The sequence below is a fragment of the Apium graveolens genome, chromosome 4 (genome assembly GCF_009905375.1).
Source record: "Apium graveolens cultivar Ventura chromosome 4, ASM990537v1, whole genome shotgun sequence".
Classification (NCBI taxonomy): Eukaryota; Viridiplantae; Streptophyta; class Magnoliopsida; order Apiales; family Apiaceae; genus Apium; species Apium graveolens.
Window position 1 is genome coordinate 187,700,621 of NC_133650.1, and position 72,089 is coordinate 187,772,709.

Below are 72,089 nucleotides of genomic sequence, written 5' to 3' on the forward strand. Positions count from 1 at the left end.
TTGTAGATCCTAAATTTCCCAATCATGTCTACAGGCTTGACAAAGCACTTTATGGCCTTAAGCAAGCTCCAAGAGCATGGTATGAGACTTTATCTCAATTCCTTCTGGAAAGTGGATTTCACAGAGGCACAATTGACAAGACTTTATTCTACCTCAACCATGGAAAGGACTTACTTTTGGTACAGATATATGTTGATGATATCATATTTGGTTCTACTAATTCCAAAATGTGTGAGAAGTTTGCAAGACTGATGCAATCAAGATATCAAATGAGTATGATGGGAGAACTCAGCTATTTTCTGGGCCTTCAAGTCAAGCAATCTGAAGAAAGCACTTTTATCTGTCAATCCAAGTACACCAGAAATCTACTGAAGAAATTTGGAATGCAAGATTGTTCAACTGCATCCACTCCCATGGCCACTTCAACCAAGTTAGATAAGGATACTGGTAAATCAGTAGATATTACTAACTACAGAGGTATGATTGGCTCTTTACTCTATCTAACTGCTAGTAGACCTGATATCATGTATGCTACCTGTCTTTCTGCAAGATTTTAGGCTGATCCAAGAGAACCTCACTTAATAGATGTGAAAAGAATTTTCAAGTACCTTAAGGGTACAACTGATCTAGGATTGTGGTATCCTAGGGAATCAGATTTTAAACTAATTGGTTACTCAGATGCAGATTTTGCAGGATGCAAAATTGACAGGAAAAGCACTAGTGGAAGCTTCCAATTTCTTGGAGGCAGATTGGTTTCTTGGTTTAGGAAGAAATAAAAGTCAATTTCCACTTCAACTGCAGAAGCAGAATATATTGCTGCAGGAAGCTGTTGTGCACAGATTCTTTGGATGAAGAATCAGTTACTGGATTATGGGTTAGAATTTTCTAATATCCCTATTTACTGTGATAATCAAAGTGTTATTGCTATGACAGGTAATCCAGTTCAACACTCAATGACAAAACACATCAGCATAAGGCACCATTTCATAAGGGAACATGTGGATGAAGGTACAGTGGAATTGCATTTTATTCCAACAGATCAACAACTAGCAGATATCTTCACAAAACCACTATGTGAAGCTACTTTTATAAGGTTGGTAAATGAACTTGGAATGGTTTCAGGTTCTTTCTCTAAATCTGCTTAGTTTTTGTTCTCATGCATCAGACTTTATGATTAGTATTTACAAATTGTATTATCTCTATGTAATCTGTGCTTAATTTAAATTTCATTAAATGCTGATTGTTATCTGATGTGGATTTATATACTCTGATAAGTGTTTTGAATGTTCTGTGACTATTCAATCCAATGAGGATAACTGTGCTAGATGCTGATATAGTAATCTTTAACATACTAGAAATCCCATGTTTGAATTAGTTGTTTATGTGGAAACTCATTAACACAAGCAGATTCTGATATTGAGCTTAGTCAAGTTTACTTTGTGTATCTTATTACTAAGTCACAAACTAGATTCTTGTTTCTTATTCATCAAATTCTGATGTTAGTAAATCTTAATAATGAACTAAGTGCTGATATGCCTCACTTATCAAAAGAAAAGAAAAGAAAAGAAAAGAATAAAAGTCAGGTACTCCTTTGAGATCTAGAGTAAAAATGTGGAAGGGAAGACCCAAGTGCATTGCTGGTATTAAATAATATGCATTAGAAAAGCAAAAATTTTCTTGGTGACTTTTCACACTCTATGATTACTGGAGAAATACTCTGATAACAACATAAATTCTGATAAGCAGTCGTGACTCACTTACACTGAGAAGTCACTGTAAAAAGGAATTTCAAAAGATGCATAAAATGAGCACAAACAGGTGAGGTGGACTCATGCATAAATTTGTTCTATAGTAGACATCATGATTGATGACAGATTTTAAGCTTTTTTCTGAGTTATGCCTTATTTCTAAGATATACTGAAGTTTATCAGACTTTAATCTTTATCTGATATCTTGCTGAATGCACACACTTTCACTCCATATGAATGATGAAAATTACTGTGGTGATTAAGTTGTTTTTAACAATAAGTTAAGTATCAGTTGCATAAATTCTGAGGACAAGTTCTGATGGAAGTTATGATGATTAAATTCTGAAGAAAACAAGTCAGTATTTGTATGACGAATCACAGAAAAAGATATTCACTTGTTGAGTATAGAAGCCATATTCTGATGACTGTTAAAATCTGGTATAAGTTAAGTTCTGATATTAAATCCTGATGGAATCTTTGATGCTTACCTGGCATTTTTCTTTACTTGACTTATTTGTGATAAAATCTGAAACAATCATATTTAAATCAGAATAATTTGGGTGAAATAAAACAGTCATAATCATTATGGGTTAGTGGTTAACGTGTATGTCTTGAAAACCTACATGTGCACAGTAATTGTTAATTATTTCCCGTGCCTATTAACTCTAGCTTTAGATCTTTTACTGATTGTTATTATTACACATTGGTCTAGGAAGATGAGGTATCATTATTTTTACTTGTAATTGTTAAATACTCCTCGTGTCCGTTGGTATTCTATTGGCTATTTAAACCAACTATTCATTCAGCCAAAACATCTTCCATTTTCTCACAAACTCACTTCTCACAAACTCACTCTTTTTACATACTCATCAAAAATATGGTTCGTTTCAACTTGCTCCTGAACTATGATACTTTCAATATCGAGTTGAGTTGTGATGATTAGCGACAGAAGTGGCATGTAACTGTCATTCCTGAAGAGATCTGGAACTCAGTTCCACAAGAGGTTCACACAGACCTCTTGTTCTTTTATATGGACTATCATCTCCATTGTGATCGTCTGGAAGAGGAAAAGAGAGAAGCTCTCCGTCAGCAAGAACGGATCATCCGTCTTGCAGTGCTCTTCGTCAGTAGCAGAAGGAGCTAGTCGTTAGGTCTTCTTAGACTAGGACTAAGGCTATTGATGTTAAGAATCTTAGAATAGGACTATCTTGTAATTTTTGCATATAATTGATAAATTTCATGAAATGTACTCATCTGATATATTAATGAAATTTCCTTTAAATTGCAAGATTTGTTCTTTGTTTCTCAAATTATGTGACTGTGCATGTTTTAATTACAATTTGTTAATCTTTACTTCATCGATTTTTAACTTTATTCTGTGATGAATGTTTTAATTTAATAATGGTCAAGAATAAATTTTGATTTGAGGAAACAATTGAAGCACGGGTTCATGCATATGAACCTGTGATAAATGAAACTGAGAATGTTACTTCTCAGAAAGAAAAAGCAGCTCAAAGTTCTGATACTTTGAAAAGGAAATCTGTACATTCTGATGCTGCTGCAACAACTCCTTCATTAGCAAGGAGATTGAAGAAAATGAAGGCAGGGAGGTATTTGGAAAAAGCTATCTGAGAAGATACTGAAGAAGCTGAGGAAGGGGATCATGAATCTCTGATCTCACTGGAACCGATTATCATTGAAGCCCTTCCAGCTAAGGCCAAAGAAACTGTTTCCAACACATTTGTTACTCCTCCTGTCTCTCCAATTAAAGCTACAGATGATGCTAAAGAACAGACTGATAATTCTGAAATAAATATTCATAATTTGAATATACCTGAAGTTCTTTATCTGGAAGCTCCATCTACATCAAAGACACCAGCTCTGGAGATAAATTCTGCTGATCAGAATTTAGATGATGTTATTCCTGAATCTTCAGTTGCTTCACACACTGTTGAGCTATCAGAACACAATGAGTCTTTCTCAAGTTCTGATGACAATGTTTCTGCTGAGACTCCAGTACCTATTTTGTGCAAGGAAGAATTGGTGAAGAAATTTGTTGAAAAGGAAGCACCTATTCCATGGGAGGATACTCACAGAGGTGTTGAGAGGACCAAGAAGTGGAATCAATTAGATTTTATTCCATGTTCTAAAATTCTGACAGAGCATATTACAAAAGCTGATGAGTTGCTTACAAATGCTGATTTCAAGACACAACTCAAGATCACAACTCTGTCTATAAAACATCTTCAAGGTCTATATACTGCTACTAATGAAAAGGTTGATACACTCAGAGTACAAGCTGATAAGCTAGATCAAGTGCTCAAGCTTGACAAGAACATGTATATCAGACCTATTTCTGAGAAAGTTGCAGCAATTGAGGAAACTCAAGAGAAGCAACAGGCCCAAATTGCTTAGGTTCTGGCTAATCAAGCTTCTCAGAAAGATCAATTGGATGAAATCCAATCTTCAGTTGAACTTCTTCTTTCTCTCTTACTTCCTGATGATGCCAAAAAGGGGGAGAAGGTAGTTAAGTCCAAATGCTCACCTACTCAAGAACTGAAGAAAAAGGATGATGAAAGTGATGACCAAGGAAACTTTGAAAAGAGCAGAGGACAAAGAAAAGTTCAAGGAAAATATTCTATTCAGAACAAGTCAAGTTCTGATGCTATGAATGCTCAAAGACTGAAGTCAAGTGGTGATAAGCAAAGTCTGATGTCAAGTTCTGATATTCTGATTCAGTCAGGATCTGACGACTCTCAGAGGTTTTTGCAAACTCTGAAGTTAAAGGGGAAACAGACTACTGTTTATTACAAAGATCTTAAAATCCAGACACTTGATGAGGAGATAGCAAGAAGATTATTTATGAAACACAATCCTGGAATGGATTTGGAAACTCTCAAGGAGGAAGAAGCTAGATTTGTTGCTGAGAAGACAAATCCTAAGTCTAAAGCTTCTGATGCAAAGAAACCTCCAAGGCCTAAAGAGAAAGGCATTATGATCAAGGAGAAATCAATCACTGAGGCATCTAAAGCCAAAACAAGATCACAAATTGAGATTGATTCTAAATAAAAAGGAAAAGAAAAGGTTGGTGAACCTTTAAAGAAAAAGAAAAATTCTTCCATTCCAGTCTATCAAACTACATTGCATGATGATGATTTGATAGAAGATGAAACTGTTCAAATTCTGAAAAGAAGAAATATAAGTGAAGATTCTAAAATAACCTCAGACACTGCTCAAGTTGTTGTTCAGAATAAAAGACAGCAAGCTACAAAATAAATAGCAAATTCTGATCAAGTTGATTTGGATAAATTGACAATTGCTGATACGAAGAAGCTGTTATGGAAGAAAGCTACTCCAGTTGAACCAAAATCCAATCTCATGATAAGTCAACTTACTACATTTGGGTTGAGATCCAAGCAACCTAGAGATACAACTGGATTAGGTTCTGACGAAGAGAAGATTCAAACAGGAGTAGAGGTTACTCTAAAAGATCCTTTCATATTGACAGACGAGCCATATGAACAAATCAAACAAAGACACCTTGACAAGGTGTTGTCTGCTCAAGTTGTGATAGATGCTCATGGTAAGGAGAATCTAAAAGAGAAATTGATCTTATTTCTCAATGATGGAAGGACTTATAGATTAGCTGATTCTGATGTATTAAAGAAGTCTATCAGAGAGCTTCAACATATTCATTATCTTCTGGAAGTAAAATCTGATGTTATAAGAAGATGGTCAGAATATATTTTGAAGGTTATAAGAGATCTATTCAGAATCTCTGGTACAAAGACTTCTCATTATAGTCCAATGATTACTGAAGGTGATGGAAGAGAAATTCCTATGCTGAAGAATTCTGCTAAGATGGAAGTAATTTTGAAAGGAAGATGCTTATGTTATAATGAAAACTCTTCACATCCTAAGGTTATCAGACTTGGTGATGAACTTGAAAGAACATCCATTAAAGCTCTCAGAACAGCCATTTACCAAATTGGTGACGGTAAAGAAGAAGAACTGATGCAGGTCAAATCACCAAAGTAATAATAAACTTAAATGTTTTTGACATCATCAAATCTATTAACTTGTACATTCTTGCATAATTTAAAAGTTGGGGGAGATTGTTGAATATATTTGAGATGTCATGTCTAATATGTTTCATGTTTAGTTTTCAGATCTTACTAAACAGGAAATATCTGTTCTTACTGGAATTAGGACTTACTGGAAAGCCAGAACTTAAGGAAATTAGAACTTAGATTATCAGAAGATAATATCGGAAGAAGGATATCAGAACTTAAGTACCGGAGGACTTACAGTTAAGGAAGGAAGCTGGTTTACAGGAAAGAAGATAGAGACTAATACAAGAAGAAGATATGCAAGGAAAGAGTTCGAGGACTAGAAGAATTATAAGATATCTAGTTGATATATTTTAGGAGACAGAATTATATTCCATATCAATTAGAAGTTATCTTGTACTTGTGTGTCTATATAAACACAGACATAGGTTTACTCTAAAAGAGTTACGATCATCGAGAAGATCATATAATTGTAACCTAGCAGCTCTCGTGATATTTGTTCATCACTGAGAGAGAACAGTTCCATTATAACAGAGTTTGTTATATCGAGTACATCTGTTTTCTGTTACTTGTGCTTTAAATCGATTTGATTGTATTCTACACTGTATTTAACCCCTTCTACAGTGTTGTGTGACCTAACATAATCAACAAACATCATAATCTTAATCAGTATTCCTACTCTCATCACTAACTTATATTTCTAATAAGTTCAAAACTTCATAATTTTCATTATTCGACCGACTCGAAATAAGTATCACTCCTTGGTCGAAACGGACGGTCAAAGTGGTCTTCTAGATTTGACTTTACCGAATATTACTATTACGCGACTCACACTCTATCATTTTTAATAATTCGTAAAATTAATATTTTAATACGAAACTACCTCGAGGAGCTTCTTGAGTGCTTGTAATATTTATCCTAAATGTTTCATTTTGATAAAATGAATTTAATTAGGTGAAAAGCATTTCAAAAGTTCGGTCAACTACGGAGTTTTACTATTCAAACCGCTTTCACTAAAAATTGATATCTCTCAAACCGTTAACTCAATTGACGCACCGTTTTCGCGTGCGCAATTTAGACAAAATTTAGAACACATCATTTGAAAATGGTTTTCTGGTAACAGGGATGAAAATCCCGAAGTGGCAGTTTTCTAACAGGGGGTTGTTTTTGACATTCGTACTCCGCGCGATCTCGGCTCCGACATTTTTATAAACTTGAAAAATCAACATTTTTACTTGAAATTTTTATGAAAGCTAATAAAATCCATTTCTTACTCTCTGTAAAAATTTCATGATTTTTAAATATTTTTAGGTCGATCATTTATATATACAAAATTCGTAATTTGTAGCAGTTTTGTTGCGTAAATCCCTTTTACTAAAACGGTCAAACTTTTTGATCCATAAATCAAAATCAAGCGATTCAAGCACCTAAAAGATCATTATAATATTGTCTATCATAATAAAGTGTTATATTTTAAAAAATTACAGTTTATACATTCGGGAACTTCTGCAGAAACTTAAGTTGAGTTTTGTTCATTTTAACGAGGTTACGATTACGTCTTAAATCATTATACCACCATCAACAATTATCAAATCATTATCTCAACACTAACTCCTCTTAAGAACATCATGTTATTGAGGCAGCAATCATCAACTTTAAACCTAATTAACTAAACATCAAGATAATATCAAATCAATCATCAAAACCATACTTATATCCAAGATCCTTACTTTTCTTGAAACTTAAAACTTAAACAAAGTTTGGATGAATGTTTATACCTTCCTTGAAGGTTGTTAATACTTAATAAAGTCCTAAGATCCTTCATGAAACCTTGTTCTAGCTTTAGGAGCCTTAAACTTTCATGAAAAATCAAGAAAATAAGTTAGTGATTTTCGGAGTTACTATTTACCCTCAACTTCAAACATTTTTATAAAATTGAGAACTTCATGGATGGGCATGAAATTGGTTCATAACTTACCCATAATATGAAAGAGGTTTGGTAAATATTTGGTGATATTTTAATGAGTAGATAATGAGATATGAATTTTTCTTTCCATGGTGTTCTTGAAAATCAGCATTGAGTTTTTGGAGAGAGAGAGAGATTTTGTGAGCTTCTTGCTTGCTTCTTGAATAAGAATTGTGTTATATGTTTGTATATCTTTTAGTATATAACCTAAGCTAGTATTATATTGGCATATCTAGGATAAATCTTACTAGCCTTTCTAGGTTACAAGCTAATCTAGTTGGTTTTAACCTTTAGCTTCACTATTCCTTAGCTTTTGGTGATCATGCCTATATAGCTTAGCTTACTATTTGATAAAGTAACCATGGTTACTTTTCTACCATGGTTGGTTAGCGTGATACATTTATTTATTCGTTTACGCGTTTGTTCGGTCGCTTAATCATTTTCGTAATGATTTCTCGTAAACGGTTCGCGGCGTAAATCCTTTCGTATTTATTCTTCATGTTTTGAAGTATCGTTCTTGGATATAAATCCGTAGGGTTTTAAATTCATAATTATATTGTGATTCCCGTAATCCTCGAAGGTTCGTAAATACGGTCATTTTTCAAAGTTCTTTTTATTCGAAAACTAATAGCGTTTACATACGCTCATTTGGTACGTATAATCATGTTATCAACTTCGAAACTCAATTTCTCATACACAAAATAGTGTGGGCTAAAAAAATTTCCTCGTCTGCCAGGGTTACTATTCATTAAACGTTTTTACAAAGTCTCAAAAATTCGAGTGTTTACAGTCTTCCCCTCTAACAAGGATTCCATCCCGGAATCAATTAGAAAATAGGTGGGGATATCTATTCCTCATTGCTTCTTCTAGTTCCCAAGTTGACTCTTCAACACTTTGAATTTTTGTTTCAACAAGATTCTAACCCGCTTCACAGTGTTGTTCCTCAGCACTTGTTCTTTTTGGTCCATTACTCCTATCGGTTGCTCAACGTAGGTCAGGTCTGGTTATAAATCTGCCTGCTCGTACTCTATCACATGGCGCACATTGGCATGGTATTTCCTTAGCATTGACACTTGGAACACATTGTGCACTTGTTGCAGATTAGGAGGCAAGGTGAGCTCGTAAGCTAGAGGTTCTATTCTCCTCAAAATTTTAAAGGGTCCTATGAATTTGGGACTCAGCTTCCCTTTCTTTCCAAACCTCATTACTCCCTTCTATGGAGATACCTTCAACAACACTGAATCCCCTATTTCGTATTCTCTATCCTTTCGAATCTCATCACTCCCTCCCCGGGAAGCACTTTCAACAATACTTGGTCTGTTACTACGTACTTCCTGTATTTATAGTTTTGGTCCGCATATCTCTATTGTCTATCCTGGGCTGCCACTAGCCGGGTTCTGATAAGTTCTAGGAATTTCTTTGGTCTATTGACTCAACGATGGTCCAAGTATCCTCCGCTTACCAACTCCTTTCCAACCTAAGGGAGAATGATTCTTTCTTACGTACAAGCTTTGTAGCCGTTCCAATGCCCGGACGATAACTCGTTATTGTCGGTAATTCGATTAACGTCAATTGGTCACTTCATTTTCCTTAAAAATCTATAATATGGACTATTAGCGCATCTTCTAGTGTTTGGAATGCTCCTTCAACTTATTCGTTTCCCCCTCTATCACTCTTACTACTGCTAGAGTTTCGTTCCTTAACGTTTGCTCATTTCGGCGCATCATCTATGTCGATTATTTTAGGTAAGAAGTTCTCATTGCATTTCTACACGCTCGTCTCCTATTATACATTTAGCGCCAGATTTAACATTTCTTCCCTTAGTAACGTAAAGCACGTCGGGTCCTGTTACCATCTTGAAGGAAGCACCATTTCATATGCAATTGATTGACACGTTTAAACTCGTGGAACGCTCAGCTTCCGTTATCAGTCGGACTTCTTTAATCATTCCCTGTATAATATCTATAGTACTTACGATACCTTCTGGGTCATACTTGTTATTGTCGCTAGCGCCTTAGACGTATTCGCGTTTATTGGTACCTGCTACCAGTGGCCTTTATAGGGCGTGTACAATCTTCTTTGCCTTATATTAGCTCTGACATAGACATCCTTCATTCTTTCACGTTGTCCTTCATAAAGGATATCGGCGACTATTTTTCGTATGCTAGCGTGGTAAGTACATCTACACGAATTATCTGTGAACAATAGGGGATTCCCCAAACTGTTCCAAATAAAAGGTAAGCCGCTAGACGTATCTTCAGTGGTCAGGACAGTCCTCTCATTCTACTTGTGATTAGAGAACTCTAAGTCGTGCCTCTGTCCATCCTTTTTCACAAAATATCTTGGGAAATAGTCCCATTGTGAAATTAAATCTTGGGTCCTTGCGCGGCGCAGTCGTCACGGGGTCTCTCTGTCCCAATTATCTCTTCTGCGTTTATAACAATTTTAAAGAGCGGAGATCTATCCTTTGCATAATAAAATAAGCAGTCTTATTTAACCAATTACTCAAAATCCTAAAATAGCAAGACGGCTTACTTGGTTCCTGATAATCCTCCTCCAGAATTTATTATAATAACTCTTACTCCCATTCGGGTCATTTACAGACCGCAATCGCCAAAATTTTAAACCTCGCCTTTCTGTTTTCACTTTCAACCATGTCGAGTACTTACTTTTCTAATTAATGACATTCCTTTCATATTCGGTCATGACTAATATCGTTTTAAGTTTCTATGCATCATCAAGTCTTTCGGTTACCTAATAAAGGGTTCTATTCACCTTGTCTCAACTTCAAAATTCATTTATGCGATCCTTTTCATCAGTTGTCCTGAAATTTATTAATCTCAATCTGTCTTTTAATACTTAAAGTGTCGGCCACCATATTGGCCTTTCCTTGATGATAATAGATTTCTCAATCACAACTTTTGATCAATTTGACTATAGCCCTTACCTCGTGTTCAATGTAAGAAAAAAAATTCGAATTTTTCTCATAAGTTAAACTCTTTGTCCTTACCAGTGCGAACCTTATCGCAATTATTCTAGATTATTATTAGAACACCATATCTGTCAACCCATGTGCTTCTGTCAACTTATGAATTGTCACTATCAACTTCTATTGAACTAGGCATCCGTTGAAGCTTTCATCCGTTGATGCCTTATCCGTTGAGGCTTTATCTGTTGAAGCTTTATCTGTTGATGCATTAGCAGTTGAAGTCTTATCCATTGAAGCACTTATCCGTTGATGGATATTATCCGTTGAAGCTTTAGAGACATCGGTTGAAGCTTTGTTTCTTATCCGTTGAAGGTCTTCAATATCAGTTGATACTTCTGCACTTATACAAAATTACAAGGCATGAAATATTTACAATTAGCCCTCCTATTTGCATATCCACTAGTAGTCAACATGACTGATAATTTCCTACAACATCTAAGAATTACAACTTGAATCCAGAGAATGAAATGTGCTACAATACTAAACTTATTTCTAAGTAAAGCTACTCCTTCAACGGATAGCCAAGATGGTCTTATCCGTTGAGGCTACAAACACTAGATTTCTACTTAAGTGTTTTGTTTAACTTATCATCAAACTAATACACATATTCCTAACATTAACACATGTGTAACCTGTATTGATTCAATAATCCAACAGAACCCAATCTCACGCACACATACAGACAAGTTATAGCCTTAGAAATGATGTACAAAATGTAATCTTCTTTTATTACACTCAAATGTACTTTACAGGATCTTAACCAATTATTCGTAACCTCTACATGAAGTTATAATAATTACTACTAACATCTTATACCTATCTGGATACTCTGTTCCACATGAGACAAAGCTGTAAGGGATTCTCCCCACGATTTCATGTGACTAAGTCCTATGTCGTCATACTGGTAATCTGTTGTGTTGTGACATTTAAAAGAAAGCAAGAGTGAGCAATAATGCTCAGCCATAATAATCAACAGTATGAAAAGACTGTTAAAGGAAATTAAATTACTCCGTACAAGGATACGTATTTATTCAAAGTAGTTTTCTTGGTGATACACACCTCTTTTCAAAATAATTCTTTAATTTACTTATTAGTCTGCAAATACCTTAATGGTAAACCCAGCACCTTGGCTTGGGTTACGGTATTGCATCTCAATTCTAATTGGAAGAATATAGGACATTCATTGGAGCCGCCGCATATGATGATCAGTCGTAATATGAGAAATAGTAACCTTTTCTACTAGTAGAAGGACGACAGCTTCGTATCCCGGTTATCACCCTTGCCGCATTCGGGCTACGTGTCCCATTTTGGGTATACACATATTTCACAATTCCTGAGTACACACAGTACCTTCGCCTGCGGTACCTTTGGTAGTCTCCCTAGTACACATAGTACTAGAGTCTACCCCTCCCTTGTCATTTAAAAGAATTCTATTGTATCTCAAGAACTCGAACCATATCGAAGTTCCCCCAAGCGTTTTGCTTGTTGATAGAAACAACTTATCTTATTAAGGTATATATATATGTATACGTACTTCCGAAATATTTGGAGGAAGTACTAAGATAATGTGAGTTGACCGTTGTCAATGGATAGATAAATGAGGGGGAGTTTCTTTTGGAACTATATTCAAAATATTTAAAATATGTCGAGATAATATTCTTCGACGATCTGGAATTATTCGAATGATTTTCTGAAATTTAGAAAGTATTTTAAATCAGGTTTGATTTTTAAATCATACTAAATCATTTAATAAATAATTAATAATTAAATAATAATCATTAAATAATTAAACCTTGAATAATTATACTTTAAAAGAATATTTGAAATAATATTTCTCAACTAATTTATATTTAAGAAATTTAGAGTGACCTCGAATAATTGGTCGAGTTTGAAATGAATAATCGTTGGATAATAATTCTCCTATATTAAATTAATAACCGAAATAATATTCGTTGTTCAAGTAAAATATAGTTGAGGGAATACGATCTTTGGACATCGTTTTAATAAAAGTTCAAGGTATTTAATGTTTCGCAAGTGGACATCGAGTCCCTTGGAACAAAATAAGCACGGACTTTTAATGGTCCGAAACATCTCCAGGATGATTTCCGAGTTTATACTTTATAAAAAATGGCCGACTCTCGGTCTTATAACCTATATATCACGCTCTACCATAACATTTGTATTCTTAAATAAAACACCTCCAGAATACTTCCGGGTTTTCATAAAATTATACTGACCGATCCTCGGTCTAAAATATACTCTTCATATATACAACGCTACTCTCTAGCGTTACCGATTAAAATTCGGTAATATTCATATACCAAAATCCTTATCATATCGTATGATATTTTATAACATAATTCGTAAAACATCGTAAATATAGCATCATGTATATATATTGACATTATTTGAAAACAAACACAATACAACAATTTCAAAAATGTAGGGTTTGGAAACTTGCATGGAGTCCAAGTTACGTTTCCCGACTTCCTCTCGTTCCGGGTTTTCTAATCAACAAACATCATAATCTTAATCAGTATTCCTACTCTCATCACCAACTTATATTTCTAATAAGTTCAATACTTCATAATTTTCATTATTCGACCAACTCGAAATAAGTATCACTCCTTGGTCGAAACGGACGGTCAAAGTGGTCTTCTAGATTTGACTTTACGGAATATTACTATTACGCGACTCACACTCTATCATTTTTAATAATTCGTAAAGTTAATATTTTAATACGAAACGACCTCGAGGAGCTTCTTGAGTGCTTGTAATATTTATCCTAAATGTTTCATTTTGATAAAATGAATTTAATTAGGTGAAAAGCATTTCAAAAGTTCGGTCAACTACGGAGTTTTACTATTCAAACCGCTTTCACTAAAAATTGATATCTCTCAAACCGTTAACTCAATTGACGCACCGTTTTCGCGTGCGCAATTTAGACAAAATTTAGAACACATCATTTGAAAATGGTTTTCTGGTAACAGGGATGAATCTCGAAGTGGCAGTTTCCTAACAGGGGGTTGCTTTTGACATTCGTATTCCGCGCGATCTCGGCTCCGACATTTTTATAAAATTAAAAAATCAACATTTTTACTTGAAATTTTTATGGCATCTAATAAACTATATTTTTTACTTTCTTTAAAAATTTCATGATTTTTAAATATTTTTAAGTCGATCATTTATATTTACAAAATTCGTAATTTGTAGCAGTTTTGTCGCGTAAATCCCTTTTACTAAAACGGTCATAACTTTTGATCCGTAAATCGGAATCAAGCGATTCATGCACCTAAACGATACTTATAACATTTTCTATCATAATCAAATGTTATGTTTTAAGAAACTATAGTTTATATATTCGGTATCGTCTGCAGAAATTTAAGTTGAGTTTTGTTCGATTTAACGAGGTTACGATTACGTCTTAAATCATTGTACCACCATCAACAATCATCAAATCATCATGTCAACACTAACTCCTCTCAAGAACATCATGTTCTTGAGGAAACAATCATCAACCTTAAAACTAATTAACTAAACATCAAGATAATATCAAATCAATCATCAAAACCATACTTATATCCAAGATCCTTACTTTTTCTTGAAACTTAAAACTTAAACAAAGTTTGGATGAATGTTTATGTTAGACATGAATACAACATAGAGGGGGGGGGGGGGGTGAATGTGTTTTAGCTTAAATGTTTAATTTTTGATCGACTTTGGGTTTAGAAGTTGGTTGTTATCAATTATTTTGTAGAATAGATGTTAAACATAAATAACAATGCAGATATGTAAAATAAAGATCTTCAAAACTCACTTAATTTTATATTAAAAATCAAGCAGTGTTTTGCTACAAAATCTCTAAGTTCTTGGTTTAGAACTTAGCTTCTTTCTTGAGAGAGAATACAATATCTAATCTGTTCAGTCCTATATTAAACAAAGGACCTCAGTTAACTTTATATGATAGTTAATTTTGGTTTACACAGTGAACAATAAGAAGTGCTAATCACTTTTTTAACCTGTCACTAGCATATCTTCATCAACTGTGTATTGGTTGATCCTCCTTTATCAGTTAATCTTCACCATTAATCTTGCACATCTTTCAATCTGCTTTTTGTAGACTTGTCAATCCAGCCGTGTGAATTATTTGTTGGTTTGCAACCTTGGATATTGAAATGTTCTACAATTCTGTACTTAGAGAAATTTCTTCACTTCGAGATCTCCAATTAAGCTGTAGAGAACTCGACATCTCGATAGGCATGTTGGCTTGTCGATATCTCTGAAACTTCATTGTTGACTTGACTTATCGACAACTCTGAGTTCTCTAGTGAATTTTGGTTTATCGATAACTCAGAGTTCTCTAATGGACTTTGGCTTATCGATAACTCAGAGTTCTCTAATGAATATATACTTGTCGATATCTCTGAGTTCTCGAATGGGTATCTGACTTATCGATATCTCCAATAGCATTTCCTGAGTTCTCGATAGACAATTCCTGAGTTCTCGATAGGTCTTTCTGAGTTCTCAAATGACTTCTCTATAACACTAATTCTGTGACTTGTAGAGATCTTGATTTAGAATGTTTTTCACCAAACAGAATTATTCAACTCCAAGCTTCTTAATAATTCTTCTGAGGCATGACCTTCTTGATCTTCTTCCAGATAGAATTCTTAGGCTTGACACTGTTTAGGGAAAAATGCTCCAGTCTGCTCCATTTACATTTTACAGACATTAAGTGTTATAAGTATAAATTACAGATTAAGGTTACAATACAACTAATCTTAGGGTTGTCAATATGACTTAGTCTTGTTATGATATAGGCATATCTTGCACAACAATCTCCCACAATTTGTGAGAAGATTGCTTATCACAAATTCATGCCTGTTAACAAGACTAACCCCAAGTTAAAGAATGAAAATAAAACAATACAAAAGCTGATACAACACTTGTACATTGAACATTTGACAGTTTACAATAATTAAGTAAAGACTGAGCTTTCTGATCCTTTCTCAATTATGTTCTTAATCTGTACAAGTATTTCTAATTCTTCTAGGATGGGGGTGTCAGTTAGAGCCTCCATTAGTTTCAGAAAATCTGGCTTAGGATAACTAGCTAACATCCCTATCCTGTATCTTGACAAAGAGCCAGCTTTTACATTCAGAAATCTTCCATCCTTTAATATTCTGCTCTTGCCTGCTGCCTTCAACTCTTCTGATCTTCTAATATACTCATCAATGTCATGCTCATACTTTCTCCTCTTTTCAGCTAGCAAAGCTCTATGCTCATCTCTCATTTCCTCTCTCTTAACCACAAACACTGCCAATACTGTTCTCCATGCCTTAGTGGCTGAATCTTTACCATTCATCAAGCTTATCACCCTTTTCAGTTCAACAATTGAGAGAGAATCCATTAGTCTATTTCCAAGCTGTTCAAAGGACCCATCACTGTAGTGGATTCTAACTTCTTTGATGTTAACAACCCAAACTCTGACCATTCTTTCAGCTAGCTGTTGAAAGTAGTCTTCATCTGAATCAACAATATTTAGAGGTTGGAAATTGTCTTGATCATATCTGTTCCAGATGGCCTTTTCACCAAATCCATGATCATTGAGAAATTCAGCTATCAGTTGTCTTCTTCTTTGTCTTCTTTGTCTTCTGAATATTCTCTTGACCTTGGCTTCTTTTGGACCTATTCTAACTGTTTTGAAGTGTATTTTATGGGGTGGCTTGAATGAAGGTACAGTTTTGAGTATTTTCAGAGAAGTATGGCTGTGAGTGATTTGAGTTCTGAGGAGAGAGTTTGTAGTGAGCTTGTAGAAATATTTAGACTTAGAGGTTTGAGGTTGAGCAGTTTTTGATGAGGTTGAATGTGAAGGTTTAGAAATTGGTATTTGGATATTTAGGGCTTGCAGGGGTTGTGAGGTATCATTCTTTTGTCTTTGTCTCCTTCCACCCTTCCTTTGAGTCTCAGATCCACTTTTCTTCTCCTTCTCTTTATCACTATCACTTTTTCCACCAACTGTCTTGCTAGATTGACTTGAGTTTGAGCTAGAAAGGTTTTGACCATCTTTCTTCTGCTCATCATCACCCAAGTCATCTTTGTTGATTTGAGTTTTAGGCAAAATTGGCTTCAGGGTTATCAATGTATCTCCTCAGAATCTTGATCATAGCTTCATCTTCACTAGTCTTCAATTTCTTACTTTTCAGCCCAGACTCAAGCACCATTATCAGTCTTCTGTTGGCCATGACACAGTTTTTAGGTACTTGGAAATGTTTCAGTTGCTTGGTTGTAGAGCAGATATAGTGCACCCTTTTTCTTGGATGTAGATAGGCTTCTGGGAATACAGCTTCTTGAGCCTTCTTCAACTCTGCTAGTAGCATTTTCTCTTCATTGGTGATTATCCTGACCTTGTTAATCAAAATATCCACCTCAGATGCTCTTCTAGAAATTAGATAATTGATATTGACTTGCATACATCTGTCTATACTAGAATCATTAAGATTGATCACTATCCTTTTCTCCAAAAACTGGTCCTTGACTGGGATCTGTAGCACCCTGATGTAATTGATAGTCTTTTCCAAGGTCTTTTTGTAAGTGAAGAAGTTATTGTTGAGAGAGTTCCTTAGTCCAATGAGCAAATTGTCAAACTCTTGTGTCATTCCTGGACCTTGGGCATCCATAAGGAGCCTCTCTTGTTCTAGACCTTGTACTTGACTTTTGAGTTTTGATTGTGCTAGCCTTGCATCTATCTCCCCCTTAGCCTTGGTGACAGACATGAGTAGGGGAGTAGGAATCTCAGGTCTTACAGCTTCAGGAAATGCTGGCAGTGGTATATTGAGTTTTCTCATAATGGCTCCCAAAACAACTGTATTCTGCATTTGTAAATGTTTATGGGACTCCACTAGGGCCTGAATATCATGTTGTTGACTCTCAACCAATGTGGTTAGAGATCTGACTTGTGAAGATAAATCTGAGTTGGAAGCTTGAAGTGAAGAAATTTGATCTTGAAGTTCTTTTATTTGAGGAGTAGAGGTAGTGGAGACTGTTGTAGCTGAGAAGGACCCAAAGTGTTCATCAACAGCTTTTCTGACACCCTCCATGAGAAGAAATGAAGGCTCATACCTAGCAGTATGCATTTGATTTAGCTTGACCCTGGTATCATTTGAATTTGTGATATGAGCTTAAACTTGTTCAAACAGGGCCTTGAAAGAACTCTTCATATTTGACACTTCCTTAGCTATGGAGGCCAGATTCATCCTTGACATTTGCTCAGTGAAAGACTGGAATTCATTCTTGATGTCCTTTTGAGAAGGCACAATGTCATCCATCTTTTCCTTGATCAGCTTCCTGATTTTATCTTCATGTCCAGTTAATTTTACTTTAAGGGCCTTTCCAAAGAGATGGAAAGCCTTGAGTTGAGCTTTGTGCACATCCATGATGGCATCATAGACTTCAGGAGGAGTGAGAGATTTAGCATTGCTTCCCATGATAGTTATGTACTCCCTCCTAAATCTAGCCAAAACTTCATCCATTTCTTCCACATGGTCATCAGACAACCAGGCATCTACATTGCCATCCTCTGTAGCCTCATCTACTATCTTCTCCTTCTGTTGTTCAACCTCTTCATTGAAGCATAGCAGTATAGCTTGATGGTCCTGGTTCCCCATGTCTGAAGTGAGCAATTGTTGAGAGAGATTGGCCAAGCCTGAGATTTGATCTACCAACATGTCATCAACTGTAGAAGGCTGAGCTTCTATATCTTGTAGCCATTGATCCATGACATGTGGTTGGCTGGATTGAGATGTGGATGGCTGTTGAGAAATGTCTAGGTTATCACCTGTGACTGAAGTCACAGTTTGACTCACAGATAAATATGTGGTTTTGGCAGTTTGTTGTTCACCACATGTAGTGGGAACCTCCATTGGAATTGGAGAGGATTTGACTGGGTTACTATCATATACACCAGCCTCAAACCTTTGTGCACCTTGCAGAGCACTGTCACATAACTGTGATGAACTTGCCTCTTCCATAACAAGGTCATTGGCAATTGTACTCCTAGCTTCAACTGCCAAGGCAATTTCAGCTAGGTTTTTAGGGGAGTTGTTCCTTCTAGAGGAACCTCCAATTGAATTGGAGAGGATTTAGATATCTCTCCCTCAAGAGTACTACCCTCAAACCTATTCATCTGTGAAGATGATTGTGCACATTAAGGTGCAAGAGTGACCATGGGGTCTTCAGTAAAAATTGATGAAAGCCCCATGTTTTTGATGGTGTTATCAAGGTCTACCTCAGCTAGTAGCCTCTCACCATCTAGATGTTGGTTCTGGGTGGTGATCACAGTTTCATGAACCAAGCACTTGAGTGTTGGTGCACTTGAGAATCAGATTCAAGTGCTCTATATGATGAAGAAATTTGAGAGATTAGAGAAGTTTGCTCAGCTGTGAGTGTTGGCAGCTCCCCCTGAATGGATGAGGGAGCTTCAAGTGATGTGCCCTCAATGTGTGTGCCATTCTTATTTCTTCTACCATACACTCTAGGTGCAGGTTGTGCTGACTCAGTACAGGGTACATTGGGGTGAATGCTCTTTTCAATAGATACACCCTGTTGAGAGGATGCATCTAGTATTTGTTTACTCCCCATTTGTTCAACTGTGCCCTTTTGGGAGGACATAGAGGTGTTTTGAGTGGTCAACTCAGGCGTCTTACTCTTCTTTGATCTCTTGACCAAGGGTGACTCTGGTTCAGTTTGAACTGTTTCACTCTCATTTACAATAGCAAGGGTTGGTTCCTTTCTCTTCTTTTTACTCACTTCAGTCTTTTGAGAGACTAAAGTGGTTGGTTTGCTAACATCTAGTGGTTTAGAAGAAGGGGCTGCAGCTTTGGAAGGTCCCTGTTGGTGTGCCTGTGTTTGTACTTCCACAGGCTCAGGAACCATAGCTGAACAAGCAAATTGAGGAGCCCTCATGTCTGGCATAGGGTAAGGATAAGTCCTGAATCTCTCCAACATAAATGGAGTGATTCTAAGACTTACACTCACCTTATTCTTTGTAGTAAGTGAGCCAAATACTATTTTGGACACTTGCTTACAATTGCCAATTCTACTACTATCAATACCAGCTAACAAATGTATGTCATTGACTTTATGAGCTAAAGTAGACATAATAAACCTTGGCAAAAATATTTCTTTACCTCTATTCTTCAAAGGCATAGTAATCCTGGTAGCCAGCTCCTCCAGAATTAGAGCCCCAACATTCAGATGCATGTTGTGAGCTGTTGAGAACACCAGCTTCTGCACCACACTTGATATGTTGTCAAAGCCAGTTTTTCTGCAAGTGAAAGCCCTCACTAAAGAATCAAACACAAAGGACCATTCCTTCCTAAGGTTTGTCCTGTTCAGGCTTGCTAAGTTGATTGAGCCATTGTAGTTGATGAAGTCCATGAATTCACTTAGCTCATCTGCAGTTGGCATCTCTCCATAGTTCTCAGTTGGCAATCCCAGGGCTGTATTCACATCAGCAGCTGAAAACTCAATTTTTGGCCTCCAATTGTGCAGGTGACCACCATAGAAGTGACATTCTCTAGAACAACTGTCCTAGTTATAGCTGATGTCCAAAATTCATGAAGAACGTCCAAATACAGCACATGACTTGCAGTTAAAGCACCTGCAATATAGGATCCAGAAAGAAACTTGACAAACCCCTTGAAACTATTAGGGGCTTGGTTAGCATCAAGAAAAGCAATAAAGTTGGTTCCCTTCTCTGGAATGATAGCTCTAACAATGTTTTGTGCCATTTTAGTGTTTAGAAGTAGTGGGTAAGAAAAAGTTTTGAGAAAGGAGCAAAAACGAGAGAGAAATCGCCTTTTGTCTGAAAGCTAAGTCACTTGAGATCTCGAAAAAGTGTAAGTACAGTGTATGTATCGAGAAGTCTGGGTATTTATAGAAAAAGTAAAATACTTATCGAGAAGTCAAATAAACGTTTGATATTAAACTTATCGAGAAGTAATTTTGAATTTGAAAAAGGTACATTCGATAAGTCATTTTATTAATTCTTTTCGAGAACTAAGAAATGATTTATCGAGAACTCTGATAAATGCCCAGTTTATCCGAAAATGGACTAAAAATGATTCTAATTTATTTGAATTGAATCAAATTGAAATCAGAATAAATTTTCCAAAAGTATTTGTCTAAAATAATTCATTGAATTAAATTATTTTAGTTCTGAGTTATTGATAAGTCTCAAAATATCCTTGTCGAGAACTCTGTGAAATAACACTATTAGAGAACTCTACATGGTCTTATCGATAAGTCATAATAGAGCTTATCGAGAAGTCATTCGAGAATTCTGTAAATAGACTTATCGAGGACTCACTCGAGAACTCTAGAATGACTTGTCGATAAGTCATTTTGACTTATCGAGAACTCAGTTCTCTATACCTTTGAGTACTGTTATTCTGCCTTGTGTTAATTTTACACATTTAAGATGTAAATTAACAACTAAGCAGTTTACTTAGAATTTGAAATATTCTAAGTTAATTTTTGAGTTTAAAAAAAGGTAAATATATAGAGATTCTGAAATATTTATAATTCATATTTCAGTTAATTTCCAATTAAATCAAACTAGGTTAATTTATTAGAAATTAATCTGCTGCAACACATTAGCTGAGTTCTTGCCTTAGGATGAAGAATTGAGCATTCCAATTTCACTCACAAGTCTAGTGAAGGTTGCTTCATCCAAAGGTTTAGTAAAAATGTCAGCTAATTGTTTCTCTGTTGGAACAAAAATGAGCTCAATGGTACCATTTGCAGCATGTTCCCTTAAAAATGGTACCTAACATCAATATGCTTTATTCTAGAATGATTAACTGGATTAGCTACTATAGATATGGCACTAGTATTGTCACACATAATAGGAATTTTGTGTAACACTAGACCATAGTCCATTAGCTGATTTCTAATCCAAAGCACCTGAGCACAACAACTTCCAGTAGCTATATATTCAGCCTCAGCTGTGGAAGTTGACACAGATTGTTGTTTCTTACTATACCAGGATACAAGTCTTTGACCAATAAATTAACAGCTTCCACTAGTACTTTTCCTATCAACCCCGCATCCAGCAAAATCTGCATCTGTGTATCCAATAGCTTCAAAACCAGTTCCCTTAGGATACTATAATCCCAAGTTTGGAGTTCCCTTTAAGTATCTGAAAATCCTTTTCACAACTATCAAATGTGATTTCTTTAGATTGGCTTGAAATCTAGCACATAGACAAGTAGCAAACATGATGTCTGGTCTACTAGCAGTCAAATAAAGCAATGATCCAATCATCCCTCTGTAGCTTGAAATATCCACACTCTTGCCTTTCTTGTCTTCACCCAACTTGGTTGTAGTAGACATTGGTGTAGATGCAGGTGAGCTATCCACCATACCAAATTTCTTCAATAAGTCATTCACATATTTGGTTTGGCTGATGAAAATACCATCACTTCTTTGACTAACTTGCAGGCCAAGGAAGTAACTCAATTCTCCCATCATGCTCATTTCATACTCACTCTGCATTAGCCTAGAGAATCTTTGACAAAGCTTTTCATTTGTAGATCCAAAGATGATATCATCCACATAGATTTGAACTAGGATCATATCTTCACCATGCTTCTTGTAGAAGAGAGTCTTATCAATAGTACCTCTGGTAAAACCATGTTTGAGTAAAAATTCTGACAGTGTGTCATACCAGGCTCTAGGTGCCTGTTTCAATCCATATAGAGCCTTGAGTAATTTGTTAAGAAAGTTAGGAAATTTTGGATCTTCAAAGCCAGGTGGCTGTTGCACATAAACTTCTTCTTCTAGTTCACCATTAAAAAAAATACTCTTGACATCCATTTGATACACCTTGAAATTTGAGTGTGCAGCAAATGCCAGAAAAATTCTTATTGCTTCTAGTCTTGCAACAGGATCAAAAGTCTCATCATAGTCAATTCCCTCTTCTTGTGAGTAGCCTTTAGCAACCAGCCTTGCTTTATTTCTAGTAATAATTCCATTTTCATCCATTTTGTTCCTGTACACCCACTTAGTTCTAATTATGCTTCTGTTCTTTGGTGCAGGGACTAATTTCCAAACTTTGTTTCTCTCAAACTGATTCAGCTCCTCCTGCATAGCACATATCCAATCAGGATCCAATAGGGCTTCTTCAGTTTTCTTGGGCTCTACTTGAGATAGAAAACATGCATGTAGGCATTCATTAGCAGTTACACTTCTAGTTCTCACACCAGCTGAGGGATCACCAATAATAGCTTCTACTGTATGACTCCTATCCCACTTTCTAGTGTGTGTCTGTTGACTAGTGCCTTCATCATTTTCTTCAGTATTACCATGACTGTCATTTCCATTCTCTCCTTCTCCCCCTGAGTTTGTGCCATCAAATTCAGGTGTCTGAAGAGAGCTTTCATTCCCATGATTTTGTTCAGAGGTCTCTTCATTTGTCATTTATTGTGCCACAACTTCATCTTCCTCATCAGAATCACTATCAATGGTTAGATTCTCAAATGTAAGGGCTTTAGCATCATTTACATCAAGGCATTCCAAGCCTGGACACTTGTCATCATCAAAAGTCACATTTGTGCTTTCCATAATTTTCTTTTGATCAATCATATAAACTTTGTAGGCTGTTCTTTCCAATGAATATCCTAGAAAAATTGCTTCAAAAACTTTAGAGTCAAATTTTCCCACATATTCAGAGTTGTCTTTTAGAATATAACACTTGCTTCCAAACACATGTAGATGCTTCACTGTAGGCTTCCTGTTAGACATGATTGAGTAAGGTGATTTTCCATGAGCTTTGTTGATGAGATATCTGTTTTGAGTGTAGCATGCAGTATTAACAGCCTCTTCCCAAAAACTAGTTGGCAACTGAGCATCTTGTAGCAAGGTTCTAGCAGCTTCAACCAATGTTCTATTTTTCCTCTCAACTACTCCATTCTGTTGAGGTGTTTTAGCTACTGAAAATTCTTGAACAATGCCTTTGCTTTTGCAGAATTCACTTAATGTTGAGTTTCTGAATTTTGTTCCATTATCACTCCTCAATCTTTTCACACTAACTTTTCCTTCAGCTTGCTTCTCAATTTTCTTGATGTGCTCAATTATAATGTTTGGAGTTTCATCTTTAGAGTACATGAACTCAACCCAAGTGTATCTTGAAAAATCATCAACCATAACAAGGGCATATTTGTTCCTTGAAATGGACAAGACATTTACTGGCTCAAACAAGTCCATGTGAATAAGTTGCAGAGGTGCACTTATAGAATTCACAGATTTTGACTTGTGACTTGAACTTTTCATTTTTCCTTTCTGACAAGCTTCACAAACTTCCAGTTGAGCAAATTCCAGACTGGGCATGTCTCTTACAAGCTCTTTCTTGACTAAGGTGTTGACTGCTTTGAAATTCAAGTGAGATAGCTTCTTATGCCACAATTTACTTTGCTCTTCTGATGCCTTGGTGTAGAAATAACACACTCCATCCTTATTTGTTGAGTCTATGTCTGCAACAAACAAGCTTCCCTTTCTTACTCCTTTAAGAGCAATTTGACCAGTCTTTTTGCTAATAAAAGCACAATCTTCTTTGTTGAAAACAACTTGAAAACCTCTGTCTGCAAATTGACTAACACTTAGAAGATTTACTTCTAATCCAACAACTAGTGCTACATCTTCAATGACAACATTTCCAGAAACAATCTTGCCATATCCCATTGTGAATCCTTTGCTGTTGTCTCCAAATGTCACCAAAGGGCCAGCCATCTCCTCAAATTGTGATAGCAGGGCCTTATCACCTGTTATATTCCTGGAACCTCCATTATCAATGATCCATATGACCTTCTTTCCTTTGCCCTGCACACAATGAGGATTAAGTGTGTTTAGCTACCCAAGCTGTGTTGGGTACTTTCTTTTTATTAACTGATTTTGTAGAAGTAGAATGAGAATTTTCAGATAAAATGGAATTTATAGACTGTTGAGCATTTTCCCTTTCAGATATAGAACCAACTTTTGATTCTATGAGATCAATTCTCAATTTGTGGCAACTCTTCATCACTTTCATGTTGCAGGGAATGCAGTCAAACTGGTCACAGAATGAATAGGGATCATTAGCCTTAGCTTTATTGTACTTGTAGACTCCTTCAGGTGGATTGCTAACAATCTTTTTACAAAGGTGAGTTAGGTGATTCATTGATCCACAATTCTCACACCTCTTTCTAGGAGCATCTGCAATATAAGCAAAATTATTGCTTTTGTTTATCCCAATCTTTCCATTTCTATTCTTCTTTTTCTTTTTGACCTCTTCAGCTTTAATCTCCTTCACGGGCTCCTTATTTTCTTGATTGGCTTTTAGTGTTTCAACAGAGATGGAAGACTGAGTTGTCTCATCATTTTTCTTTTCCTTGTCATCATCAGCTATCTCCTGTTTGATGATCAACTCTTCTTCACTAAAGTTCACCTCACATGCCTTGAACAAAGGTAATTCAACTTTCTTCATAATAATTGGAACATTCTCAGTTTCAGTTGATTTTCATTTGTCACTGACAGACTTCTTTTTGTTGTTCAAACCCTCATAATCAAGACCAATGGCAATGTTTGCACATGGCTTGTTCTTTTCATGATATTGGCCAATCAACTCAGAAGCATTTTTGAAGGATTTCAGCTTCACTTCATTCTTCTCCAGCCTTTCTCTCAATACTGCTTCAATTTCACTTGCACACTTTAATTTGTTCTTCAAGTATGCATTTTCTTACTTAGTAGCATCAAGCTCAACCAACAACAATTCAGTCTCTTATTTTTCACTTTCAAGTTTTTTATTGATCTTTTCTAATCTGCTAACTTCCTCATTTGCAGCAACCATGCTTGTATGAATGTGGAATATTTCTGTGCTCATCTTTTCAACAGTTTCCTTATATTGACTCACATTTAAATCAATTGTGGTAAGAGTTGGTACCTGTGATTTAGATGGTGAAGAATCTCCCTGTTCCAAGGCCATGCGTGCATAGTTTCCAACTTCTTCATCTTCATCATTATCTGAATCATCCCAGCTTTTGCCCTCAACAATATAAGCTGTGACGCCCTCCAAACCCGGGTCAGAAGTTTGGGGTCCACAACAAAAACACAATATATCAACCTGTATATGAAATATTAATTGCAATGACCCTGCTCTATATAACCATGGATCACAACAGGTTAAAGTATGAAAACAAGCCACAACCTTAACTTTTATTACAACGTACCAAATCCCAACTAATTTAACTTACAACTGATAATAAAATTATTCTTACAATCTTACTATCCCACTATCGCAGTAAGCTCCTGCTAGTTTGATCCAACTTAATCTGGAATCCTAACTCGTACATTGAACTGGGAAACCTCGCTATCAACCGTATCCTTCTTAACTGTAGAGTACATAAAAATATTCGCAAGAGTGAGCTAACTAGCTTAGCAAGTCATAATAACGATAACCGAGGTTAAACAATGATCAAGTGAGATAATTCAGATGAATCAAGTTTCTTTTTAACTAATCATTAGAATTGGATATTCATTTTAAGTTTTAAAACCAAGGTTAGGCTCCTGATCAGTCACGCACTAACCTCGAGCAAAGCACACAGCACTGCTCTAATTACTGGATCCAAGGCACGCATTGGCCTAATTCGACCACGAATCTGGTCTGACCACGAATCTGATCCACATAAAGAAAACTATCCAATTCTAAAACAATTCAGTATAATAAACAATGTAACTCAATAAGCAAGATCATAATCAACAGTGATAAAGCATTGGTATAAAAACGTAATGCGATTCTTGAGTATCACAAGGGTATATCTGGGTATATATAAGAAACGGTTTTAAGTTTGTAAAGGCATCAGGTATTAGCTCAGTAATGATTTTTCAAGGTATAGTTCTTTGATGTTATAAGGAATGGTTGGGGTATAAAAGTTTCTGTGTTTTCAAACAGTTTTCTTCCAGTGTTTGGTAGGTAAACATTTGGGGAGTAGTATCATATCTGTGTGGTTTGGTGTCTGAGGATCAACAAAGGATGGTTTACAAAGAGTAAGGTTTATGGCTCAAAGTCAAGAAAATCTGGGTACAAGGTTAAACAGTTTAAAGCACTTGCATTATAAAACAGGAGTTATGTTTAATAATAGCGACATGTTATGAAACAGTTTGAAAACATTGGTAATATATTTTGGAGAAAAGTTCAGAAATACTTGCCTTACAGGCTTTACAACTATTACTGATCAATTCTGAGCCGACTCTGTCTCTCAGGCTTTAACGTACAACCACTGGATCCCATTGGATTTGACTTTAACAGTCAGATTTTTCTGGTGAAACTCTACTGAGCTCATAGACTGATTGCTAGGTTATCTTTAGTCCATCATCCACTTTCAGTGTTCCCGACTATAACCTACAGGGTCGAAATACCCTACGTTAGACGTCTAGGTATGCTTGACATATCCTCGATACTAATTCATACCCGACGATATTCAAACCCGACTCGTAATTATTCATATTAGAATAACACAGACAAAAATTAGGGTTCACATTCTCGAAATCGATCCAGTGTTCATTTTCAGAAAATACGTATACTCGTCATTTTACGAAATTAGGGTTACTGTGTTTTGGACAAAACATACAACACAACATACAATCAGGTTCTGTATAAAACATACGTATATGTATTTACTTATACTCGCTCGACGTCCTGATAATCCTCAGATACGCTCCCGTATTTCCGTAGTTCAATTTTCCGGAAATCGGACAGCGTCCCCTTTGTTTATCGGACTACCCGTCGAAACATCCATCGACGCCAATTCAATAACGACAATCAAATTCACAACAACCACAATCCCAATCATCAGTTCAACCCAAAAATCAATCCAATCACAATTCGTCAACTAAATTACGTACTCGACTTAATGTAAAATCAAATTCTCGTTTCAAAAATAATTTCACGAATCAATTGATTTATTTTATGAAAATTAAGACTCATAATAAATTCATCACTGTCCACCGTTGACTCGCCGAAGCTCATCGTCGACGGAGGCAAAATTCGCGGGTTTTCATTTATAACGAATATCCTACACGAATCCCACCAATTATACAATAATTTTACATCGAATAATTATTTAATTTCACGAAATCCATCAATAATTCATGTAGAAAACAAAACAATTTAAATAATTAAATACTTTCTACACAGGCGCATGCAAATGCACACACAACACAAACAGCAGGCTAAACCATCCACCACCATCTCGCCGGAATCCAGCGAGAGGCGGAAGCAACCCAGAAATACACACTGTAACCGCATATCTCATACACACACACCACAGGTACACATACAGCAATACACACACACGAACACCAGGAGAGATAGAATACATGCCGAGCACGGAAGCAAGGCGGCGAAAATCGCCGGAAAGAAATGGAACGACGGAGAGATACAGAGCAGGGAATACCAGTACGGGGGAGGAGAAAAACAAAGAAACCGAGAAAGAAGACAGGGAGGATATGAGAGGAGTGAGATGAGAGGAGGGTGAGAGATTAGAGAGATGAACTGATGAAGTCGGTGGTGACATTTTATTATATTTTTTTTTTCTTATAATCACAGAAGTTGCCACGTACCTGAAGAATTATAAAAAGAAAACACGTGTCCTGGTTTCGTTTCTCTCGATTGCTGATTCATTTTTCCCAATTAAACGAATCAAAATGCGAGTAACAATCACCCGAAAATTCTCGAAACACTTTTTAAAATTCTCGAAATATTCAACTACTAATAAACTAAAGTTTCTGTAATTTTTAAACCATGTTTGAATCGCGCAATATACCCGCATTTTATAATTTACAATCCAAGCTGCACTTAAAATAAATTCAGAAAATTATGGAAATAATCTTAAAATATTACAAATATCCCGAAGTTTACAGAAACATAAATTTTAAGATTTTAAGAAAATTTTTGAAACATAATTTATACCCGCTTTTAGCAATGAAACGAAACAACGAGCACGTGAAATTAATCCCGAAAATCTCCAAAAGAATTTTAAAATTCTCGGAATATTCCAAACTTAAATAAATATGAGTTTCATAATTTTTGAAGAATTCTAGAATTAAATATGGATTTTACAAATAAAAGTAATCAGAAAATCATTTAAAGATAAATAATCAATAAAATATTTATGTCTCAATTTTATAAAATCCTAAAAATATTTATTATAATTATAAAATCATAAAAAAAACAATTTTAGAGACACTTCAAAAATTTATACAAATAAATTTGCATTAAATCCACTTTGAAAGTGAAACAATTCAATACAATTCCTTATTTAATCACGCGGACAACTCGATACATCATAAATCACACATAGATAATAATCAAACAACACATAGCGCTCAAAACCAATACACATATTTTATTAATAATTTCCATGATAATTACATATTTAAATAATTCAAAAATACACGAGTCGTTATATCCTTCCCCCCTTAAAAAGATTCTGTCCTCAGAATCTGGTCTAATTACACAAGTGAGGATATTTGTCAAGCATATCTGACTCTAGTTTCTAAGTAGACTCTTCTACTCGAGGATTTTAAACGTACTTACTATAGATATACACTCATTTCCAATGACTCGCCTTTAACGATCAAGAATTTGGATTGATCACTATATGCAAAACAAACTTAGGTAAGAACCCCATTGGCTCCTGATCAATCACTTAATTCAAATCAAATACTTATCGCTTTAACTTTAATAGGCCAAACACATTATATGTACGCACTGTTGTGACGGTAATATCAATTCATGAACAACTTTATCTATTTTATCAATACCTCGAATGATTCACTAATTTTAGGACTTAACCTGTCCCTTATACTTAGACTTATCCGGCCTCTTTCAAGATGAAACTTGTACTAACACTACTGGTCCTATTTCTATACTCATATTCTCTCTCGATACAATTTCGCCTTCTTTCTTTGTCTACTCCGAGCTGCTTCAATCAGTATTACTACGCTCTTGGTGTGCTGAATTAACTTAGAATTTGACAACTTTCTTGTCCCACTTTATCTCAATAAAAATGGGGACCTACACTTGCGTTCATGTGAAGCTTGGTAAAGTAGCATTCTAAACCTGACATTGATGACAACTGATCATCCCAGTTTTCCTTAAAACTCAACTTCTCCACATATCTGGTTTTTTCTGAATCGCTTCCTCACTTTAATTCTCCGTTTAAGGATGATAGGCGGTGCTTATTTTCAACTTTGGCTTCCAAACATTTAAACATCTCCTATTCGTTTATTAACTCCTCAATGGTCTTAAATACATCCAATCCTTTCTTTCTGCATAAGGCATCTGTTACCATACGGCTTCATTTAGGTAGTTTTAATGGATTAATCAAAATCTTTTGTTAACCTCGGTTAAAATTTCATACTTGAAAACTCAATGTATAGTTGCTTTCCTTCTGATCTTTGGAGAAAAATCCTTGGGCATTCCACGCAGACTTCCTTATTCCTTGAGTAGCTGAGGATGTTATCAATAAATACAGTTTGCTTATCTGAGTACTCCTTATATAACATGTTCCTTAATTCCTTATAGACAACTGATACACTTGTTATTTCGCATAACATCACCGGAGCTTGCAATGTTCATAACTCATTTTAACCATAATCTCTGATATATTCTCAGGTCGGATCTTAAGTTAATCCCCGAAACATAACACAATTCCTGAATTACGTCTCGTAGGAAATTAATTCTTTATAGGGGTCACTTATTCTTATTCGTTGTTTTGCTAAACTCCCGATAATCAGTACATACTCTCATAATTTCATTCCTTTTCTCCCTTAACATCACTGGTACACTTCACGATTCGCCTCTTGTAAAGTCACTTCCCGGGTCTGCCTTATCCACTAGGCCTTCCAATACTTCGTCTTAGCTCTTTGACATGTCCAACACTTCCTGATCTATCTTAAAATTTCCTTCTTATACCTGGTTATCACTATTTTTCTTTAAATTTCCATATATCTTGGAATCTCTTCAATAACTTAAATACTTAATATTGTGAATTCCATGTGGAATCTCATTTCTTAATTCTTCTACTTGTAGTATCCAAGTGCTGGAAGAAAACCTGGGGATATTGTTATCGTCCTCCTGAGCTCATAAATTTCCTTTTAATAACCACTAACATCGTAATCCATTATCTTCTCTTGACATCTTATCTTTCCCTTCACAACTCAACTAAAAGGTCATAGTATCCATCTTTGTTCCTTTTGGATTGTGAACTTTAGCTTCAAATTCCAACTTTCAGAGTTCTATAGTTAATTCTTCTGGTGCAGTCTCTATGTTCGTTCTTTCCCTTTTGCTTATCGCTTGCCACTACATTCGCTTTTCCTCGTGAATAATTCAAACTCTTATGGTCCGTATAGATCTTACACATTTCTCCATACATATCATGTTTCTCAATCTTTCAAAGCGAATATAATTACTGCTAGTCCCAATTGTGAATAGGATACTTCTGCTCATAAGGTTTTGGTTGTCTAGGTGCATATACAATACTTTATTGTGCTACATCAACACACATCCTACTCCCTTATAAGAAGCATCACTATAAATTACCAAATCTCCTTGATACCTTCAAAGTGATAGAGCAGGTGCTGTAACCATTCTTTCATTTATCTCCGCAAAACTTTCTTCACACTTTCCCCTTTTATCTAAGATTCTTGCTATTCCTGGTAAGCTTCATCAAAGGCGTTGCAACTTTTAAGAAATCTTGAACCAATTTTCAATAATAACCAGTCCAGGGTAAAACCTCTTACTTTTGTTGGTGCTTTTAGCTTTCCTTTACTCATAGTAACTTTAATTTTTACTAGATCTCTTTTGATCTTCTCCACATTGACTATTTACGCTAAGAACTATATTTCACACAACTTCTTTCTTCTCCAACTTCCCAGTTATCCTTAAATGCTTTGCATGGTTTTCCGTTGACTTTAAGTGTTACACTACAGCTTATCCAGATATTCCTTAAAGATTCTGTCCATCTAGTCTTATAAAATTACTTTGCTTCTTTCGTTTGATCAAACAAATCAATGGGTCGAGGCAACAGATACTTGCTCTTGATAGTAAACTTGTTGAGCTTTCGCTAGTCGACGCATAATCTCATACTTCCATTTTTCTTTTTAATAATTAATGTCGGTGCACCTTATGGGATACACTGGGTCTAATTGCTTCTTCCTCTAACATCTCTTGCATCTACTTTGCTAACTTCCTTATTTTAACTGGTGCTATTTTGTGTAAGGCCTTGGTCACTGGCTTTATTTCAGGTGCTAAGTCAATCGCGAGCTTCACTTCTCTATCTGGAGGAAATGTTGATAACTCATTTGGAAATATATCTTGAAACCCTTTAATTGCTATAAAATCTTCAAATTTTGTTTGCTTCTGACTTTTATTTATCTCATGACCACCATTATGCTCATATCTTGATCACCGTAATCATCGTTAACAAATTCTTTACTCTCCTTCTTCCTTTATATCTCATCATATTCTCTCTTAACGTCTTCAGGACTATTTCTTCATCACGACGGTTTGTCTGGGCATCATGCTTCCATAGTTAATCCATTCCTTAGAATAATGTCAAGTCCTCTTGTCTCAAATGATATCAATTCTTCACAACTTATTGCTAGAAATCTCAATTCCATCATTGGTATTCACTTATGTAACAATTACACGTTCTTGACTTGCTAGTCCTTTAATCATAATCTCATCAATTCAACAGAGTAATTCATTTCATCAACAAAACCTTGAGAGGTAAATAATTAAGTTTCTCTCACATCTTTTAATACTTTAACGCATAAGGTATTTACCATAATCATCCATGTTGTCACGTCCGTAATTTGAAAAACATATTTCACGAGAAAATCGCATATTCTTGTTCTCGAAGACGCATTCCTTATTGGAGTAGATTCCCTTGGCTCTTAGTGGATCCTTTACTGGGGCTAGTGATTGCAATCCTTGCCATATGCCCTTGTTTGCTGTATATATATGAGAGGTAGATGAAACTTCGTCTGCTTGGTTTATAATACGTTAATTTCTGTTTAAAAACCTCTTACAAAGAATGACAGAACAACGAAACGACTGGAAGAATTCAAAATTCAACAAAAATTAGAGTTGAAAAGAAAGAAGAAGTAAGGATTTGAATATGAATGAGACAACCACATTGGTACATAAGATGGCCAGTCTTTCATACCATATGGCATACAACACATGATTAGGTGGCGTCCCACCCGACTCTTCGTCATTCCGACAAAGTGTCTCACCATAACACTGTTTGTCCCAATCAGAAAGCAAAACTTGAGGGAAACAATTAAATTTGAAAGGAATGCAATACCCTCCTTTTTGATATCATAGCAAAGAGTTTATTTAAGAAAAGAGGTTCATACTTATTTAAGAATCAAAAAGGAATATACGGTGTAATATTGAAGACAAGAACGATACCATTGGTCACCATCCACGTTCCACTTGTGTTCATCATTCGAGCTTGTTCGATCATATCCCAATTGTGTCATATAACAACTTCAGAGGGTACGCTAAAATACCTTCGCACATTAAGCATTATGATAGATTCTTACTTGTTAAGTCTTGCGTCTCTAACATCGCACCTACACGTATAATACTTTAATAATTCGATCATAATGGCGTTCCCACCGGATAACTTCAAGTTTTCTCTTTTTAATTTAGAATAACCACGAATCATTCAACATAATGATCCTTTTGTTAATAATATTCTTCTTTTGGAAAGATTTGGAAATCTTCCCAATCTTCTTCGGTCATGCTCCGGCTTCTGTTAAATCAATGAATTCTTCGAACTCTGATAGTCCTAGTAATCGAATGTATAGTTACTCCATACGCTGACTCTGTTGTAAATTTTGTCAAACAATATGCGCATCTTATTGTTAGGAATAATCAACTCCTTCATAATCGTAGGTTACTTGATTCTATGAATTAACAATACTAAGTCGGAAATAAGTATCCTTCCAGGAAATCCGGGTCTTTTAACAAACAAGAAACTCAAGTAGTAACTTGACAACCAAGGTTTAAAACTTATTTTATTCAAAAAGGCTTTTAGAAATTTTGTAAGGAAAATCTTTTTCGAAAACTTGTTAAAAATTTTGAAAATCACAAATCTGGTTGTCCTTACTATATGATTTGGTTGTTGTCCTTCTGACCTATAACAAAGTACCAAATTAAAGAAACAATCACATAAAGGTCCGTTCACTTCGATCTACCTTTTCTCCTTTATCGAGTCCATTTGCCTTCCTTGATCGATGAAAACTTCAGTTGTTGTTGCATGTTACCTTATTCATAGCTTCACATCAAAGCTCCCATACTGGTAATACTTCCATCATCAACTTTGCAATCGTTAAGGGGAACAAACTATCCAATAGTCAACAAGTCTATTTTATAGAACCAAAATTTGCTCATATCACATCACATCACTACTTTACATATCGCATTTATCATAGCACCATCATTTAATTCTACAAAAATTCCAGATCTATACTTTTCTCTCTAACTCTTTCAAAACTCCTCTATTTCATCCCACAAACTAATCACGGGTGGTCTATTCACTAGTGGCCTCGTTTAATCTGGTAACAGCTATCCTCCGGAACACTTAAATCTTCTTCTAAACTCTTTCTCACCTTTATTTATATCTCAAATACTCACCATTTACTGTAACACCAGAATCCGCCCTCGTAGGTACAATTGCTTCATAGGACAAGTTCTAAACTGGGGGTATAGAACAGAGTGTAGGGTAAACTGAAGAGATACACTCACAACTGAATGCCCAGTAAAATAAGAATAAACGAATGGAGGTTCTTAAATAGGTAGTTTCATAACAAGAGGTGGTAGAATAGCGTGGAATAGCTTAAAGAGGTGCAACTATCATAACAGAAGGTAATATCATTAATACTGATGGAGGAAGAAGGTGCAAACCAAATCCAAGAGAAGATGACGACCCTTGAACAGAAAGCTCCAAACGATTAGATGATACTGGGAAATCAGGATCTGCCATTGTCGTTGTCTGGAAATCACGTCGCAAGCTAAGAATCCCGAATCGCAACATGAACCGTGCCAGAGACCTACTATATAGTCGCACTCATCCTCACGATGTCTTATCCTTCTATTTCCTATTCCTAATCCTAACCCTCTACCCAATCCCGACAATCTAGGCTTGTTTCAGTGACTTATAACCTGTAACTCTGATACCAACCTGTGACGCCCTCCAAACCCGGGTCAGAAGTTTGGGGTCCACAATACAAACACAATATATCAACCTGTATATAAAATATTAATTGCAATGACCCTGCTCTATATAACCATGGATCACAACCGGTTAAAGTATGAAAATAAGTCACAACTTTAACTTTTATTACAACGTACCAAATCCCAACTAATTTAACTTATAACTGATAATAAAATTATTCTTACAATCTTACTATCCCACTACCGCAGTAAGCTCCTGCAAGCTCGATCCAACTCAATCTGGAATCCTAGCTCGTACATTGAATTGGGAAACCTCGCTATCAACCGTATCCTTCTTAACTGTAGAGTACATAAAAATATTCGTAAGAGTGAGCTAACTAGCTCAGCAAGTCATAATAACGATAACTGAGGTTAAACAATGATCAAGTGAGATAATTCAGATGAATCAAGTTTCTTTTTAACTTATCACTAGAATTGGATATTCATTTTAAGTTTTAAAACCAAGGTTAGGCTGCTGATCAGTCACGCACTAACCTCGAGCAAAACACACAACACTGCTCTAATTACTGGATCCAAGGCACGCATTGGTCTAATTCGACCACGAATCTGGTCTGACCACGAATCTGGTCCACATAAAGAAAACTATCCAATTCTAAAACAATTCAGTATAATAAACAATGTAACTCCATAAGCAAGATCATAATCAACAGTGATAAAGCATTGGTATAAAAACATAATACGATTCATGAGTATCACAAGGGTATATATAAGAAATGGTTTTCAGTTTGTAAAGGCATCAGGTATTAGCTCAGTAATGATTTTTCAAGGTATAGTTCTTTGATGTTATAAGGAATGGTTGGGGTATAAAAGTTTCTGTGTTTTCAAACAATTTTCTTCCAGTGTTTGGTAGTTAAACATTTGGGGAGTAGTATCATATATGTGTGGTTTGGTGTCTGAGGATCAACAAAGGATGGTTTACAAAGAGTAAGGCTTATGGCTCAAAGTCAAGAAAATCAGGGTACAAGGTTAAATAGTTTAAAGCACTTGCATTATAAAACAGGAGTTATGTTTAATAATAGCGACATGTTATGAAACAGTTCGAAAACATTGGTAATATATCTTGGAGAAAAGTTCAGAAATACTTGCCTTACAGGCTTTATAACTATTACTGATCAATTCTGAGCCGACTCTGTCGCTCAGGCTTTAACGTCCAACCACTAGATCCCATTGGATTTGACTTCGACACTCAGGTTTTTCTGTTAAAACTCTATTGAGCTCATCGACTGATTGCTAGGTTATCTTTTTTCCATCATCCACTTTCAGTGTTCCCGACTATAACCTACAGGTTCGAAATACCCTACGTTAGACGTCTAAGTATGCTTTACATATCCTCGATACTAATTCTTACCCAACGATATTCAAACCCGACTCGTAATTATTCATATTAGAATAACACAGACAACAATTAGGGTTCACATTCTCGAAATCGATCTAGTGTTCATTTTCAGAAAATACGTATACTCATCATTTTACGAAATTAGGGTTACTGTGTTTTGGACAAAACATACAACACAATATACAATCAGGTTCTGTATAAAACATACGTATATGTATTTACTTATACTCGCTCGACATCCTGATAATCCTCAGAAACGCTCCCGTATTTCCGTAGTTCGATTTTCCGGAAATCGGACAGCGTCCCCTTTGTTTATCGGACTACCCGTCCAAACACCCATCGACGTCAATTCAATAACGACAATCCAATTCACAACAACCACAATCCTAATCATCAGTTCAACCCAACAATCAATCCAATCACAATTCGTCAACTAAATTACGTACTCGACTTAATGTAAAATCAAATTCTCATTTCAAAAATAATTTCACGAATCAATTGATTTATTTTATGAAAATTAGGACTCAGAATAAATTCATCACTGTCCACCGTTGACTCGCCAAAGCTCATCGTCGACGGCGGAAAAATTCGCGGGTTTTCATTTATAACGAACATCCTACATGAATCCCACCGATTAAACAATAATTTTACATCGAATAATTATTTAATTTCACGAAATCCATCAATAATTCCTGCAGAAAACCAAACAATTTAAATAATTAAATACTTTCTATAGAGGCGCGTGCAAACGCATGCATAACACAAACAGCAGGCTGAACCATCCACCACTATCTCGCCGGAATTCGGCGAGAGGTGGAAGCAACCCAGAAATACACACTGTAACCGCATATCTCATACACACACACCACAGGTACACATACAGCAATACACGCACACGAACACCAGGAGAGATATAATACATGCCGAGCACGGAAGCAAGGCGGCGAAAATCGCCGAAAAGAAATGGAAATACGGAGCGGCTGCTCACCGGAATTCGAAGTAATGACGGAGAGATACAGAGCAGGGAATACCAGTACAGGGAAGGAGAAAAACAAAGAAACCGAGAAAGAAGACAGACAGGATATGAGAGGAGTGAGATGAGAGGAGGGTGAGAGATTAGAGAGATGAACTGATGAAGTCGGTGGTGACATTTTATTATATTTTTTTTTCTTATAATCACAAAAGTTGCCACATACCTGAAGAATTATAAAAAGAAAATATGTGTCCTGGTTTCATTTCTCTCGATTGCTGATTCATTTTTCCCAATTAAACGAATCAAAATGCGAGTAACAATAACCCAAAAATTCTCGAAACACTTTTTAAAATTATCGAAATATTCAACTACTAATAAACTAAAGTTTCTGTAATTTTTAAAACATGTTTGAATTGCGCAATATACCTGCATTTTATAATTTACAATCGAAGCTGCACTTAAAATAAATTCAGAAAATTACGGAAATAATCTTAAAATATTACAAATATCCCGAAGTTTACAGAAACATAAATTTTGAGATTTTAAGAAAATTTTTGAAACACAATTTATACCCGCTTTTAGCAATGAAACGAAATAACGAGCGCGTGAAATTAATCCCGAAAATCTCCAAAATAATTTTAAAATTCTCGGAATATTCCAAACTTAAATAAATATGAGTTTCATAATTTTTGAAGAATTCTAGAATTAAATATGGATTTTACAAATAAAAGTAATCAGAAAATCATTTAAAGATAAATAATTAATAAAATATTGATTTCTTAATTTTATAAAATCTTAAAAATATTTATTATAATTATAAAATCATAAAAAACAATTTTAGAGACACTTCAAATATTTATACAAATAAATTTGCATTATATCCACTTTGAAAGTGAAACAATTCAATATAATTTCTTATTTAATCACGCGGACAACTCGATACATCATAAATAACACATAGATAATAATCAAACAACACATAGCGGTCAAAACCAATACACATATTTTATTTAATGATTTTCATAATAATTACATATTTAAATAATTCAAAAATACACGAGTCGTTATATAAGCTTTCCCTTGTTGCTTCTTTAGAAGAGCATCATACTTTGCTTTCAATTCAAGATAGGCTTTGTCTTTCTTTTCCTTCTTGGGTTCCTACATTCTGTAGCAAAATGGCCCAACTCGTCACAGTTAAAGCACCTTATGTTTGATCTATCTACAGATCCAGTTTTGTAGCCAGTTTTGCTATCAGGAGTGTACTTCCCTTTTCCTCTCCAGCTGCTGTCTTTGTTGAAGGACTGTCCTTTGCTCTTGAAAAATCTTGGTTTCTTCATACTAATGTTAGAGAATTTTCTAGCCAAGTAAGCCATTGATTGGTCTAACTCATCAAGCTCATCAAGAGTGTAGAACTTATCTTCCAATTCCAGTATGACTTGCTCTTTAGTGTCATTGACTCTTTTCTCACTTGTAGAAATTACTGGAGTTTGGGATCTTTGCTCATCATTAGAGGTCTAGCCATCATTCACAATCAGTGCACTTGAGCCATCCATTACATATCCTTGACCAGCCCTTAATGATTTCTTTTGAATCATTTCAAGTTCATAAGTTTTCAGAACCCCATAGAGCACTTCCAGTGTGATTCTACTCAAATCCCTTCCTTCTCTGATTGCAGAGATTTTTTTATTCCAAATGATCAGGAGGAGTAAGCAAGAACTTCAAATTCACTTCTTCAACATCATAAAATTTATCATGAAGCTGCAAGTCATTTATCAGCTTATTAAACCTTTCAAACACATCAGTAATACCTTCCTTTGGTTTAGCCATAAAACCCTCATATTGAAAAATCAATATCCTTCTTTGATTTGACCTAACCTCCTCAGTTCCTTCACAGAGTATCTCAATCTTTTCCCAGATCTGTTTAGCAGTGTCACAGTTGACAATGTTATTATACATTACATTGTCAAGTGACTCAATTAGTATCAGTTACAAAGCACCGTCTAGGAAAACTTTCTCTCTTTCAGGTTCAGTATACTCAGAGGCATCCTTGGGAGCATAATAAGCTGGAATAACCATGTCTCCATCTGTGGTTTCCTCAACTCTAACCATAGGAGTGAAGGGCCCATTCTTGAGGATCTGGATGTAAAGGTGATTGGCCATTCTTATAAACAATAACATTTTCTTTTTCCATAAAGTGTAGTTGGCCTTATCAAAGGGAGGAATCTTGATACTACTGATTTTCTGTGTATTCATTTTTCTAAGATCTAATATGTTTACTTTTAGATTTTTCTCTAATACCACTTGTTAGATATGAATACAACACAGGGGGGCTGAATGTGTTTTGGCTTAAATGTTTACTTTTTGATCGACTTTGGGTTTAGCAGTTGGTTGTTATCAATGATTTTATAGAATAGATGTTAAACATAAATAAGAATGCAGATATGTAAAACAAAGATCTTCAAAACTCACTTAATTTTATATTAAAAATCAAGCAGTGTTTTGCTACAAAATCTCTAAGTTCTTGGTTTAGAACTTAGGTTCTTTCTTGAGAGAGAATACAATTTCTAATCTGTTCAGTCCTATCTTAAACAAAGGTCCTTAGTTAACTTCATATGATAGTTAACTTTGGTTTACACAGTGAACAATAAGAAGTGTTAATCATTATTCTAACTTGTCACTAATCATTTCTATTTAAGGGAAAAGTGAGATTTCCATATCTAGATTAGCATATCTTCATCCACCGTGTATTGGTTGATCCTCCTTTGTCAGTTAATCTTCACCATTAATCTTGCACATCTCTCAAGCTGCTTTTTGTAGACTTGTCAATCCAACTGTGTGAATTATTTGTTGGTTTGCAACCTTGGATATTGAACTGTTCTACAATTCTGTACTTAGAGAAATTTCTTCACTTCGAGATCTCCAATTAAGCTGTAGAGAACTCGACATCTCGATAGGCATGTTGGCTTGTCGATATCTCTGAAACTTCATTGTTGACTTGACTTATCGACAACTCTGAGTTCTCTAGTGAATTTTGGTTTATCGATAACTCAAAGTTCTCTAATGGACTTTGGCTTATCGATAACTCGGAGTTCTCTAATGAATGTATACTTGTCTATATCTCTGAGTTCTCGAATGGGTATCTGACTTATCGATATCTCCAATAATATTTCCTGATTTCTCGATAGGTCTTTCTGAGTTCTCGAATGACTTCTCTATAACACTAATTATGTGACTTGTAGAGATCTTGACTTGGAATATTTTTCACCAAACAGAATTATTCAACTCCAAGCTTCTTCATAATTCTTTTGATGCATGACCTTCTTGATCTTCTTCCAGATAAAATTCTTAGGCTTGACACTGTTTATGGAAAAATACTCCAGTCTGCTCCATTTACATTTTACAGACATTAAGTGTTACAAGTATAAATTACAGATTAAGGTTACAATACAACTAATCTTAGGATTGTCAATATGACTTAGTCTTGTTATGATACAGGCATGTCTTGCACAACAGTTTATTTTTTCCTTGAAGCTTTTTAATACTTAATAAAGTCCTAATATCCTTGATAAAGCCTTGGTCTAGCTTTAGTAGCCTTAAACTTTCATGAAATATCAAGAAAACAAGTTAGTGATTTTTGGAGTTACTATTCACCCTCAACTTCAAACATTTTTATAAAATTGAGAACTTCATGGATAGGCATTAAATTTGCTGCGTGACTTACCCATGATATGAAAGAGGTTTGGTAAAAATTTGGTAATTTTTGAATGAGTAGATCATGAGATATGATTTTTTCTTTCCATGGTGTTCTTGAAAATCAGCATTGAATTTTTGGAGAGAGAGAGAGAGATTTTGTGAGCTTCTTGCTTGCTTCTTGAATAAGACTTGTGTTATATATTTGTATATCTTTTAGTATATAACCTAAACTAGTATTATGTTGGCATATCTTGGATAAATCTTACTAGCTTTCCTAGGTTACAAGCTAATCTAGTTGGTTTTAACCTTTAGCTTCACTATTCCTTAGCTTTTGGTGATCATGCCTATATAGCTTAGCTTACTATTTGATAAAGTAACCATGGTTACTTTTCTACCATGGTTGGTTAGCGTGATATGTTTATTTATTCGTTTACGCGTTTGTTCGGTCGCTTAATCGTTTTCGTAATGATTTCTCGTAAACGGTTCGCGGCGTAAATCCTTTCATATTTATTCTTTATGTTTTGAAGTATCATTCTTGGATATAAATCCATAGGGTTTTAAATTCTTAATTATATTATGATTCCCGTAATCCTCGACGGTTCGTAAATACGGTCATTTTTCAAAGTTCGTTTTCTTCGAAAACTAATAGCGTTTACATACACTCATTTGGTACGTATAATCATGTTATCAACTCCGAAACTCAATTTCGCATGCACAACATAGTGTGGGCTAAAAAGTTTTCCCTGTATGCCAGGGTTACTATTTATTAAACATTTTTACAAAGTCTCAAAAATTCAATTTATTACATTAAGTGAGCAATTAATCAGGTTAATATGACGGAAATCTCCTATCAGGGTTGGATTTCTTTTCTTAGGAATAAGAGCAATGAATGAAGAATTCCACCCTCGAGGAAGAATTCTAGTTTCCGTGAAATACTTATAGATATCCAACATTTCTTTTTGGAGGGTAATCCATAAAACTTTAAGTACTTTTGCATTACGATCATCTGGACAAGGTGCTATTCCAGAGTCACACTAGGAAATGGCTAAGTCCAATTCTTGAAGAAAAACTTCTCTTTCCAAGTAGAGTGCATCCTCCAAAGATAATTTTTTCAAAACTAATATTTCAATATTGAAGAGATTACTCTTTGTTCTTTGGATGAATAAATCTTGGAAATGCTCCTTGATAGCTTCTTTAATTTCTCTAGAACTGATAAGATTTCTCCATTTGCAAATTACTTTACTAATATGATTCAGAGATCTCCTCTTTATAATAGCTTGGTGGAAGAATTTGATTATTCTATCCCCTTCCTTGAATCATCATATCCTTACTTTTTGTTTGAGCATACAATCTGTAATCATTAATAACTCTTCCAGTTGCATATTAAAAACTTGAACATTTTTGTCATTGATGTTAAGTTCCTCTGCTTCTGTCAATTTAGCTTTTAGATCAGAAATTTTTGCATTCATATTTCCATTTGAAATAATATTCCAGCTCTTAGTTTCTTTCTTTATTTCCTTGAGGAATTGTTAGACATCAAATCCCTCCTTAGAACTTAATGCAGAGCAAGTATCTGTCAAATCCTTTTGTAAGGATTCATTTTTCAGCTATATATTAAAAACTTTATAGGGTCTGGGCCCCCAGTTGACTTCCCTAATATTAAAAAGCAACCCTTTATGGTCTGATTATTTTCTGGGCTTAAAAAACAAACGAATAAGAAGAACTTTTCCAAACAACATTTACAAAGGCCCTATCAATTCTACTCCTTTTTACCTCGTGTTCCTATCCAAGTGAATCCTAAGTTAATCAATGGTACCTCCAGCAGATTTGAATTTAAGATTCATTGATTAAAGCTATCAATTTCTCTCTGCCTAATCACACAATTAACTCCTCCTTACATGCATATCACACTATTAAAGTCCCAAATAAGACAATTCCAATATTGAACTCATAGTGTGTCAAAGATCCAGCTTCTTTCTATTGTCATTAGAAGCATATATGTCGATGACATTAAAATATTCATTGTTAGATTTACATCTCAATGTAATTCCAATCCAAAAAAAAGAACTTTCAGACTTAGTCAATTAAAACAAGTCATCCTCCCAAATAGTTAGCCACTAGACAATCCTGAAGAAGCTTGATATACACCTTTGAAAGAAGAGGTGTTGGAGAAGTTACCAATTAAGTCTTGACTGAAATAATTCATCTTAGTTTCTTTCAAACAAATAATGTTTGGGCACCACTTAGAACATAGATTCCTTAAATTTTTCCTGCTTTTGCTATTCCCTAATCCCCTGATATTCCACGATAAAAATTTAATACTATCCATGAAAATGTATTAAAACTTAATAGAATTGAAGGCATCCATCAGAGATGCTCATGAATCAACTGAGATGTTCATGAATCAACTGAATTGAATCCTCCTTACTTTCTGCTATTTTTATAATAAGATTGGCTTCTAGCTCCTTCTCCTTGGGATTTTGGTCAAGAAGACCTATTCCAACCTTCTTTGTGTTCATGATCAAAATGCGGGCATCCTTCTTTAGCATTTCCAACAACTTACATCTACCAATATCAAAGGGAATTTTGATGGTTCTCTTCTTCCCTGACCTTCCAATTTCTTTAATCTTTACTTTATTCATCAAATTGCAAATACGCTGCTGTAAGCCACTATTGAAATCTAAATCTCCAGTCTGAACTATAAGGTCACATTTAACATCTATGGATTATGGAAAATCCCATTTGAGGGGATTTTACTAAAATTTCTTTTATCTTCCCTATCATCTTCCATTGACATTTGAGACGACTCTTTATGAAGACCAGTGCTTTTTTCGTGATCTTTCACTAAAAATGAGGGATCATGAGCTTTTATTCACAAGATTTTTCTTCATTAGAATCCACCTTATCTTTTTTTTGGACTTGCTGGTAGTGACATCAAGGTCAAAAGAGGTTTCCTCCAGACCATTAGAAAATTTAACATTCTTCACTAGTATGCTTTTCCTGATAGATACATGATCCAAAGAATTAGAATAGACGCATACTTTTGGGTTCTCCAAAATACATTTCTCCTATGATCTATTAATCGACCACCCTCAGTCACCAACCTCCTTGGTTAAGTTCATAATATTATTTTCCGTCAAAGCCACATATAACGACTCGTGTATTTTCGTATTATTTAAATGTGTAGTTATTAAATTATTGAATAAAAAAAATTTGTATGTGGGTTCTATCAGCTGTGTTTTATTTACTATTATTTATATGTCATTGTTAGTCTGCGAGGATTATTCGTATAATTGTTTGTTGAACCAGTTTTATTTTTGTTTCACTTTTAAAAATGGTTTCATGGCAATTTTATTTTCATAAATATTTGGATTGTCTCTAAAGTTGTTTTTATGGCTTTATAATTTCAATAATTATTTTTGAGATTTTATAAAATTTAAAAATCAATATTTTATTAATTATTTATCCTTAAATGATTTTCTGATTGCATTTAAGTGTAAATTCAATATTTAATTCCAGAAGGTTTCAAAATTATGAAACTCATATTTTATTGGTTTTGGAATATTTCAGGAATTTTAAAATTATTTTGGAAATTTTTGGGATTAAATTCACCCGCACGTTTGTTACGTTAAATTGTTAAAATGCGGGTATGAGTTGCGTTTCAAAAATAATTTAAAAGTTTTGAAAATTTTATTATATTAGTTTTTAATCATTCCGAAGATTTTGAAATTTATTTGGTAATTTTTTTTCGGGTTATTTTATTCTCGCGATTGTTTGTTAAAAATTTGCAGAAATGAAATAAAATAGGTTGTGTAGGGGGGTACGTGTCCCATTTAGATACACGTGTTTTCCTCTCAGTAATTGTTTAATAATGTGTCAGCTTCTCAGAAATCAGATATAATAGAATAAAAAAACAATCAAAACACCACAAATACACACATGAACACAGTCCCTGTTCTTTAGTCTCTCTATTCAATCCCTCGGGTCGGAGTTTTCTTCCCCGTGATTTCTCTGTACTCCTCCTCTGTTGTTTCTTCCTTCCTTCCTGTAGCTGGTCCCTGAGATTTGCGCCACCGACCTCCTTTTTCCTGCAAGGTTGTATGTGTATATATATCTCGTGTATATATGTGCGTGTGTGTGCTGATTGCGTGCGTGTTGATTGTGCGTGTGTGACTCAGTCTGGTAGCCATAGCTACTGCCGCCTCCTCGGGTTTCCGGTGAGGCGTGGCGGTGTTGTGGTGCCACATGTATATGCGTGTCCCCTGTGTTTTACTCTGTTGCCTTCTGTTATCCTAATTCTGTTTGCTGCGACTTGGTTCAAGTGTGTTCGATTAATTCAATCGAACACTCTTTTTAGTGTCCGAATTGTGGTTGCGAATTACTGGTGCAATTATTCGATGATGATTAGTCGGGAATTTATTTTAATTATTAGAGGATTAATTGGTGAAGGTTCACGATGGCAACCCGATTTATACTGGAACCCGCGAATTTTTACCGCCGTCGGCGATGAGCTTCGGTGAGCCGACGGTGGACTGTAGTGACGCGATTCTGAGTCCTAATATAATATAAATAAATAATAAATTTATAAATTTTATTTTATAATTCTCAAAATAAAAGTAGCAGTTAAATATTTTATTTTTGAGATATTAGTCCCTAATAATGCAACAAGAATTATAGAAGGGGGTTGAATGGAATTCTTGAACCTTTTTCAGAAATATAAAATGTCCTAACTTTAGATATATATATATATATAATATATATATATGACAGTGTTTTGATTTGCAAAGTGCGGAATAACAAGTTAAATATGAATCAAAACACACAGTAGTAAAAACACAAGTCTTTAAAACTTTCTGGTGGATTAGAAAGTATCCACCAGAGATATATAAATATATCGAGAGAACTCTGTGAAGCTTGAATAGCTCACAGCTGCTTACAAAAGAAGAACAACTGAACTTACAGAGAAATGCTAAGGATACAGCTTACAAATGTTTCTCTGAGAATTTACTTGCTTAGTCTCGTTATAGTTCTAATTTCTACTCTTGGTTTATATATCACCAAGATTACACAGTAATAAGACAAGATAATAAAACAAAACCTATCAAGTCTAATACTATGCTACTTCATTACTCTATTCCAGCATCTTTGAATATCTTCATAATAGCATGGAAATGGTAATGCTTCTTTGTTCTCAAGAACCCAGTTGAATAGGCTTCCACATTCCTTTTGCATACACTCGACGCATGTGACTGTGTTGTCACTGTCAACATATGTTTGAATTGATTATCCGTCAGGTACATGATCATCCGTCGGGTTGCCTTGTTGATCATCCATCGAGTAGCATTGTTGATTATCCGTCGGGTAGCTATTTGGCACTTGACTTCATTTCATTTATGCAGAATTACAAGACATCATCTATGTACAATTAATCAACCTATTATGCATATCTAATTAAAGTCAACATGACTTATATGCTACTACAGAATCTAAACAAGGTGTGTGTAGAAATGTGCTACAGACTTATTGTTACATAAGCTACTCACTCGATGGATGTTAAATCCTTTTCCGTCGGGACTATATAGAGTCATCCGTCGGGACAATATTTGCTTATCCGTCGAGTGCTACATTTTTCACTAAGTTAAATCTACTAAGGTGTTTTGTTAATGAAATTATCAAGTTCACACCATATCCACAACAATCTCCCCCAATTTATGTCTACTAGAATTGTAGCCATAAATTAAGAGAAACTTGATGATAACAAAACACCCTAAAAATATAAATTTAAAAGGAAGTAGATAAAACTGTAAAGTGCTTCAATTATCAAAATGTACAAAGATTTGCTCACAGTCATTTTCAAGGTGCTCCTCTAGCCTGAGCAGATTACTCTATTTCCTTGAAGGTCTGGTTCTCTTTCCAAGCTTTCTGTTGTTTTCTTCTATTTGATTTTGGAGCTGTCTGTGGAATTCCAGTTCATCAGATTCTGAGAGATTTAGCATTTCTTGCATTTCCAAAAGAGCCTCATTGCTAGAGATGCTCAATTGGTCTTCTAATCTGAAGAATCTTCTAACTCCTTTATCATCCATGAATTCCATCAACCAGTAGGGCCTTAGATGCACTCTACTCCCTGTGTAAGGAATAGTTAGAGTCTTTGGGAGTGCATCTTTAGTTCTAATACTCCTCAGTTCTTCAATCTTCTTTAGAACAAGTCTTCCAGCTGTCACATTAAATCCAAAGTTCTTCTTGAAGGATAAATAAACCTTTATCAGCACAGATTAGCTTTCTTGAAGGATCTTGTGAAGTGGCCACTGTATCTCTTTTCCTCCCTTGTACTTTAATACTAACCTTTTAGGAAGATTTTTGTAAGCATCAATCCCTCTAACTTCTTCCAGTTCATCTAGATAGAGGTTTAAGTCTGAGAATTCCTTGATGTCACAGATGTACATGATGTCTCCCTTGTTGGCTTTGGTTTGAGCTTTGGTTAGAGATTTGGATCTGAGAGTTGATGGCTTCACTTTCTTGACTGCTCTTGTCCTTGTCTTCTTTGGCTTCATGAATTGAGGTAGATTGAGTTCAGGTATTGGTAGACTATCCCAGTCTATTGGCTCATCCTTTGGAATGATAGGTTCACCATGAAAATTCTTGGATGGATCTATCTTGAATTCTTCATGTGCCACAAAGTGCATGGATGTTTGAGTTGTTGTAGACATAGACTCTTTGGGAAAATACCCTTCCATCTCCTCATCACCGAAGTCCAATTTTCTCTTGATTCTTTGCTTGTACCTTGGCTTCTTTTTCTGTGGAGGTTCATTTTGCATTACTTGATCTTGAGATTCAACTATTTCAGATGGTTGTGTAGAAACTTGTTGTGTAGGTTTCACAGCTTGTAGCTTTGCCAAGATAACAGCTTGCTCCTTCTTTTATTTGACCTTTTTAGCATCTAGAGCAGCTTGCTTCTTTTCTTGCTTCAATCTTGCCTTTTCTTCTCTCTTTTCTTCAGTAAATTGAGGGTGTCCATCCACCACACAAATTTCTTTACCATTCCTGAAAACTTCAGCAATTCTTCTTTTTAATGCTGAATCAGCTGGATCCTTGTAGAATGCTATGGACCTGGCCAACAGCTTCTTTTCATCAGGCTTTGGTGTCTCATACACTGTGTCCAAGGGGTTCTTTAGTGAAGATTTTGGATAGTTCACCCTTGGCTTCAAAATTTGCTTAGCCTTTGGAGATTTGATGCAGGATGGTTGTCCTCTTTCCAGATTCTTCATGCTCATTTCATTCACAGATATTTGCCTGACATGAGAGTGATGAATGGCTGATTTTTCTGGCTTCTTTACTAACCCAAATCTCTTTTGTATATCCTCATCAATTTTCTCCCAGTTGATTAGACTCAACTGTTTCTTCTCCGCTGCTTTCAGAAATATAAAATATCATAACTTACGATATATATATATATATATATATATGACAGTGTTTTGATTTATAAAGTGCGGAATAATAAGTTAAATATGAAACAAAACACACAATAGTAAAAACACAAGTCTTTAAAACTTTCTGGTGGATTAGAAAGTATCCACCAGAGATATATAAATATATCGAGAGAAATCTGTGAAGTTTGAATAGCTCACAACTGCTTAAAAAATAAGAACAACTAAACTTACAGAGAAATGCTAAGGATACAGCTTACAAATGTTTCTCTGAGAATTTACTTGCTTAGTCTCGTTATAGTTCTAATTGCTACAGTTGGTTTATATATCACCAAGATTACACAGTAAAAAGACAAGATAATAAATCAAAACCTATCAAGTCTAATACTATGCTACTTCATTACTCTATTCCAGCATCTTTGAATATCTTCATAATAGCATGGAAATGGCAATGCTTCTTTGTTCTCAAAAACCCAGTTGAATAGGCTTCCACATTCATTTTGCATACACTCGACGCATGTGACTGTGTTGTCACTGTCAACAGGTGTTTGAATTGAATAGGGTTCCACATTCCTTTTGCATACACTCAATGCAAGTCTAGCATCCATCCTTTCTATAACATCCGGTTTGACTTCAGAAATTTCCTGCTTGATGGCATCCACACTCTGACTGTGTTGGAGGGCTTGAATCTTATGCAACTGGAGTGCTTCAAGATGTTCTTTGAGTAGTTGCTTTGTGCTAGCATTGGAAGATGCTTGAATGGCTGCTTGGGTGTTATGAATCAGCTTGAAAAGTGTTGATTGGAGATGTGAGTAAGAGCATTCTTTTGTGAGCATTCAGGCAGGAATATCTGCATCTCCCCCTATGTCCATGCTATCTTCCTCATCATCATCACCATCATTCCCAAAAGAAGTCTCATCCAGTTCCAAATCACTGCCAATGTTGGAAGGCATAACAGTGATTACATCTTTTGCTCTTTGTAAAGATTGTGTTGTATGCACCAAATTCAGCAATCTTTCAGCCTCCTCATTGCCCTGTACAGCTAGAGTTTGGTAAGCTATCACAGGGTGAGTAAATGTCTCAGCATCTAGGGAAATGAAATCTATAACAACTTGATATTCTTGCTGAAATAGCCTTTTCCTTTCTGCATCATTGACACTCATTGACTCACTTGCAATGGTTTCCACCCTTATCACTCTTGTACCTGCATTTCTCTCTTGATCTCTCTTTTGTTGCATCAAGGTCTCACCTTGGCTCCCCACCCTCACACCCTCACCTTCACGGTCTAAGGTGGGACTCCTCACACTCACTTTTGCCAATCCTGAAGAACTGGATTACATTTGGTCACTCTTTTCCTCTCCTTTTTCCTCGGAGCAACCCAGACTCTCACTCATTTCACTCCCTTCCCTCAATCCTAGGAGTGATTGCACTACCACTAATTCTTCTGCACTTTTGATAATTGATGAAATTTGAAGCTGTGCAGAGACACTCGACAGATAAGGGATATTCGTCGAGTTAGTGGTTTGACTATCTGACGGATAACTGCTGTAAAGCTTATCCGTCGGGATACAATCACTACTCGACGGATGAAAAATATCCATCGAGTGAGTAGAAATGAATGTGTTTGGAGTGGAAACTATTGTGGACTCTGTGTAGATTGATGCAAATTTTGGCACAGATGTCTCAATAGTTTCAGAAAGAAATGGCAAGTGAGCCAACAAATCATCTAAAAGATGATGCTCACTTTCTTGGATTTTTGGCTTCTCCAAGAGAGTTAAAGATGGAGAATTTTGAAGTGATGTGTTTATTATGTCAACATCTAAGGAGTGTGTGGGAGAGTTTGGTGTTTCAGGGGCTTCAATTGTTAGAGATTTTGGCTGTGACTCCACATTTGTTGGAGCCATATCAAACTGACTTTGAGAAGGTGCAGTGACTGTGTCTTTAGCACCAGTTTGCACAGTGTGTGAAACCTGTGTATCCCCAAAGGTCTTTGGTTTCTTCTTTCTGGTATAGGTTTGGGGTGAGCTTGTGTCCCTTACCCTTTTGGCCTGTGCTCTTGGTTGAGATCTTTGTTCAATAGTCACATCCTTTTGGGAGGATGCAACTAGCAATGAGCTTATATCCTTATTAAGCACTGCAGTTTGTTGGGAAACTGCAGTGTGGCTAGGCTGGGAAACACTCACCTCTCCAACCTTATCCTTAGGGTTTTTTTAATGTTCACCCTGTCCCTCACCTTTCTTACCTACCTTCATACTCCCCTCTTTTGGTTTGGTGGTTTTTACAACTGACATCTTTTAAGAGACACCAGTGGGGGTTTTCTTTGACTTGGTTTTTGAAATTTTGGATTTGGTAGCTTGGGTAGGCAACTGTTAGATCAATGACATAGTTGCCATAGATACACTAGAATGCAAAGAAGTGTGTGAGACTGGAAGAGTAGAGACAGATAAACTTACCTCACTTACCTGAGGTGCCTCCATAACAGGAAAATAGAAGAGTGGCACCTCTTTGTGATGGTTTTCCCTGTTCAAATCTGCAATGATTCTCCTTTCTTGAACCCAACAATCTAATTTATTGGTTGGGTTCTCAAGCACAATATCCTTAGAGAGATGGTTAACAAGCATCATTAAAAATCTAGCATAGTAAACATTTTTAGCCCTCTTATTTAACTCCCCTAACTTAAACCCCAACTCAAATATGACAAGATCACTAAAGTTGAAAAATTTATTAGTAACTAGCATGTAAAGCATGTTAAGCATAGAGATACTGACAGAATCAAAATTACTGATTTTACCAGAAAATACCTTAGTAACTACATCACATAGATAAGTCCATTCCTTCCTAAGATCCAACCTCCTAATTTCACTTAACTTAGAAGTAGAGAGTGCATAGCCCATGGAGTTAAGCATATTAACAATGTCAGTGTCTGTGTGTGGTGAAGTTACAATATTATCAGGAATTTCGAAACATGCTTTAACAATGTCACTATTAACACAAAATTCCTTACCTTTAATAGTGAAAGTGATAGTCTTATCAGCTGAGTTGTATGTTGCAGTCGTCCACATCTCTTCAATAACTTCACAGTATATATGGTGGGTGATTCCAGCATGGCATAGTTGAGTTTGCAGTTCTTCACAAAATCCATCATCTTGTAGTAGTCACCAGACTGTTGAATCCCCTTGTTCACAAGAGCAGTGAAGTTGTTCTTCTCATAGATAAATCCAGTTTGAGACATTATCTTGAAAACTAGTGCCATTGTTAGAGAATAAAAACTTGCAGAGAGAGAGTAAGTGTTTTTGAGAAAGAGAGAAGTTATAGCAGATGATTTGAGAAAGATAAAAGAAAAACAGTGAAAATGAATTGTGCTTTTATACTCTCTCAAAAATAACTGTAAAAAATAATAAAGTAAAATAAAGTAACCAATAGGAATTGCCCAAAATAGCTGTTTTAAAATAAACTGTAAAAATTCCATCAATTATCCGTCGTATTATACTTACTAACTGTAAGTAAACTCGATGGATAATGTTCAGGAAATTAATGGCTAGGATTCAGCCAATTCGACGAATAAGAATAAATAGTTATCCATCGAGTCATAAAATATTCCAGAAAATAATTGATTTTATTAACAAAATGTATATCGACGGATGATTAAACTCGATGGATAATGATCATCCGTCGAGATGTAAATTTTGACTTAGCCAAAATTTCATCCAAGACTGAAAAACCAATTAATTTTCTGGGTGCAATACAACTTACAAATTATTAAAAAGAATTCAAGATTAATTTAACATACCTAACTCACTTACCAACCTTGAAAAGGTGGATTCATCCAGTGGCTTGGTAAAAATATCTCCAAGCTGCTTTTCACTTGGAACAAAATATAGTTCCACAATACCATTCATTACATGTTCCCTTATGAAGTGGTACTTGATGTCTATGTGCTTTGTTCTTGAATGCTGCACTGGATTTTCAGTGATGGCAATAGCACTTGTGTTATCACAGAAAATAGGAATTCTTTCCACTTGCAGATCATAGTCTAGCAATTGGTTTCTCATCCACAAAATTTGTGCACAGCAACTGCCAGCAGCAATATACTCAGCTTCAGCTGTAGAAGTAGAAACTGAATTTTGCTTTTTTACTGAACCAGGACACCAGCTTGTTTCCTAGAAATTGACAGGTTCCTGTTGTACTTTTTCTATAAATTCTACAACCTGCATAGTCTACATCTGAATAACCAGTTAGATCAAAACCAGAATCTCTAGGGTACCAAATACCAAGTTTTGGTGTTCCCTTGAGATATCTGAAAATTCTCTTAATATCTACTAAGTAAGATTCTCTAGGATCAGTCTGAAATCTACCACAAATACATGTAGCAAACATTATATCTGGCCTACTAGCTGTTAAGTACAGAAGTGAGCCAACCATGCCCCTATAACTTGAAATATCCACAGACTTTTCAGTAGTGTTTAATTCAAGCTTAGTTACAGTGGCCATGGGAATTTTTGCAGATGTGCAATCCATTAGATCAAACTTCTTTAAAAGATCATAAATGTATTTAATTTGACTAATGAATATTCCATCACTAACTTGCTTAACTTGCAAACCAAGAAAGTAAGTTAGTTCTCCCATCATGCGCATTTCATACTTACTTTGCATCAATTTGGCAAACTTTTTACAGAGTTTTTCATCTATAGAGCCAAAAATAATGCCATCTACATAAATTTGAACAAGTATACTAGAGCCATTAACATTTCTAAAGAATAAAGTTTTACCTACAATACCTCTAGTGAAGTAATTCTCTAAAAGAAACTTTGACAAAGTGTCATAACATGCTCTAAGTGCTTGCTTTAGTCCATAAAGTGCTTTCAAAAGATAATAGACATATTCTGGAAATTTTGGATCTTCAAAACCAGGAGGCTGACTGACATAGACTTCCTCCTCCAAGTCTCCGTTCAGAAAGGCACTTTTGACATCCATTTGATAGACCTTAAAATTGGCATGGGCTGCATAGGCTAAGAAGATTCTGATGGCTTCAAGTCGTGCAACAGGAGCAAATGTTTCATCAAAATCTATTCCTTCTTGTTGACAATAGCCGTTATCAACCAATCTAGCTTTGAACCTGACTACTATGCCATTTTCATCCATCTTGTTTCTGAATACCCATTTGGTGTCTATTGGATTCTTCCCTTTAGGCTTGGGCACCAGCTTACATACCTTATTTCTTTCAAATTGGTTTAGCTCCTCCTGCATAGCTAAAATCCAATCAGGATCCAATAAAGCTTCTTCTACCTTCTTTGGTTCTTCCTTAGAGAGGAAGCTGCTATATAGACATTCTTCTTGAGTTGCTCTCCTTGTTTGAACTCTAGAAGATACATCACCAATGATGAGCTCAAAGGGGTGATCCTTTGTCCATTTCCTTTGTTGAGGTAGATTAGGTCTAGATGAAGAGGCCTCATTGTTGTCTTGATGTGTGATTGAGTTTTGATTGTTAGAAACTCCCCCTTAGTTTATGGATCTTTGATTTGAGAAAGGGGAACTTTCTGTAAGTGATCTATTCTGACTTTCAGCTTCTTTTGATGACCCGACGGATGGTAAATTTTGAGTACCGATGGATGAAGTTGGTTGTCTCCCGATGGATAAAGCAGATTGTCTTCCGACGGATGAAGCATTTTGCAACTCGACAGATGTTGAATTTTGTGCTTCATTGGTAGTGGATTTTTCTGCATTATCCTTTGATACTGTTTCTTGATCACTTTCATCATCGTTGTCATCACTAACCATCTCCACATTGTCAAATTTGAGGCTCTCATGGTAATCTCCATCTTGCAGTCTTTCAATCTTTTTATTATCAAACACAACATGTATTGATTCCACAACAATGTTGGTTCTTAGATTGTAGACTCTATATGCTTTACCAACAACATATCCAACAAAAATTCCTTCATCTGCTTTAGCATCAAACTTCCCATTCTGATCAGTTTGATTTCTCAAGATATAACATTTGCAGCCAAAGACATGAAGAAAATTTAGAGTTGGCTTCTTATTCTTGAACAATTGGTAGGGAGTCATGCATTTTGCTTGATTAACCAGAGAAATATTCTGAGTGTAACATGCAGTATTTACAGCTTCAGCCCAAAAATATGTTGGTAACTTGGATTCTTCAAGCATTGTCCTTGCAGCTTCAATAAGTGATCTATTCTTTCTTTCCACTACTCCATTTTGTTGTGGAGATCTTGCTGCTGAAAACTCATGCAAAATCCCATTTTCTTCACAAAATGCTTTCATGACAGAGTTCTTGAACTCAGTTCCATTGTCACTCCTGATTATTCTAACTTTGAAATCAGGATGATTGTTGACTTACCTTATGTGATTGATGATGATTTCACTAGCCTCATCTTTAGACTTAAGGAAATATGTCCAAGGGAACTTTGAGAAATCATCTACAATTACTAGGAAAAATCTTTTCCTTGAGATGGACAACACATTGACTGGTCCAAACAAATCCATGTGTAGTAGTTGCAAAGGTTCTTCAATTATTGAATCAAGCTTCATTCTAAATGATGCTTTAATTTTCTTTCCCTTTTGTCAAGCATCACACAGTCCATCCATAGAAAACTCCATTTTAGGAATGCCTCTCACCAGTTCTTTCTTTATAAGTTCATTCATGGTCTTGAAGTTTAGATGGGATAGCTTCTTGTGCCATAGCCAACTTTCATCTTGACTTGCTTTACTGAGAAGACAAGTAACAGATTCTGCATTTGATGAGTTGAAGTCAACTAAGTACACATTTTCTTTTCTCACACCAGTGAGAACCACTTTGTTGCTTTTCTTGTTTGTCACAACACAGGCTTCTGAGGTGAAGGTTACTGAATTTCCTTTATCACACAGATGGATGATACTCAACAAATTATGCTTGAGATCATCCACTAAAGCAACCTCCTCAATGATGACATTGTCTTTTAAAATCAAGCCATATCCCACAGTATAACCCTTGCTGTCATCTCCAAAAGTAATACTTGGGCCAACTCTCTCCTTGAACTCTGTGAGCAGGGTAGAATCACCAGTCATGTGTCTTGAACAATCACTATCCAAGTACCATAGATTCTTTCTGTTTCCCTGCACACATTAAAATCAAATCAAGTTGATTTTGGTACCCAAGTTTTCTTGGGTCCTGCCTTGTTAGCTTTCTTTTTATGTTTCTTAAGTTTGATCTTATTTGACTTGGGGATATCAGATTCATCCTTAGTTATTTGAGTTGGACCTTTGAAACCATTCTTTGCAACATAATTATCATGCACATTTTGGTTAACATGAAATGGCATGCTATTAGTAAACATGTTATTCCAGTAGGGCATGCTAAATGGCACTTGAGGCATACTAAATGCAGCATAATAAGGATTAGGTGCAAATGGCATATTAGCAAATTGTGCATTCATATTATGTGTACACATAGCATTCATAGGCATATAAGGCATGGTATTCATGTTGGGAAAAGGAGGTGGCACAGATATGGAAGTAGACATGGCAGTTTTGCAATTAACAGACAGATGATTTACACTACCACACTTAACACAAATTTTTCTTAGAGAATACTTATCAGGGGTGTAGTTGTTATGTTTGTTAATCCCCACTTTACCATTTCTATTGTTTTTCCTTTTAGCCTCTATTTTAACCTCAATCTTTTCTAATCTGTCATTCAATTGCTTGATAGACAGATGACCAACATTCACTTTCTTCTCCTTCTTCACTTGACTAGATTCTCCTGAAATAAAGTTTTTGGAGACTGATCCATACTTTTCATTTAACTTAGCTAGTTTGGATTTACTCACAGGTTTGCTCACAACCGATGGATGAGGATTTATGTCACTCGACGGATAATCCTTTTGGTTATCCGACGGATGACTTTTATCATCCGTCGAGTCCACATCTTTTAGCAATCCTTCAACCAAATTGGATTCCAGCTTCTCCTTATTCTTCTTCCAGGCTGCATCACAAAAGGACTCAATACCTTGAACTTTGGTGATTTGAGCATGAACATCTCTAGATGTTTTCCATGCCTTAATCACCTCATATTCTCATTCAAGCTGCTTCTTCAAGATCTCTTCTTTCTTCACGGACTCAGTTAATTCATCCTTATCAAATTTTACACTCAATTCTCAATTTTTCAAATTCAATGAACTGAGATTCTAGCACATTATTCCTCTCACTTAAAAACAAATTATTTTTTTTGATTTTAGTATTTTCCTTAGTAAGAGACTTAAGTGTAACACGCAAGTGATATAATTCTGTAGACATGTCATTTATTGCATCATTACACTCAGCTTTAGATAAATGTGCAAAGTTAGTAGTGATTACCTGATTACTTGAAGAACTTGTCTCTGTTTCATCAGACTTGGCCATTAGGGCTAGATTGACATAGCTAACATCCTCATCCTCATCCAGACCATCTGCTGCCCAGTTATTTTCTTGTGTAATGAAAGCCCTTTCCTTATGTTTAAGCAACTCAAAATATTTATGTTTATAATCCACAGGCTCAAACTTCTTCTTGATGGAATCTGACTTTCTACACTCACTGGCAAAGTGCCCTACCAAGCCACATTTGAAACATTTGAATTTTGATTTATCCACCATGTTTCTATTTGGCTTAGCTGCTCCAAAGTTCTTCTTGAACTTGAGCTTGGAAAATCTTCTGGAAAGAAATGTTAGATGTTCATCAATATCCTCCATATCATCTTGGCTCAAACAATCTTCATTTTCTGCTACCAGCCCCTTGCCCTTGTTTTCACAGACCTTTGAAGTAGACTCAAAAGCTTCTATCTTCACTTCTTTCTCTTTCTCTAACTCAGCAACCGGTGCAATGGACCCTCCTTTCTTTCTCCCTTTCTCTAATTTTTTATCTTGCTATATTTCAAGCTCATAAGTCTTTAGAATTCCATACAGTCTCTCTAGTGTAAACTCCTTGTATTCTTGTGAGTTTCTCAAGGAGACTGTCACTGGTTTCCATTCTTTTGGTAGGGATCTCAGAAATTTGAGATTAGAATCTTTGGTTTGGTAGACTCTTCCATGCAGCTTTAGAGCATTTAGTAGCTTTTGAAATCTACTAAAGATATCAGTGAGAGATTCACCTTCTTCAAAGTGGAAATGCTCACATTACTAAATTAGTAGCTGCATCTTGTTTTCTCTAACTTGTTCAGTGCCATCACAGATGATCTGTATTGTATTCAAAACTTCCTTGGCAGTTTTGCAATTGATGATGTTGTCAAATATGTCACCATCAACTCCATTAAACAGAATATTCATGGCCTTCTTATCCTTCCTGACTTGTTCAATATCAGGATCTGACCATTCATGCCTTGGCTTGGGAACTGATGGCTCATTTCCAGTTGCAGCTCTCATTGGTACATGAGGGCCTCTCTCTATGCAATCTACATAGGCCTCATCTTGAGAAAGTAAATGAAGATGCATCTTTACCTTCCAGTGATGGTAATTTTCTTTATCCAGAAAAGGAATCTTGACTCCAACATCCTTCTTGTTCATCTTGCTGTTTGTTGTGATCTTTAAACTCTTTGTTCTTTAAGAGCTTGCTCTGATACCAATTGTTAGTCCCTAACAATGCAACAAGAATTACATAAGGGGGTTGAATGGAATTCTTGAACCTTTTTCATAAATATAAAATGTCCTAACTTAAGATATATATATATATATATGACAGTGTTTTGATTTGCAAAGTGCGGAATTACAAGTTAAATATGAATCAAAACACACAGTAGTAAAAGCAAAAGTCTTTAAAACTTTCTGGTGGATTAGAAAGTATCCACCAGAGATATATAAATATATCGAGAGAACTCTGTGAAGCTTGAATAGCTCACAGCTGCTTACAAAAGAAGAACAACTGAACTTACAGAGAAATGCTAAGGATACAGCTTACAAATGTTTCTCTGAGAATTTACTTGCTTAGTCTCGTTATAGTTCTAATTGCTACTCTTGGTTTATATGTAATAACCCCAAAATTTTTCAACTTTTTGTAACCCTTGTGAATAGTGTTTTTGCTGAACGAGAAAACTTTTCATGCCACGCTATGTAGGGGTTCTGTTATTGATCTTATGGGATATTATTAGTACTCTATGTGGTATATAAGTGTATGTAAAGATCGTCAGAATCCAATTCCGAACACTTTGATTTTTCCCGAAAATCCACAAGATACGGAGAGAATTGAGTATAAGGTAACAGGATAAAAAGGATTTAAATTAAAGGATTATAGGAGAGGATCATAAAAGGAATACAATATATTGAGAAAGGTTAAGGGAACCTAAGTAATAAGATCCCGGGTATGATCCCTCAAACGATAAACGAAAACGAAAGTTAAGCGAACCGTATAACAGATCAGCGGTCATTAGGCAAACGATTAGGAAGTTAATCAAAGGGATTAGTGGGAATGATGTCATCCAACCAATAGAAAGAGGACAAGGAGGGGAGGATTACATCATGAGGATGACATAGGCATGACAAGAAAGGAAGGAGATGTGGTGACTTTTTAACCACACAAAATCAAGGGCAACTAGGTAATTTACTAAATCAAACACAAAAATCAAGCCAACCAAGCCAAGCAAAATCATTTTCATCAAAATCAAAAAGAAACCAAGGCATGGTTCATCATGCTCTCGGCTTTTACTATTGCAAATGGGCAAGAATTTCAAAACTCAAGATCCAAGCCTCCTAAATTGGTAAGATAATTCCCTAATCATCTTCATGCTTAGTTAGGACTATATCATGAGTTTAAGCTATTAATTCCTTCTCAATCTTCTTCATTTAATCAAAGAAGAAGACTATGAATAGTGTTTTCAAGTTTTTAACTTGAAGTTTTTCTTGTTTATCTTGAAGATCCAAGCATTCTTAAGACTTCTCAAAGCTTCTTAAGGCTTCCTAGCTCCTCCCACCACTTCAAGGAAGGTATACCATCTCCAAACCCTAGATTCCTATATAATATAAGATGATTTTGATTAAGTAGGGTGCTATGGTAGCTTGTTGTTGTGATTAGAGTTTGGGATTTGAAATGGTAGCGAAATGGAATGGTAAATGTTGTGGTTTTGATTAAAAGAACTTAAGTATGATTAAAGTTAAGTTTAGGCATAAGTATGAATGATTAAATTGAATTGGTTGGGGTTGTTATGATGTGATAAGGATGGATGTTTGTTGTATGATGGATTTGAGGTTGGATTTGAGGTTGATTTGGAATGGGTTTGAATGGTTTAAAATATTGGAAATCGCGTAAACATAGCCGTCGTAACGTCCGATTTTCTTTGGACTGTTTTTGTGCATAGCATTAGGACCCGAGAACCCCCTGCTAGATTATGACCACTGCCATGTTTAGATAGCTCATGTTACATGCTTCGTTTTGATATGTAGTTCGTTCGATTCCGATGCACGGTTTAGGAGAAACGACCGTTTCATGTAACGGCGTTTCGCGAACGAAACTTTTCCCCTCGCCTTACCTTGAAACATAGGTTAAAGACCAAAAAGGGTTAATTAATGTATGAAACATTTATGGTAAGTGTGTTAGGCAGTTGGTAAGACACTCGCGAAGGAATCGCTTTAAAACTCGTAAAGGTTAAATTATTAAAAATGGTGGAGCCGAGGGTACCCGAGTGACTTAAGCGAATCAGTAAGCGCAAAACAAGCGTTAGAGTCTAAGTTAGTTAAAGTATAGATTTACAAGTGACTTTGGTTTAATTCCAACTTACTTGTTGCTTATAGGTTACCAGACTCGTCCCGAGCCATTCGTAACCCCCAGTCGCTCAGGCAAGTATTCTATCCGTTATACTGTTGTTGTGATGTATACATTTGTATATGCATGATCTTGCGATAAATGCATGTTGGTTATTTAGCAAATTCTTGCGATATATTGTAGCATGTGATATGGTATATATGCATGCCTGTTTCATATTCTTGAAATATATATCTGTTGGTTCAGTTGATAATACCTATGCTAGAGGATAGCGGTAACTTGCATATACCCTTAGTATAGGGACCCAAAGGTGAAAATATTTTCTAAAAACCGGGAGTCGAGGATCCCGAGTAATCTTGTATTTATGGATATGGATATATATATATATATATATATGGTTATAGTTTTCCAAACTATTAATCGAATAAGGTTTATTCGATAACTTTAGCTTTATTTTATTATTGAATATTATTTTGAATATTCATTCGAGGGCTTATGACTCTTTTATATTATTTATTGAATATTATTTGAATATTCATTCGAGGGCTTATGACTCAGTTTATATTATTTAATGAATATTATTTGAATATTCATTTGAGGATCTATGACTCCGATTAATTGCTGAAATATATTCTTTATTTTATTAAAGGATAAGGTGTTAATAATCAAACTTATTTTCGATTATTCAAATAAAGATAATACTTTCATATAAGTATATCTTTGGTTATTTAATACTCGTTTCAAGTATAAGTTTTAATACTTCTACTTCAATTATTTTTATAAAGATTATTCTTTATGGGAATATTATTTAAATAATAATATTCAGTCATTTTCTAAATATTCTGGGGACTGATTTACTTCATTAAATCAGCTTTACTCCAAACACTCTTTAAAGTGTTTTCGAGTCTTCAAAATGATTTTTAAAAGTCAGAGCGGATCCCAAAACTCTTTTTTTATATATATTTAAGATCTTCCTTTTAAGGGGATTTAAATACTCGCTCAAAACCTGGGGAATCCGGCTCTGTGGTGTATTTTATATTCGCAACGAGGTTGCAGTTTTGGTAAATGAATTGATTACTTGCCCAACATTCGGGAAGTAAGCCCATCTAATTGAGTCGGCATAAGCGACAGGCCGGGGTACGGTCTATTATTGTGTAAGTGGCTGGGTGGCAGTCCATCAACGCGTGAGGGGCCGGGTAACGGTCTAGCGCGAGGTCCTAATGCGGCCAGGGTGATGACCGGTGAGGAATTCATCCATCTACAGTAGAAAAGGTTACTTATTGGTATCTTTGCCTGATCAGCAAGATATCTGGTTTATGCCAAAATTCTTTTCCTTTCCAAAATTCATTGGATGTTTCAAACTCTGTTCATACTTTACATAACAGAGGTTCCAGGAAATGTTTAAGAGATATATATATGTGGATATATATATATCGGGACTAAATAAAGTATCTCGTAACTTTATTTCATTCAATAATATTTCAAAGATTGAATCTATTCAAATCTTGTCTTGTAGTCTCATCTATGTGATGAACTTTTGAAACTGATTATAACTTGAACGGTGGTAGTTCAAGTAGTATTGGGAAAGATATAAGTATATTGGGGTATTTGGTAACCTCATCTTTTAAACTTATATCTAATTAATAATTGTCTTATGAATGACAATGATTTTCAGAAAAACGTTGAAACAAGGTTAGATATATGAGATCACCTTTCAACGATATTTTTTTATACAGTTATACACTGGGACTTTGTGTATATTATGCATGGAAGAGGACTTCCAATATTTTGAAAAGTATATATGTATATATACTGAATATTTTGCGACTTCATCGCATTAAGATATCAAACTTGGTTCATTTCTTTTGACCAAAACTTTCATGAGTATTATGAGTAGGCTCATATATTGTAAATCATTATACATATTATTTTGGTGGGCTTGCTGCTCACCCTTGCTTTATTTCTTCATCACACAACAACAGTTAGGAAAGATGGCCAGACTCCAGCAGACCCAGCGCAAGCGCGTGGGAAGCGTCCCGCGTCTTCCCGTTGATGTTGTAGCTGCTATAGCTGCAGAGGTAGATCTATTGTAGATCAGACCATCTACTTTTGAGAATCAATTATGTATAATTATAACTTGTGGCAGATAATGGCAATTAACTGTAAATTTATCAAGTAATCATTTTGGGTTGTAATAACTTTTAAATTGTGGATTCAAAGACTTGTACTTATTTAAATTTCATCTCTGAGACTATAACGGGTTGTGGTGTGTGTTAGTATGGGGTCACAGCATGAGGTTATTTATTATTAATTAAGTGAAGTGATATTGTGGAAAGAAAGACCGTGACAACCCGGATCCCCGACCCCGGATATGGGGGTGTTACAGAAGTGGTATCAGAGCTAAGCGTTATAAACCTCAGAGATGATGTGACGTTAAGATAATAAGTTCACTAAGATAATAAGAACTCTTGCCAAGTTCATAGTCGGGCTACCTAACGTAGTACTGACAGTTAAAACCCTTATGGGAACCCTTATAAATATCGTGATAGGAGCGTAGTTCGTTATCGTATATGGTAGCGGGACTCCGAACCCTGAGGTTGAGGAGCAACATCGCGATGATATTTTATTACTAATTGGAGATCGGATTGTGGATCCGATAGAGTGTCCTAATGCAGGACCGGATGATGTTGATATTGAGAATTTAGCGGTTGAGGATGTTGTCCTAGAAGGGATAGTTGTTGAGGAGGATCCCATGGAGGATCCTGACAAGAATGAATAAAGGACCACTGAGGAATTGATGACCATGGTTAGGGCAACTACCAGAGGTAGGATTGGCCGGTCACTACCGGAGGTTCGTTCAAGTTGTAAAGATAGTAGCCCCTTTAACGCGGCTTACTCGTAAGACTGAGAAGTTCGAATGGACAGAGAAATGCGAGAACAGCTTTCAAGAACTGAAGCAGAGGTTGGTGATGGCCCCTATGCTGGCGTTGCCGGATGGAAAAAGGAGATTTTGTGATTTGTAAGTGACGCTTCGCATAAGGAATTAGGGTGCTTCTTAGCACAGCAAGATAATCGCGTCTGCGTCAAGACAATTAAGGTAATATGAAATTCGATATCCCCGCCCATGAGCTTAGGCTCGTGGCAATAGTTTTACCCTAAAGATTGGAGGCACTACTTGTATGGAGAGAAGTGCGAGAATTACCTAAGCCATAAGTGCTCTAGTACATTCTTACGTAGAAAGAGCTCAACATACGCCAGAGGAGGCGGTTAGAGCTAATCAAGAATTATGATTGGGAGATTCTTTATCATTCGGGGAAAGCCAATGTGGTGGCTGATGCCCTTAGTAAAAAGGAGAGACTCAAGATGATAATGTCTTTGGGAGAGTTTATAAGAGATTTTGAGAAAATGGAAATAGTAGTGAAGGTAACTGGAGCCGGTACCGAAAAGATGTTTGAGATTGCAATACAGTCCGAATTATCGGAAGAGAACATATTGTTCCAGAAAAAGTGATGAATGAAGGCAGAGAGCTAACAATTAGATAAAAGATTAATACCGAGAAAGATGATAAGGGAATAATGAGGTATTCCTACAGAATTTGGGTTCCAAATGTTCAAGAGCTTAAAGATGAGATCTTAGATGAAAGCTAGTTTGAGGAATAAGATTTAGAGCAAACCCTGAACGTGATAGTCATGGAGGTCGCCATCAAGATAGAAGGAACCCATGACATAATGGAGTGGAAAATGAGGATTTTAAATTAAAATATGACCCAATTATGGGGAGTAGGATGAAACATTTCATACTAAGGAAACAAAAAGTCGAGTAAGGAAAGGAGACCCGAGATGGTACCCCTATACGGCAATTCATGGACCTGTCTAAAGAGAACTTAGACTATTATCCCCAACCACCACCCTGAGGAGACAGTTAGGTGAGAAATTCTTTCAGGACCTTTAAATCGCTAAGCTCTCAGAGTTCCAAGGAACAGGCTGACCCAGCCGAGGCAAGAGCCTGGCTAAAGGAAATATAGGAATCATTTGAGATTCAAAATGATTGATGAACCACAAAAGACTGTTTTTATCACTCACCCTCCTAAGAGAGAGACCACCCGCTGGTGAAAGGCCAAGGAAGGCACGGAGCAAGAGATTATAATAAACTGATTTAAGTTCAGTCAATTGTTTTCAGGAAAGTACTTCCCAAGGTTATGGAGATAATGTAAAAGCTTTAGAGCCATAACAAAGGCAGACGAGTATGATGAATTATGAATCTAAGCTGTAAAAGTTGTTAAGATTCGTTCTGAAGACGCGAATCCAGAATGACGGGATATTTGAAATCAATGCTTATGTTGTGTTGGTTCATGAAATAATGATAAGAGAAAGGAAAATAAAAAGGAATTGAAGTGGAAAGGAATAAAAAGGCAACAGAGTTTGAGGAATGATAAGGGAGTTGGGTATGAGGAAACCCTAAAGACTCCTATTAATAGAAATAGAAAAGTATATGATCGTCAGGATGAGGGTGATTCACCATGAGTTAAAGTTGACGGTTGAAGGCATAAGAGATGCATATATTTTATCCCCTTTAAGTTGGGAGGATTCGAGGAAACATTGAGATAGTTCGAAGGATAAACAATGAGACGCGGATAGACTGAGGAGACAAGGAAGTAAGAAACTAGGAAAATTGGATGAAGGAAGTGACCTTCAAGAATGTGAAGTGTAAGACCGGTGGCATGATACCCAGAAAGGGAGACGCCAGGTATGAAAGATATCCCAACATTGAGATGACTGTTGAGATAAACAACAAAAGTAAATAAGGATTTATTAAGAAGAAGTTCACGTTGAACACGACCAATATCTTCCAGATCATCCATGTGATCATTACCAAATCAGGAAAGACAAGCGGATAACCGTTGTTATCTTTTGGAGGCCATATGGATTGACCTCAATTTGAATAAGGATGCTATTATGAAGTTAGGTATAGACTATCGAGGTGGAAATGATTGAACAAGATACCCTTATCAGGGATATATGACTTTATTTATCCATGGAAGGATGCTTGTACCTTTTTAGAGGTGGAATTAAGGATAGAACATCGGTAACTTAAAACGAATCCTAGGGGAATGCATAAAGGTTGGCATTTCACCCTTAATAGGGATAGTATGAGTTTTGACAGTATGAATTGGAAAGGATTAAGGTAATAATAACCTTTAAGGATCAGTGGAGAAATTTTTCAGAAGTATATAGACAATGGTTCTAGTATTAGTAAATGGTATTTTGATATGCCCTGTATATAGGGAATACAGGAGGAACGATTGAAGGATAACCTTAGAGGTTTTACAAGGAGAAAGGAAATATTCGAAATTCTCAAGAATAGAAATGTAGATAAAGGAAATATGACGTAATTATAATGATGCCAAGTGGGGCACGTGTTAAACCACGAGAAAGTATGGATCGAACCAGTAAAGGTCGAAATTGTTCAGGGCAATTAGGACTTAAAAAAAAAAAAGATGTTCTAATTATGATTGAGAGTCAGTCATGACAGTGATTAACCTCTAAAGACTGAGGCAATAACTTATGGAAAAATGGTGATTTTTTTTTTTACTCATCAGATTTTAAGGAAAGCATTTTCACATAAGCTGTGATTGAAATAAGGTAGAAATTTATTGGAGGTGGTTAATGTGACATTGACTGTAAGGAAATTTTACTATCAGGAAAGGCCAAAGAGGTGGCCGACACTTTAAAGGTAAGAGGATAATTATAGGCGCTCGTGCGAGAGGAATACAGTGATGATGGTTAAAGCTGTGAAGGTTGTATTATGGTTTGGAAGATTGACATTCCTTCTGATGACTGTGCAATACCCGACCGTAATAGTAGTTGGTAAAGGTTTAATTCGCGTAATCGCCATGAACGGGCTATCTATCTTAGGAGGTCCTATCTTGAGATAAGCCAGGACCATGTTTCAAAAAAAAAGACTAAACAAACCTTTGAGTTAAGTCTTCTATTGAAGGCATATGATTACGAATGGTATTAACCTGCTATCGTTGCTTTGATTAAAACTCTTCTGCACTTTTATCTGCTTCATGTCATGAAGGTACGTCAGAGTTTGGAGTGTTCTTCATGAATTGTGATTGGTGGTTATGTTAACTCCTTAGGAGAATTAGATACGAGATGTATGGACTCCGTATGGTTAGTTATTAAGATTTCATGGAAAATGAATGACTACAGTGGGTCAGTGGTGGACCATAGTAAGGCAGCAATGATTCTGCGAGTAGTGAGCTGATTACAACCATGAGAGTTGTATTGGAATGGGTGTTGAGATTGAGTACCACTAATCGGGTCGTGGTAGTGTATAAGTTATCATTGATAGACTAATTAAGTAGAGTATCTACATAGTGAATTATTATTCTTTCTTATCAATAGAGAGTCGTATTATTATACGAGGAAGGTTGCGGTGCAAGCATAGAATTCAAGTAACGATGATGTCTAGAATGAGATCCCAGATTCGATTTTCGATGTCGAGGGAGTTTCAAAGGTAATTGTGTATAAGCTCGAGGAAGAGCATGGGTCCATAGAATGATGGACGGGATAGCGAAAATATTTAGGCACGTGAAATGCGATGCTATAATACTTGATGTTGATATAAATACATATATGTTTTGTTCTTCTATGACAAACCTCTATAGTTCAGAGGTAGATTCCAAGCCAGATATTTTATGGCAATAAATTTTTTATGAATATACAATTCTCTTCAATTTGTTCTTTTCTCTTCTTTTCATTTCATGTAAGCTGAGAAGAACAACCCTTCCAGAAGGGGAGGTATTGCCGAATGACTATCTATCTGTGTGATAGAAGCCGAGTAGGATACCAGCTATTGTTTAATTGCTTGTCAAGTACTAAAGGCTGGCCACCTTCTGTACTAACTATGCGATATAACAAGTGTTCATGATCATAGTGATCTCTCAACAAATTCCTTTACTTCTACATGATTAATCAAACTTTGGAAAATAGAAACAACTGAAAAAGGAGTAATAAAGTGGTGGTAGTATGCGGAATGGGAACACATTCGTGATACTAAGGTTGACGTGGTTATTAAAAGGTTATAGAACGCTAACGAGCAAAAGTATAACCAGTATAATATTAGGAACGGAAGGTAGTAGCGATTACGAACTGGAAAAGGATGGGTAGTGAGAAGCAAAAGATATAATGCTAGAAGCTATGATGAGAGCCGGTGCAATAGACTTGAAAGAATTTGGAATGATCACTTAACGCAGATTAAGTTAACTCACGATAATCGATCGTATGTTAGTATCGAGGTATCGCCTTATGAGATCCTTGAGGGAAGACAATGTCGATCTCCCTTATGTTAGGATGAAGTTGTAGAGCGCAAGATGCTCGGACCCGCAGTAGTCCAAAGGACCAAGGATATGATAGATCTAATCAGAGGACGGCTGGTAGTAGCCCAAGATGGTCATGATAAGTATGTTGATTTGACACGAAAGGATAAAGAGTATGAAATAGGGGACCTAGTAATGCTATAGGTATCCCTTGGAAAGGATTGATGAGGTTCGGAAAGAAAGGAAAGCTAAGTCTACAATTTGTTGGACCCTTGGATATATTAAGACGTTTGGGAAGTTAGCATATGAGCTAGCCCTAACCCCGAACATGTAGCAGGTCGTAACGTGTTTCACGTATCAATGTTAAGGAAGTGTAATCCAGATGCCAGATAAATAGAGGCATATGAGCGCATAGATATGCAACCCGACGTAACCTATATGGAGCAACCAGGAAGGGTTATAGAGTGAAAAGGAACAAGTGCTTAGGAGAAGGATTATCAAACTAGGCAGAGTTTGGTGGTAGAACCACAATGTGTGAAAATTGACTCGAGAGTTAGAAAGTGTAATGCTAAGAAAGTACCCCCATTTGTTTTCTGTTTGATTCCGGGACGGAATCCTTTTAAGGAGGGGAGACTGTAATAACCCCAAAATTTTTCAACTTTTTGTAACCCTTGTGAATAGTGTTTTTGCTGAACGAGAAAACTTTTCATGCCACGCTATGTAGGGGTTCTGTTATTGATCTTATGGGATATTATTAGTACTCTATGTGGTATATAAGTGTATGTAAAGATCGTCAGAATCCAATTCCGAACACTTTGATTTTTCCCGGAAATCCACAAGATACGGAGAGAATTGAGTATAAGGTAACAGGATAAAAAGGATTTAAATTAAAGGATTATAGGAGAGGATCATAAAAGGAATACAATATATTGAGAAAGGTTAAGGGAACCTAAGTAATAAGATCCCGGGTATGATCCCTCAAACGATAAACGAAAACGAAAGTTAAGCGAACCGTATAACAGATCAGCGGTCATTAGGCAAACGATTAGGAAGTTAATCAAAGGGATTAGTGGGAATGATGTCATCCAACCAATAGAAAGAGGACAAGGAGGGGAGGATTACATCATGAGGATGACATAGGCATGACAAGAAAGGAAGGAGATGTGGTGACTTTTTAACCACACAAAATCAAGGGCAACTAGGTAATTTACTAAATCAAACACAAAAATCAAGCCAACCAAGACAAGCAAAATCATTTTCATCAAAATCAAAAAGAAACCAAGGCATGGTTCATCATGCTCTCGGCTTTTACTATTGCAAATGGGCAAGAATTTCAAAACTCAAGATCCAAGCCTCCTAAATTGGTAAGATAATTCCCTAATCATCTTCATGCTTAGTTAGGACTATATCATGAGTTTAAGCCATTAATTCCTTCTCAATCTTCTTCATTTAATCAAAGAAGAAGACTATGAATAGTGTTTTCAAGTTTTTAACTTGAAGTTTTTCTTGTTTATCTTGAAGATCCAAGCATTCTTAAGACTTCTCAAAGCTTCTTAAGGCTTCCTAGCTCCTCCCACCACTTCAAGGAAGGTATACCATCTCCAAACCCTAGATTCCTATATAATATAAGATGATTTTGATTAAGTAGGGTGCTATGGTAGCTTGTTGTTGTGATTAGAGTTTGGGATTTGAAATGGTAGCGAAATGGAATGGTAAATGTTGTGGTTTTGATTAAAAGAACTTAAGTATGATTAAAGTTAAGTTTAGGCATAAGTATGAATGATTAAATTGAATTGGTTGGGGTTGTTATGATGTGATAAGGATGGATGTTTGTTGTATGATGGATTTGAGGTTGGATTTGAGGTTGATTTGGAATGGGTTTGAATGGTTTAAAATATTGGAAATCGCGTAAACATAGCCGTCGTAACGTCCGATTTTCTTTGGACTGTTTTTGTGCATAGCATTAGGACCCGAGAACCCCCTGCTAGATTATGACCACTGCCATGTTTAGATAGCTCATGTTACGAGCTTCGTTTTGATATGTAGTTCGTTCGATTCCGATGCACGGTTTAGGAGAAACGACCGTTTCATGTAACGGCGTTTCGCGAACGAAACTTTTCCCCTCGCCTTACCTTGAAACATAGGTTAAAGACCAAAAAGGGTTAATTAATGTATGAAACATTTATGGTAAGTGTGTTAGGCAGTTGGTAAGACACTCGCGAAGGAATCGCTTTAAAACTCGTAAAGGTTAAATTATTAAAAATGGTGGAGCCGAGGGTACCCGAGTGACTTAAGCGAATCAGTAAGCGCAAAACAAGCGTTAGAGTCTAAGTTAGTTAAAGTATAGATTTACAAGTGAGTTTGGTTTAATTCCAACTTACTTGTTGCTTATAGGTTACCAGACTCGTCCCGAGCCATTCGTAACCCCCAGTCGCTCAGGCAAGTATTCTATCCGTTATACTGTTGTTGTGATGTATACATTTGTATATGCATGATCTTGCGATAAATGCATGTTGGTTATTTAGCAAATTCTTGCGATATATTGTAGCATGTGATATGGTATATATGCATGCCTGTTTCATATTCTTGAAATATATATCTGTTGGTTCAGTTGATAATACCTATGCTAGAGGATAGCGGTAACTTGCATATACCCTTAGTATAGGGACCCAAAGGTGAAAATATTTTCTAAAAACCGGGAGTCGAGGATCCCGAGTAATCTTGTATTTATGGATATGGATATATATATATATATATATATATGGTTATAGTTTTCCAAACTATTAATCGAATAAGGTTTATTCGATAACTTTAGCTTTATTTTATTATTGAATATTATTTTGAATATTCATTCGAGGGCTTATGACTCTTTTATATTATTTATTGAATATTATTTGAATATTCATTCGAGGGCTTATGACTCAGTTTATATTATTTAATGAATATTATTTGAATATTCATTTGAGGATCTATGACTCCGATTAATTGCTGAAATATATTCTTTATTTTATTAAAGGATAAGGTGTTAATAATCAAACTTATTTTCGATTATTCAAATAAAGATAATACTTTCATATAAGTATATCTTTGGTTATTTAATACTCGTTTCAAGTATAAGTTTTAATACTTCTACTTCAATTATTTTTATAAAGATTATTCTTTATGGGAATATTATTTAAATAATAATATTCAGTCATTTTCTAAATATTCTGGGGACTGATTTACTTCATTAAATCAGCTTTACTCCAAACACTCTTTAAAGTGTTTTCGAGTCTTCAAAATGATTTTTAGAAGTCAGAGCGGATCCCAAAACTCTTTTTTTATATATATTTAAGATCTTCCTTTTAAGGGGATTTAAATACTCGCTCAAAACCTGGGGAATCCGGCTCTGTGGTGTATTTTATATTCGCAACGAGGTTGCAGTTTTGGTAAATGAATTGATTACTTGCCCAACGTTCGGGAAGTAAGCCCATCTAATTGAGTCGGCATAAGCGACAGGCCGGGGTACGGTCTATTATTGTGTAAGTGGCTGGGTGGCAGTCCATCAACGCGTGAGGGGCCGGGTAACAATCTAGCGCGAGGTCCTAATGCGGCCAGGGTGATGACCGGTGAGGAATTCATCCATCTACAGTAGAAAAGGTTACTTATTGGTATCTTTGCCTGATCAGCAAGATATCTGGTTTATGCCAAAATTCTTTTCCTTTCCAAAATTCATTGGATGTTTCAAACTCTGTTCATACTTTACATAACAGAGGTTCCAGGAAATGTTTAAGAGATATATATATGTGGATATATATATATCGGGACTAAATAAAGTATCTCGTAACTTTATTTCATTCAATAATATTTCAAAGATTGAATCTATTCAAATCTTGTCTTGTAGTCTCATCTATGTGATGAACTTTTGAAACTGATTATAACTTGAATGGTGGTAGTTCAAGTAGTATTGGGAAAGATATAAGTATATTGGGGTATTTGGTAACCTCATCTTTTAAACTTATATCTAATTAATAATTGTCTTATGAATGACAATGATTTTCAGAAAAACATTGAAACAAGGTTAGATATATGAGATCACCTTGCAACGATATTTTTTTATACAGTTATACACTGGGACTTTGTGTATATTATGCATGGAAGAGGACTTCCAATATTTTGAAAAGTATATATGTATATATACTGAATATTTTGCGACTTCATCGCATTAAGATATCAAACTTGGTTCATTTCTTTTGACCAAAACTTTCATGAGTATTATGAGTAGGCTCATATATTGTAAATCATTATACATATTATTTTGGTGGGCTTGCTGCTCACCCTTGCTTTATTTCTTCATCACACAACAACAGTTAGGAAAGATGGCCAGACTCCAGCAGACCCAGCGCAAGCGCGTGGGAAGCGTCCCGCGTCTTCCCGTTGATGTTGTAGCTGCTATAGCTGCAGAGGTAGATCTATTGTAGATCAGACCATCTACTTTTGAGAATCAATTATGTATAATTAT